General features: G+C 39.3%; 1 protein-coding gene across 1 annotated transcript; it reads right to left on the bottom strand.

Moving 5' to 3' along the window:
• Positions 1-38,551: 38,551 nt before the first annotated feature.
• LOC105039307 (plant intracellular Ras-group-related LRR protein 1) lies at positions 38,552-42,185 on the bottom strand. The gene is made up of 4 exons (XM_010915416.4): positions 42,040-42,185; positions 41,675-41,837; positions 40,818-40,987; positions 38,552-39,602 (listed from the first exon to the last, which is right to left on the bottom strand). Exons 2-4 carry the CDS (start codon positions 41,822-41,824, stop codon positions 38,921-38,923), a joined length of 1,002 nt encoding a protein of 333 aa, XP_010913718.1. The 5' UTR covers positions 41,825-41,837; positions 42,040-42,185; the 3' UTR covers positions 38,552-38,920.
• Positions 42,186-72,089: the final 29,904 nt, after the last annotated feature.

Here is a 72,089-nt window from a genome sequence, read left to right on the forward strand (position 1 = left end):
TGCTGTCTTCGCAGTATCCTTGTTCTTAAAGGAGCGCTCAACGGGACCATCTCCGGTCATCTTCTCCGACATCCTCTTCTCCGTCCTCTACTGGATCTTCGCCCGATGCCTCCCCGCAAAGCATCCACCCGGCGATCCACGGCCTCCGCGGCCAGATCTCAGGCTCCGACCTCACCTTCAATTTTTCAGGCTCCTCCTCCTCCTCCGGTAACGGCGGTTGGCATGGGGCAATTCGACCTACTGGTTCAGCAGGTCAGAAGCCTCACTGAAGCGATGCAGGCTATGCAGCAGCAGCAACAGCCGCAGGCGTCAGTGCGACTGGAGAGAATGTCGTCGGAACTCCAAAATTCGACGGTAGGACGGGCCACTTGGGCCAGTCGCCCCATCTTTCCCAGGAAGACCAATCCGAGGGTGGAGAGCCCTCAGTCAGATCACGATTCTACTCCTAGAAGATCTCTACCTCCATTCTGCCAGAAGACCCTCGAGACCCGTAGTCGAGAGGATTTCCTGGATCGAAGGCTCTAGGAGATGAACCGACGGATCGAAGAACTCCACCATGCTCCCCCCGCTTATGGTGAGGATAATTGTACTGACCCTCCCTTCTCTCAAATGATCATGCAGGAACCGATCCCGCCAAACTTCAAGCTCCCTCAATTTGAAAGCTACGACGGAACTTCAGACCCAGTTGACCACCTGGAGGCCTTCCGGACAATGATGCTACTCCACGGCGTGCCAGACGCCATCCTGTGTCGAGCTTTCCCATCCACCTTGAAGGGAGCAGCGAGAAACTGATACTCAGCGCTGAAGTCGGGTACCATCTTTTTCTTTGATCAGATGAGCCACCAGTTTGTGGCTAATTTTGTTAGCAGCCGGCATCCCCGGAGGAGTTCGGAGTCCCTCATCAACATCAAGCAAAGGGAGGGGGAGTCCATCCGGGCTTACGTCAACCGTTTCAACGTCGCCGCATTAGAGGTCCGGAACTTGGACCAATCGGTCGCGATGGCCACTCTGAAAGGCAGCCTTCAAAAGAATGACCTTCTATTCTCCCTAGAAAAGAAGTACCCCAGAGATTTTGTCAATTTGCTGGCTCAGGCCGAAGGATACGCCCGAGCAGAAGAAGCCTTCAAGATGAAGGATGAGGAGACCGCGAGAGAGCGGCAGGCAGGAGACTCGAGTAAGCCCGCAGTCGAAAAAGGCCCGAGAGAAGCTCGGCCACATTCTCGAACTCCTCTCGGGTACAAGCACGCCCAGATTCCTCTCCGAGCATGCAGGCAGAGAAGCTCAGAGCGCAGGGTTCGGCGGGGCTCTCCCTCAGGAAGATTCCGCAGCTATGCCCCCCTCAACGCGTCGAAAACCCAGGTGCTGATGGAAGTCAGAGAGCAGCTCCCAAGGCCAGAAAGGATGCGCACACACCCCGAGAAGCGCAATCCTAACAAGTTCTGCCTCTACCATCGTGACCACGGTCACGACACAGAGGAATGCATTCAACTCCGAGACAAGATCGAGGAGCTCATCAGACGAGGTCGGCTCGACAGGTTCATTTGACGTCGGCCTGAGGGTAGAAAGGATCGGCCAAGGGCCTTGCCACAACCTGAGCCGTCGAGGAGGGAAGAGCAGTCCGGAGATCGGCCTCCAATTGGGATCATCAACTCCATCTCTAGAGGACCTTGACGGAGAGCAGACCTTCTACAGCTCTGAGGTTTGAAAAACCTGTAAATGTATTACGAACGACTTCACTTTAAATCAAGATTCCTTTCAGATTTGCATATCTTTCCCTTTTTGCATGAACTTATAACGACAGAGGATAACCCCTTCAGACAATGAAAACAGATCCTAATATGGGCAAGACCGCAGGCCCGGTTATTTTTAGACCGGATGGGGGAAGAGGCCCTACAACGCCCTTATGTACCCCCACAGCCATGTTAGGAACAGGAGGAGAACCTCGCCCTAACATGAGCAAGGCCGAAGGCCCGGTTATTTTTAGATCGGATGGGGGGAGAGGCCCTACAATGCCCTTATATGCCCCCACAGTCATGTTAGGGACAGGAGGAGAACCTCGCCCTAACATGAGCAAGGCCGAAGGCCCGATTATTTTTAGACCGGATGGGGGGAGAGGCCCTACAGCACCCATATGTGCCCCCACCGTCCTGTTAGGGACAGGAGGAGAACTTCGTCCTAACATGAGCAAAGTCAAAGGTCCGATTATCCTTAGATCGGATGGGGGGAGAGGCCCTGCAGCACCCATATGTGCCCCCACCGCCCTGTTAGGGACAGGAGGAGAACCTCGCCCTAACATGAGCAAAGTCGAAGGCCGATTATCCTTAGATCGGATGGGGGGAGAGGCCCTGCAACGTCCATATGTACCCCCCCAGCCCTATTAGGAATAGGAGAGGAACCTCATTCTAACCTGAGCTGAAATCGACTGCATCAAAAATAGGGGAAGAACCTCGTCCTGACACCAACTAAGGTCCGGTCATTCGAGACCTGATAAGAAAGAAAAGAACCTTCTCGACGGCCCTTCTATGCTACCGCGACCCCGTAAAAAGCTAGGGAGAACCCTTGCTTAAAAGGAGGAAGGAGAAAGAGAAAGAGAGATCCACGATCATGAACAAAAAGGCAAATCAACACGATGACGGCTAGGAACCTTCAAACGATGTCGACGTCGAACAAATCAAAAAATATAAAAAATTCGATAATGACGATCTAATATAAAAATGAACAAGAAACCTTCGGACAACATCGACATCGAACGAGATAAAAATGGAAGAAGTCCGACGGACGATAATTCAACACAGCGCACGGGCAAGGTAACAAAAATCTCCTTTTCATTTCATTAGCAAGGTATGCGTTACAGAGCCCAAAAGGCCAAAAAGAAAAAAAAATGGCAAAAAAAGACACATAGAAGGACGAAAGGCAAAAAGAGCCCTAAGGGGGCCTGGCTTCTTCCGACTTCGAACTTTTGGCTTTGACCCTCATCAGGGAGTGCCTTAAGCTTTCGACTTCTTCTTCCAATTCTTTCTCTCTCATTAGCATCTCCATATACCTCCGATGAAATCGTTGGCTTTCGTTCTCCGTCTCTCGGAGCCTCTTTCTCAGGACCTCGAATTTTGTCTCCGCATCCTTGACCACCTGCTGTTCGTATACCAGCTGAATCTTCAACTGCTGCAGCTCGGCCTTCCCCTCCCCAAGGGCGACGGATAGCTCTTCTATGGTTTCTCTCAGGGATTGAAGTTCGTCGGGATCCCGAACAGGAGCAAGCTGGGCTCTTTTAGATAACTGCCTTTGAAGGCGGGCAACCTCGTCGGTCGCCATCTTGAGCTTCCTCCTGTAGTCATCCACCTATTTGCACCAGCCGGCCCGGTATGTATTATAGTTTGCCTCGATGTCCTGGAGCTGTTGCTGAAGGTCAGAGAACTTCTTCGACCATTCTTGATCGCTGTCAGCCCGAGTCGAAAGCCAGGATGAGCTTCCTTCCAACTGGCCGATCCTCTCCTGTGCAGCCGACAGCTCCGCTCCAAGAGAGCTGATCTTGGAAGCTTGAGCCCAAGATCGATCGCTGGCGTGCTTCTTATGTTCCTCGAGCTCCTTCTTGAAGTTCTCTTTCTTCCCACTGTACTCCATGATCTCCTTCACATGGAGGTTTCGAAAGTAGGTGGCCTCAGAGTGGCTCTCCCTCAGCCTGCGAAGTTCGTCCTCCATCTCTTTCGACTTTTTTATTAAATGACGAACTTTTTTCCTCAGATGTCGGATCGTGGACTTCAGCGGAACTCCTTGTGGCAAGGGAAGTGCTTCGGCAGGACACTGCCATCGGGAGACAAAAGCGTCAAGGCGCGGCTCATTGCAAAAAAAAAAAAAAGAGAAAAGAGCAGAGAAGCCCCCCATAAGGAGAAACTCAATTTTATTGATTGAATGTTTCTTGAAGACAAAAGGGAAAAGAGAAATCGCAGTAAAAGAAAAATACAAAGTCAGAGGTCTCGGACCTCCGAAGCAGGAGTTAGGGAGCTCGGTGTTCTTGGAAGGGGGGATGCGGTGGCAGCGGCAGCAGGAGAGGGCCGGGCTTCATCTTCAGATGCCTAGTCTAAGAAGCTGAAGTCGAGCTCGAAAAATTTCTTGACCACCTTCTCTTGGCAGAGCTCGAATCCTTTGATGAATGCATCTTGGCCGAACTTGACGTTCAGGTCCCTAATCTCCGTAGAGGCCTTGAACTCCTCCACTGCTTGGACCTTGGCCTCTGAGATCAGAATCGAAATCTGCTCCATCAAATTTATGACCTCGGCCTCCGCCTTCCTCACCATCTCCTCCGAGGCCTGCTTTTCTTTCTCAAGGGCCTCTTGGAGGTTGGCTACCTCGGCAGCCTTTTCCTTGAGACGGGCGGCCTCAGCCTAGCGGCCCTCCTCCGCCTGGATGGCATTCCTCCTCGCCCTGTTCGTCGCCTCGATGTTGGTGAGGAGCTGGTGCCCGATCTGCAAGGGTGGCCAGGAGGTCAGAATGAAAGTTGAGAAGTTAATTGAATGAAGGAGCGAAGGGAAGGAGGAAAGTGAATCTATTTACCTCGAGAAAGGATCCTAGAGAGTCCCAAACCTGCTGTTCGGGATCGGTGCGAACGATCCTCTGGACGACTTCGGGCAGGACGCACCCATCGACCAGTCACTTTATCAGGTCCCTGTCATTAAAGGGATTCTCCACCGGCTCTTCCTCGGAGCCGTGGGATTCTTCGATGGTGGCTCGGCGGCCGCTGACCCTGCGGGCCACCGTTTTCTTTCTCCTCCCCCTCTCAACCCCTGGCACCTTCTCGAAGCGGGCCCCTGAAGCGGGAACCTCGGCGGGAGAACTCCTTGAAGAGAACCGGAGAATCGGGGGCTCGACGTCTGAAGGAACATCGACCGTGAGAGCCACCTGGGTAGGCGTGGCCGAGCTCGTTTCCTCCGTTCTGGCCTTCGTTGCCGACCTGGAGGCCGGAGCGCCTTTTCTTTTGTGAACCTTGAGGCCCCTGGCAAGCATCCGTGCTACTTCGGCATCCATTTCTAAAGAAGAAAAAAAAAAGGAGGGGGAGAGAAGAAGAAGAGAAGAAGAAAAGAAGAAGAAAGGAAAGATGGAATACTTGCAGGATCCAGGAGACTCAAGCCAATGTTAAACAGAAACTGCTCCTTCAGAAGGTTGGGAAGGGAAGTAGTTGGATAACTAAAAAGCTTCCGAGCGGCCTGAAGGTCGTCCTCCCTCAGGCTAGGAGCCCGACGGATAGAGTCCTTCAGGGAGCCCCAAGGGGGCAATCCCAGCTCTAAGGTCGGACATTGGACGTAGAAATACTTCTCCTTCCAGTTATGGATGAAAGAGGGAGCACGTTTCAGCAACCTCTTCTTGCCGAACTGAGAAGAGAAGTACCACCAGTCCTTTGCCGAGGAGTGACGCTTGAAGGTGTAAAAATACCTAAACAAAGAAAGAGATGGCTGGACTTCGACTACATGGCAAAGGGAGAGGAACCCTATCAAAAATCTAAAGGAATTCGGCACGACTGAAGCTAAAGAAATGTCTAAAAAATGGAAAAAAGCGATGATGAAGGATGGAAGCGGGAGCCGGAGCCCAGCACGGAAGACCTCCTGGTACAGGCAGAAACGACCAGGTGGGGGGGTGCTAGCCCGGTCAGCGAGACCAGGAAGCTCCAGATCATACTCTGGAGAAATTCCATACTGAACCTTTATCAGTAAAAGTTCGTCCGGAGTCAGAGAATAGGGAATGGCGCCCGGCATAAAAATCGGACGAGGCCCAGCCCTAGATGTGGGTTTGTCTACAGTATGAGGGTTCTAGGGGACTGAGGCAGATGAGCTTCTGGAACCGCTAGAGGCAGAGTGCCAGAAGATATTTCAAGCAAGAACCCTAAAAATTTCAGAGAGATCAGGCGAAATAAGAGGCGAAAGGTTCGGGGGGGACCAAACAAGTAGAATACGGCAGAAGAAAAATGGAGAAGAAGGGGCACCTAGAGGGCAAGAGAAGGAACGAAAGTTTCGAGACTAACCTAAGTCACTCCGAAGGATGCAGAGGTGCAGGGACAGGGATGACTCGAAGAACACCTAGGGCCAAAGCGGACGCCAAGGAAGGTCAGAGCTTTCGAAGAGAAGGCGGGCACCAACAGGACTTTCAGGCAGAATAAAACTCCTGGAGGCAGAAGGATGGGTTTAAATAGACCCTGGGATCCGACGCTATAATGATCGTGGATCTCCCCAGGCCGACCCATGTTTGCCATGTGTCCCACTCGCCACGACGGATGGCTAAAAGCGGCTGACAGCTGACAAGGTCATTACCGCACCGTACCTGGGGCAACGCCCAAGCGAGAATTCCGAAAAGTCTCTTCGGATCGCCCCGATTTGAAGAGACCCCAGCATGCGCGCATTAAATGCTAAAATATCTGAGGGCGATCGTGCACAGGATTCAAGGGAGCAACTTCGGCTGTGAAAATTTCTCTATACTTCCTTCATTCGAAACTCGAACTCGGAAGTAGGGGGACTGATGTTGGATATAAAATATCCTCCAGCCGAAGTTCGTGTCAGGAGTGACCCTTCCGGGATTCTACCGACGTCCGACCTTCGATGACATCTTTCCGAACCTCTCCGACGGTCGAGCCTCCGCAACGTTCCCAAGTCCTGCCGACGGATAAACCCCCACCAGTGTCGACCGGATTCTCCACGACGGACGAACTCCATCCAAGTTTCTAGGCTACATCCGAGCTCCTACGGGAGTCGGACTTCTTCTCCGAACCCCGACTGCAGGTAGACTTCGTTCGGGCTCCTACGAGAGCCGAACTTCAGCCCCAAGCTCCTATCGCAAGTGGGCTTCTTCCGAATTCTAGCAAGGGCTAGACTCCGGGCCCCCACCACAAGCGATCTACTCCAAACTTCTACCACAAGCGGTCTGCTCTAAGCTACCACTACAAGCGGTCTGCTCCAAATTTCTACTACGAGCGATCCACGTCGGATTTCTACTGTAAGCCTCCACCTGAGCTTCTATTGTGAGCGAATTCCTTTCGAACTTCTATTGCAGGCAGGCTTCGACCGAGCTTCCTCGATAAATGATCCCCATCCAGACTTCTACAGAGATCGGACTCCGACCGAACTTCTGTAGCGGACAGGTTTCGGATGAACTCCTACGACACACGGACTCCAGCAACCGAACCCCTCCAGCAGATGAATCTCTCCAGCGCCATCCGACATGCACTGCCGGTCGATCTTCTATCGAATTCTGCATGAAACTGAACTTCATCTACAGAAAGCCTCTGACCGAGCTCCTACAGCAAATGACCCTCGCCTACAGTACTAGCACCCAAGGCACCCAACGATGGAGGGCTCGCCAGCAACATCCGAGCTCCTCTCAGATGGAGAGCTACCTCTCTCTGTCGGACACCTCAACCGAGCTTTGACCGACAGGCCTGGACTCCCTGGTAGGTCACAGTAATGGCCACAACTCTGCTCCACTTCCTGTGATGGATTCCGCACGGCTCCACCACTCTCTGGCAAGTCGCGAGAACAGACACTACTCCACTCCCCGCGACAAGCTCTACGAGGCTCTGAACAGCTCCTGACGCCACTACTCTCCGCAACAAACTCCTTATGGCCTTGAACAGCCCACTACTAGGCGGTTACAAACGTCGCTATCAGTCTGTTGCATCCTCCGCCTATAAAAAGGAGACCCCAGATACATTATTCTCTAAGCTCTAATCTCTATCTCAAAACTCTACAAAAATTTTTGTTCAAGCACTCCATTCTTGTTGAGGTAGAGAACTGACTTGAGCGTCGGAGGGTCTTGCCGGAGCACCCCCAACTTCAGTTTAGACTTCCTTTGCAGGTCCCGATGGTGATCGCGACTCCCTCGACTCCAGCTTCTCCGACGCTGGTGAATTTTTGCACCAACATCCAGGATGATGGTAGTGGGAGGTTAGTTGAGCTCGAAAAAAAGATCTCTGAAGAGCAAAGAGCTATAGATCTTTAGGAATCCATTATTCATGAGCTAGTAGTTGATGTTTCTCTACTACCTCGTAGGTCTAGCAAAATCTTCTGACCTTCTGAAAGGTACATGGGTATGCTTACGGAGGAAATAAAAAAAATATTTCTTATGGGAGATAAGAATCATGGTGATGATCCTAATATCTTTGACGAGGTGATGTTTGACATCGACTTCGAAAAATAGTTAGATGCGATGAAGTCAGAAATTGACTCGATGTACTCGAACCAAGTATGGACCTTAATGGATCCACCTGAGGATATTGTATCCATTAGGTGTAAATGGATCTACAAAAGAAAAATAGGTGCCGATGGTAAGATAGAGACTTATAAAGTTAGGCTTGTGGTAAAAGGTTATAGTTAGCATGAAGACATTGACTATCAGAAAACCTTCTCATTCGTAGCCATGATGAAATTTATCCGCACTCTGCTTGCTGTTGTAGCTTACTATGATTTTGAAATCTGACAGATGGATGTGAAAACTACCTTTCTGAATGGATATCTTGAGAAAGATATCTATATGGAGCAGCCTTTGGGTTTTACATCCAATGATGGTGATCACAGAGTCTGCAAACTGCAAAGATCCATATACAGATTAAAGCAAGCTTCTCAGAGTTGGAATCATCATTTTGATGAGACGATCAAATCGTTTGATTTTATCAAAAATGAAGAAGAACCATGTGTATATAAAAGGGTCAGTGGGAGCGTAATAATATTTCTCATATTATATGTGGATGATATTCTTCTCATTGGAAATGATATTTCAATATTGATCATGGTCAAAAGATGGTTGTCCAAAGAATTCTCTATGAAAGATCAAGGAGAAGCATCCTATATTTTTGAAATAAAGGTCTATAGGGATAGATCTAAACGGATGCTAAGCCTATCACAAAAATTATATATAGAGAAGGTACTGATAAGGTTCAGCATGAAAAATTCTAGAGGATTTTTACCTCTTAGATATGGTATTAATCTTTTCAAGACGATGTGTCCGACCACATCTGAGGAAGTTCAGCGCATGAGTAGGAATCCTTATGCCTCGACCATAGGGAGCTTCATATATGCCATGCTGTGTATTCGACCTGATATAGCCCTTACTGTGAGTGTCACGAGCAGGTATTAATCGAATCCAGACGAGGAGCACTGGACAGCTGTGAAGAATATCTTTAAGTACTTGAGAAAAACTAACGATTTGTTCTTGATCTTTGGAGGAGGTTCTGAGTTGCAAGTCGAGGGATATACTGACTTCGACTTCATATTTGATCCTGATGATAGAAAGTCTACGTCAGGATATGTGTTTGTTTGCAATGGTGGTGCAGTCAGCTGGAAGAGTTCCAAGCAACCCATCATAACGGATTCGACCATAGAGGCTGAGTATATTGCTGCTTCGGATGCTGCAAAGGAAGGCTTCTGGAGAAGTTCATCATGAAATTTAAGGTTATGACATCAAATGCCATACCACTTTACTACGGTAACAATGGAGCCATAGCACTTGCTAAGGAGCCAAGATCTTATCAGAAATCCAAACACATCGAGTAGCGGTATCATATCATATGCGACTATCTCGAAAAGAAATATGTTGAGGCATGAAGAGTAGACTCCGCAAACAATATGGCAGATCCACTGACAAAGCAATTGAGCCAACCAAAAATGAAAGTCCATCTTGAGAAGATGAGACTTAGATTAGTGGCCAATTGACTTTAGTCCAAATAGGAGATTGTTAGATATATGTTCTAGAAGCCAATATGGCTAACACATTGTAATAAATCTAGGACATAATTTTATATTTAATATATTAATTTTATCAATAAAAAAATAAATTTATTTTTCATTCAAGTGTGATGTATCCTTAAATCATCCATGAAATTAACTTTTGATACATATTCTTAAAGAGTTGAGAATTAGAGATATTATTTAATTCTTAAATACTCTCGATCATAGGATCATCATGAGGACAGTGATCAATCTGGATAGACCGACGCACAGATCGCTTCCTTCGGAATAGATGAATTTTTAGTCTATAATGTAGAGACATTGGGCGATGAGTGTGGGTAGTTGTTAAAGAATAACTAGTATTGAGCGTGACCATATGAGAGATCACTTAGATTTCTACTCGATCATCAGTGATTGTCTTGATGTTATAGTTGTGTGGATGATTTTTTGATCTGAGATGGTACTATTACTCGTAATGAGGCTGCTAGAGTTTGACTGACATATAAACATGGATCTTAAGGAGTCTTTATAGTGGATGTTGGCGACAATTGATGCACTGTAGGAGTAGGATATGCATCAAGATGGGATCTATCGACCTTGATAGAGAGGAGTAGTCCTATGAGATTTGAGAGGCTAAGTCTGAGAATCTGTGACCACAGTAGTATGATTGATAGAAATTTTTTTTTATAAAAATCATAATTGAACTTGAGCTGATCAGATCTATCATATGATTGATATTGAGGTTTGATGATTTATCCATGACCTGCCATCTAATCGAAACTCACTATAGAGGGACTGAATCATATGTTAACTACACTTTGAGATTTATTGTGATTCTACTGGATTGTCACTATATATTGCTAGGTGTCATTGGTGGATTGTGAGAGCTCACTAGAATTGTTCTGGATCTACAATCCTTGATGAGTTAGAGTGAAATTATTCTAACACATTGAAAAGAGTTTCAAAGATACTTTGATAGAGATCATTGTATATCTCACTATTAGATAAAATTGAATCTATGAGATCACATAACAAAGGGATTAGGCCTGAAATTAGTAATTGGACTTATGAAGTGTCAATTAGATTTAGAGAAATTCGTTTGGATTCAAGATAACCTTGCTAGCATATGGTTGGATCCAATTTTTTTTTTATATTTAGATTTTTTATTTGATAAGATAATTCAAACTTAAGTACCTGCTAATAATCTAAATAAATTAGATTCATTAGACTCTAATTATTGGATGTCTAAGGTTTTGAATCAATTAAATTAAGGATATAAGTCCTTAATTAATATTCCTTGATAGTTTAGTTGGGGCGCCACTTTGATTGGATCAAGTTGAGCGTGTCCCACCTTTAGAGGGCATGTAGACCCTTTATGGGGCATCCCTTGGGTGCATTTTGGGGTGTGTTTATGTGGGTGCAAGGGCTCCAAGAGTTGGCGCCTAATAGGATTTCTAAAGGAAGTTGAATAACTTAAGTTATTAGAAAACTTAATGCAAGTAGAACGTGTATTATGAGATTGAATAGGATTCAGTCCTTATAGCTATTTAAAGGGACCTCCCCTAAGGTCCCTAGGCATCCAAACCAGCAACCCACACGCCCCTAAGAAGACCCCCACGCCCTCTCTTCTCCTCTCTTTCTCTTCTCCCTTGGGCATCCCACATGCCCCACCTTTGGGCATCCCAAATCCACACGCCCATAAGGGCTTTGGTGTCCCCCTTTGAGTGCTAGTTCTCGGTGTTTGGCAGCAGCATATACAAGGAGGAAAGATAAGAGAAGAAGAAGATCAAGAAAAGAGATCAAAGAGTTGATCGTAATCCAGGCTTCATTCAGATTCACAGGCTAAATTTTTTTAGAGAAAAAAATTCAATCTTAAGAGGACTGTTCCAGGCTGATCTCGAGTGGATATCTATAGAGATCGGACACTTGCGCGGCTAAGAGAGAGCCTCTTCTATTTTGGATCCAAATTTGAAGAAAAAATTATGAAATAGGTATGTAATTCGATCACATGTTAAATTTCAGCATATGTACAATTTCAGCATATAAAGTAGATCCTTGTGGTTTATGTTTTATGCATGCATGATATAGATTAAAAGTGTTTTAATCTACATTCCACTATGATATGTAAAAAATAAATTTTTGAAACATACCCACATGCCCCAACATACGAATTCCAACATATATATATAAAGGCATGAACGACCCTACTCACTCTTAGGATCGCTAGAAGAGAGCCCAGTCGAGAAAAAGGATTCACCAGATAAAAGCTCATCCAAAGGAAGAGTATTGCAATCCAGGAGATCCTTAAGTCTTTTCTTTTCCTCGACACTCAACTCTACAGGTGTCAAAGATGAAGCTTTGATCCGACCCTAGTCCGGAAGTCCCCAATTGTCCATCAAAGCATAAGAAACAAAAAAGAAATAATTTTTTCATCCATGAATGGATGAAGGTGCACCAGAGACCAAAGGAGAGACACTTCTCTAGGAGGAAACATACAGTCAGTCGATGTATGGGTATTTCTTTAATATGAAGAGGACTTGAAAAAGAGAGATTGAAGATCGGACTCCCATCCGAGAGCAAAGTACAAGAAATCTTATGATGTATCTAAAGGAGTTTGGGGACATAGTATAGATAGCAATCTTATAGAACCTAAAATGCTTAAAGATAAAGAAAAAAATAGAAAATCTAAGGCCTGTCCGAAGATTTTTCTCATACACCACTAATCGACCTGGAGATGGACTGTAGACTCGAGCATTGGAATCAAAAAATTCAAGATGGAACTCTGTTGGAATATAGTATTGGATTCAGAACAACTCCAAGTCACCTAAGGTCAGCTTGGTTTGGATCTCTTCAAATCCGATCGAGGAGTTGATTTTAGAACTAAAGCTTTTCAGACCCTTCACTTTCTTTCGCATAGAACCCTCGCTCCCAAAGTTTTCAAAACCCATCATGGAAATAGAAACCTAAAGGGAAGTGAAAAGAAGAAAAAATCAAGAAGGTAAGAGGGACTTACCTTCAAGTAAGAGATCTAAAGGAAGTAACTATCTTTCGAGGGCTCTTTGCATGATGAAGAAAGAAGAAAAACTGTCTATAAGAGCTTTGGAGCAAGAAAAATGACAAAGAGAGAAAAGATTTTATTAAAATTAGTAGAAGAAAAAAATAAAATAAAAAAAGCTGCCCTTTAAATAGAAGAACGTACATCTCTCGAAAGATGCCAAATCGGTATGAATTTCTGAAACAGACTATGCGTCAAGCCTTCATTAGCTCAAGCTGGCCGATGGTCTTCACATTCAATGCGTCTCAACAGAGAAGAGTGGCATCTATGTAGATTTCAAAAATTTCATCATTAGTTTAATAATTTTTTTGTCTAAACAATCATGCATAGATATTTGGTTTAAAAGAGCTTTTCACTTCTCCGACCATCCAAAAATGTCAAGATAAATACTTTCATAACCCAACCAGAGCTTGAACTAAGGAGTAGGAGGGTATCTGTTAGGAGTAATTTGGAATGGGCCGATGATGTATGAAGATTCAAGCCCATTGTGACCCATCGATCCATATCAGCTCCTTTCAAGTGGCCTAATTATTATGGTTTGCCTGACCTCTGATCGGCAAGTATCTGTCCTAACCCCTGGTTGGAGGCTATTTTATCTGATCTCTCGTTGACATATTCTTGATTCAAATCTTTGAGCAGAAAAGATTTGATCCAATCTTTGATCAGTCTCTGATCTTTCCTCAAAAATAGATTGATCGGGCTCAGATCTAAAAGACAAGCACCAACTGACCATAGTTGTCAATACTATCTAGCCATAGCTGTCAATGCTATATGGATGTAATCGTCTAATCCTGAGAATCTTTCAGATATAATTATCCGATTTTGAGAATCATAATCAAATAACGATACCAGAATTGGCCAGCCTGTCTATGAAAAATGATTACACTGTCATTTTCTCTATAAATACTCAAGCCCCGAGGATCCAGATAAGTAACCTATCTCAGAGAGCTAAAACTCTACTTTTCTATTATGCATTCTGACTTGAACATCGAAGGATCCTCACTGAAACACAATCCTCCAGTCCGAACTTTTTTGCAGATTGCTTCAGTGATGTTCTTCTCGATTTTCTGGCATTAATTAGAAACAAGCCGCAACAAGAGAGTTAGTCTGGAATCGGAATAGAAATGGATAACTCTCATTTCAACCTTTTGGTTGGGACTCTTGGGAGGAGTTCCATTTCAATTTCGAATCCAAGATAGAATAGGAATGGTCCAAGCTACATGAAAGTGAATCCCTACTCTCCTCTAAGGTTTCAAATTTTCATTTCGCTTCTGATTTCCATCCATTCTAATTTCCATTCTAATTCTAGTTGTGAACCAAACACCCCCCCTGGTGTATTACGAAAATGAACATTTCAAAATCTTTGTGAAATTTAACATATGGTGTAAGAAAGTATCATTCCAAAACCTTTTTGAGATGAAAATTAACCAATTAATGTTAAAGGAAACAAGGATTGGTGTCTTGGGCTAAACTTGTTTGCTTAGGGTAGGATTATTATACAAGGATAAGAAAGTCCTAGATTAATGCTTTGAAGAGAGCAAGTAGGTCAGTGCATCAACAAACACAAACTTTCATTAGGGAAAAGAAAATAAAGATGCATCTCTTGATGTCATTTGTTTTTTTTTTAAATATTGCAACAAATTTCGAAAGTTTAAACGTGCAACTAATGCTTGATAACTGACCTTATAATGACCAATACCTCATCCAAAAAGATTAATCAAAAAATATTATTTGGGTTCTGTTATGGTGGTACCGTGAGCATCTCAGATTAGGATGTTATCATGGGATACCTCAGGACGTCGAGCTATTGCAGTGGCTGCCAACCTAAGAACAAAGTTGAGAAATACAGAGCCGAGCTACTAACTTGCTGCCTACCACATGGTCTGCCTGGCACATGAGCTACCTCCATTATCTCAGCCGACTTATTTCCTAACATGTGTAGCAGCTATCTACTCTGAGTGGATAGGCTCAGAGGTAATCGTTTTCCTTGATTTTATGAAAGTGATTGAGGGCTAAAATATCTCATCCGCAATGGCATGTTTAACAGTTCTGCAATCTCGAGATCGTATGATCTCAAAGCTGTTCTACCAACTGTTTGATGATATTTTATATAAACAATTGAAGCCTCGAGCATCAAAATAAACAATCCCTCTTAGAGAACTCGTTGCCATTCTCTTTATGTTCTGAATCTAACTTGAACGTTGGAGGATCCTCGTAGAAGCAAAAACCTCCTACTTAGACTTTTTTTGCAGGTCACTCCAGCACTCTCTGCACAAGGACCAGGCATCCGCCTTCCAATTTAGCCAAAACAAGAAGCAACAGATAGAGGAAGGGCCTTATCTTCATTATGCCAACAAAGCGAACATCACCCGACTCTCCAACACCGTCGCCTCTCATCGGGTGGAGAGCCAACCCAACAGTCAGACACAACAATCGATGATGGAGACTCCACCAACCCAGCCAGTACTGATCACGGCAGATCAGTTCAACATACTTTTCCAATGGATTCAGAATTTGACAACCGTAGTTCAATCGATTCAGACTATTCTTGTGCCTCCTTAGACGGTGCCACAACCTACTCAGACTGCCTCTGTATCTCTCTCAATGGTACAACCAGTGGTTCTCTCAACGGCACCATCGGCGCCTCCCATGATGATGCCCCGACTACAGCCAGAGCCATGAGTGCCTCCTCAGAGCCCAAAGAGGAGGTAGACTCATCGAAACCATCCCAGAGCCCAGCAGCTAGCTGGACAGCGATCTTCTAGTCTATGGTCAGGGCATGATTCAATCGCTGATTGTCATTCTCCTCAGTATTCTAAAGCCTGCATCGTTCAAGATCTTGCCATCGAAAGATAGTTCTAGACACTCGATGAGAGGATAGATAAGAAGATAGAGAATGCTCTTAACAATAACTCTTTGGCACAGCCTTATGAGGGATTCAATAGTGAGCCATCCTTCACTCCGAGGATAATGTAGGAGCCACTTTCTCGATACTTCAAGTTGCCCCAGCTTGAGGTCTACGACAAGACCATCGACCCAATCGATCATTTGAAAACTTTCAAGATGGCAATCCTCCTCCAGGGGACATCTGATGTCATCCTCTATCGAGCATTTCCTTCTACTCTCAAAGGGACATCTCGACAATGGTATTTGAGCTTGAAGTTGCTTCCATCCACTCCTTTAAGGAGCTATGCCGGTCTTTCATCGATCACTTTGTAAGCAGCCAATGATAGCAGAAGCGGTCCGACTACTTCCACACTATCAAGCAGAAGAAAGATGAGTCGATCCATGCCTATATTAATCATTTCAATGCGGTGATCTTGGAAGTCTGCAATCTGAACCAGTCAATCGTGATGGCCGCGATGATGGATGGCTTATTGAAGAACAACTTGAAAAAGTCATTAACTAAGACTTATCTTTGAAACTTTTCAGATATGCTTGTTTGTACATAAAAGTATGTCCATATGGAGGAGGCTTTTGTAGAGAAGACCCCTGTTAGTTTCGTAGCGACAAGGCAGAATAAAAAGATTCTCTGAGACAAGAAGAGAGAACTCGCCAACGCTCTCAATCTCCATTCTAGAGGTGGAAGAATGGGGGCTCCTGAAACTGTCGATCTCGAAGTCCTCAGAGAAGGGATCGATAACCCTCACCTCCTAGGTATTATACTAACTAGATGCCTTTGAATGTTTTCAAGAGGAGGTACTAATGGAGATACGAGCCGAGCTGCCCAAGCCTCCAAAAATATGGACGAAATCAGAATGCCGCCACAACCAAAATAAATGTTGCTTCTACCATCAAGAGAATGGTCACAATAATGAAGATTATATTCAGCTTCGAGATAAGATTGAGAGGCTCGTCAAGCAGGAGAGGCTGAATCACTTTGTTTAGAGGACGGTACCTCAACGTCAACCTCTAAGAGCTCAACAGCCACCTTCTTTGCCTCAACAACCATTCTCTCTGCCCCAGCCATAGTCAGTATCGATGCAGTAGGACAGGCAAAAAATAGGGAGACAGGCGACAGTCGAAGACCGACCCATTCTAAGAGAAATCCATATATTAACTGGGGGGTCATCTGGATCAGTGGAGCCTCCGGAAGCAAAGAGACCAAGGCTCAAAGATAGGCACGAAGATGCCATTATCTTCATCGAGTGGGATGCGAAAGGTGTACTTATCTAGCATAATAATGTGGTGGTTGTAACCGCAAATATTGTTGATTTTAATGTACACCATATTTTTGTTGATAATGGAAGATCAATTGATATTTTGTATTATTCTATCTTCACTCAAATGGGGTTTCACCAAATCAGCTAAATAGATTCGACATCTCGATTCAAGATTTCATCAAAAGTTCAACAATTTCGAAGGGGATGATTAAGCTCTCTGTCACTGTAGGTACTCCACTGTAGAGAACAACAATCCAAGTTAACTTTCTGGTAGTGAAACTTTTCTTGACCTACAACACAATCCTTGGCTGTCCGAGCTTATGGATCTTAAAGGCCATTGTATCGAGAAACCACTTGATGGTAAAGTTTCCAACCAAGGTTGGAGTAGGGCAAATCTGAGGCAATCAGGCCATGACTCCATAATGCTTTGCTGCCAAGCTTCAAGCAGAAAGCCGACCAGCCCAAGTGGAGGTCCGACCTGAACTTCCAATAGGATTGGATGCTTGAGATGATCTGATCGAAGAACATGACCAACCAACTAAGGACCTCCTGGATGTTCCTCTAAGGAAAGAGGATCCCAACCGGATGGTGAAGATCGGCTCACACCTGGATGAGATAACCAAGAGTCGACTAATTGCTCTTTTGCAAGAGAATGTGAAACTTTTTGCCTGGTCGGCCATGTACATGCCTGGTATAGATCCAGCAGTGACATCCCACCACTTGAAGATAAATCCAATCCACCATCTGGTGAAGCAAAAGAAGTGGAGCTTTGCCCCAGAGCATCAGAAAGTCATAGTCGAGGAAGTGGATAAGATACTCAAGACTGACTTCATCAAGGAGGTCATATACCTAGACTGACTAACAAATATTGTGCTAGTCAAGAAGTCAAGTGAGAAGTGGTGCATGTGCATTGATTTCATCGATCTGAACAAAATCTATCCTAAAGACAGCTATCCACTATCTCTGATCGATCAGTTGGTGGATGCTACTTGTGGGCATGAGCTCTTCAACTTTATGGATGCCTTTGCTGGTTATAATCAGATCCGGATAGTATCTGAAGATGAGGAGAAAACAACCTTTATCATTGATCATGAGCTTTTCTATTACAAGATGATACCTTTTGGCCTGAAGAATGCAGGAGCTACCTATCAACGGTTGGTGGATAAGATTTTTAAAGACCAACTTGATCATAATATGGAGGTATATGTAGATGACATGCTTGTCAGAGCCGAGCCTCCCCAGATCATGTTGCCGACCTCTGAAAGACTTTTGACACCCTTTATCGATTTTGAATGAAGCTAAATTTGGTGAAATGTGCCTTTGAGATTACTGCTGGTAAATTTCTTGGGTTTATGATCTTGCAAAGAGACATCAAAGTAAATTCTGAGAAGATTAAGATAGTCTTTGAGATGATGCTACTAAGAACCATTGAAGAGGTACAGCATCTTACCGACAAGGTTGCTTCGATCAACCACTTTGTCTCTAAATCGGTCAAGAGGTGCCTCCCTTACTTTCTGACCCCAGATAGCCAAAAGACTTCCAGTGGACTATCAAATGCCAAAAGATATTCAAAAAATTAAAGCAGTACCTCAACTCTCTACCATTGCTTTCGAAGCCCCAGCTTGGTGAGGAGTTGCTATTATATATCATCGTTTCTCCATTGACGATCAGTTCAGTCCTTATCAGAAAAGAAAGATGGGTTCAGAAGTCCATATACTATACTAGCAAAGTCTTTCATGATGTAGAAACCAGAAACTTCACACTCGAGAAGCTGATTCTAGTACTGATCATCACGACGAGGAAGCTACGGCTTTATTTTCAGGCTCACACCATAGCACTGCTTACGGATCAGCCGATCAAGACCGTTCTCCATCACCCGAACACCTCTGGATGTATTATAAAGTGGGCTTCAAAACTTGTTGAATTGGATGTGCAGTACCATCCGAGATGTTCCATTAAAGCCCAGATGCTGGCAGACTTTATCTTTGAATGCACCATCTCGGATGAAAAAAGCTCAAAAACTATAGAAGTCTGGAAAGCTGGAGAAAGCTCGAGAATTGAAGAGACAAATACAAGATCTGACTTGGAGGAGCTATGGACACTACATGTCGATGGCTCATCAAATACGACAGGAGCAGGGATTGGGCTCATCTTAACTAGGCCAGAAGGAGACGTGGTGGGATATGCTTTGCACTTTGAATTTTTGACCTCTAATAATGAGGCAAAATATGAAGCTCTGCTTACTGATCTCAAAGTGGCAAGAGAAGTAAGGGTCCAGCATCTGAAAGTTTTCAGCGACTCCCAACTAGCGGTTGGATAAATCAAGGGCAAATACGAGGTCCGAGAGGAAAAGATGAAGAAATACCTTCAAAAGATAAAGGACTTAATCTTGACCTTCTTAAGTTTTGACATTCAGCAGTCCCCAAGGTGGATAACATCAGAGCAGATGCACTATCAAAGTTAGCGGCCTTGTTGCCCACTGACTTGTAAAAAGAGACCAACTTTGAAGTACTGAAAGCCTCGAACCTTAAGGAGCCTCTCTTCGTCCAGCAAGTTGATGAAGGGTCCTCCTGGATTGATCTTCTACTCAAGTATCTTAGGTCAGATGAGCTACCACCTGATCGTAAAGAAACTCGAAAGATAAAGAAGTAGACCACTCGCTATGTTCTGTATGATGACAAATTATATAAGCGATCTTTCTCCCTACCTCTATTGAAGTGCTTGCGTCCATTTAAGATAAATTACGTGCTATAGAAAGTTCACGAAGAAATCTGCGGAAGCTACTTGGGGGGTAGATCCCTGTCTTATAAAATTCTTCGACAGGGCTACTACTGGCCCATGATGAAGCAAGATGTAGATAACTTTGTCAAGAACTATGATAGGTCCCAATGAAATTTTAAATTCGGTATCACCTGGTAGCACTTCTGACCCCCATCAGTGGTCGATGGCCATTTGCTCAATGGGGGATGAATATTCTTGGTTCTTTTCCTCTCGCATCAGATCAGCACAAGTTTCTCCTTGTAGCCATCGACTACTTCACAAAGTAGATCGAAGCCAAATCTCTGATCCATATAACTGAGATAAGAGTAAAAGATTTTATCTGAAAATCTATCATCTACCATTATGATTTTTCAAAAGTACTAATTACAGACAATGGTAGACAGTTTAGTGGTGCTTGATTTTGCAAATTCTGCATAGAGCATGGAATAGAGCACCGCTTCACCTCGATCGACCATCCACAGGCAAATGGAGAGGTAGAGATAACTAATAGAACTCTTTTATAGGACTTGAAGGCCAAAATAGACTGGACTGAGGGGTCATGGATAGATGAGCTTCACCCTGTGCTATGGGTATACCGGACCACTCAGAGGCTCCCAACTAGCGAGACTCTTTTCAACTTCATTTTTGAGACTGAAGCGGTCATACTCATAGAATTTGGACAACTGTTCCTCAAAGTGGAGGAGTATAATGAAGACACAAACTCTGTATAGCTCCGAACTAACCTTGATCAGATCGAAGAAAGTAGGGAGCATGCTGCCATGAGAATAGCTGCTTATCATCAGAAGGTAGCCAGATACTACAATACTTGAGTCAAGACCAAGGAGTTCTGAATTGGCGATCTGGTGCTACGACGAGCTAAAATTTTGCAGTCCACCGAATAGGAGAAATTGTCACTCAATTGGAAGGATCCTTATCAAGTAGATGAAGTAGCATGTCCTGATACCTATTGGCTAAAGTAGCTCAACGAGACTCCACTTCCTATGCCATAGAATTTGACTAACCTGTGTATGCATTATTAATGATGTTGTAACATCTTGCCATTATATACATGAAAATTTGATATCATTAATTCATGTTTGCACGTGGAAATAGCATGGGAAGCTTAAAACTCCTATCTTACGAGCTCTACAAAGATTTTTTTAAGCGGAATCATTCTTGGTGAATGAAGGCTGACCAAGCAAGACCTTTGGAGGGCTAATATAAAAGGACCCTCGATTCACAACAAGATCAGAACCGTACCCAGCAAGCGAAGGCTAACCAAAAAAGAACTTCGAAGGGCTAACCAAAATGACCCTCAATCTACAATATTCGAGTATAGTAAAAATATCACCCGCATGAGCAAGCAGAGCAAAAATGCCACTCACATCTTTGAGCAGAGCAAAAATACCCCTCGTGTTTTCGAGCAGAGCAAAAATATCATTTGTATCTTCGAGCAGAGCAAAAATACTACTCGCATCGGCGAACAGAGTAAAAACACCTCTCGCATCTTTGAACAAAGTAAAAATATCGCTCGTATTTTTGAACAGAGCAAAAATATCACTCGAATCTTCGAGCAGAGTAGAAATATTGCTCATATCAATAAGCAGAGCAAGAACACTGCTCGAATAATTATCTTCGATCGATTTTGACTTAGGAAGTCCTTCTGATCGAGACTGTGGTCGTCGAGGCTCCTCTGCTCAGGATGGTTTTGGCTTTGGTTCCATGATAAAGTTCGATCCTTTAAATCAGAATGGATTTATCTAAATCACTAAGGTCAGAATTGCATTGTATACCTTACTGATTGGGACAACTCTAAGTTCCTTAAGCCAAGGCTAGCCACTATGTGTTGAGTAAAAAATATACATGCATAAATAAAGAGAATGTAAATGGCAAGAAGGATAATTTTTTTCATTCAAATATTTATAAAAAAAAGATGGCATCTGAAGCACCACCTTACAAAAAAAAAGAAAAGAAAATAAAGAAAACAAGGAGGTTCAATCCTCATCCGATGAGAAGGCCCCCACCTCATCATCGCTGTTCTTGGGCTGGAGGAATTGGAGCTCCAGATATGACATTATCTGTAGCAAGCGGGCTTTATAATCCTTGAAATCAAGGCTAAAAGTGGTGGCGGCAATATCGACAGCCTCCTCAAACTCCATAGAGGCTCGGGCACAGTGCGTTCGGGCACTGGGTGGAATCCATGCAGATTGAGGGGTACGTCCACTCTCGGAAGGAGGTAGGGCTCGAGAGTTGGAGGGCACCCCGCGAGAGGAAGACGGTCCAGTGCGCCTAGTCCTTGCTCTCTCCCAGGCCACTCTCATGAAGGCCCTCCACTCCTTTACCCTGACCTTGATTGTTGACAAGGGTGGATACAGAGGTGGTGCCATCACGATGAAGAAAAAAAAAATATTTCTGTAAGGAGAAAAAGATGAAAGGTAGGGTTCAGTTGGCCTTTGATCCCTATTTATAGACATCAGTGCTTGCATCATTTGCCAATTGATAGCTTGAGAAAATATAGCCATCTATCAGGCAATAAATGGTGTGTTTTTTTACTACCAGAAATAAATCCAAACAACGCTTCGTGGATCAACGCATTACAATGTGACATGTGCTTATAAGTCCTGCATTCTTTTTCAGGCATTATCCTATCGAAAGAGTCAGCAGGCATCGTTCTCCATGACTACTTGCATTGAAAAGTGCAAGGCAAAGATGCCACCCAAATAATTATCTCAGATCGAAAAGCACAAACAATTATCTCAAATCGGCAAGTGCGAACAACTACCTCTGATCAACATGAGTGAGCAATTGCCTTTGATCGACCCGTCTCAACCACCTTTGATCAATCTTAATTTAAAGCTGACTTGGCTGCCATTGATGTTCCTTTGCTCGGAGCACTTCTAGTTTCTACGATTAGAGCTAAGTTCACTACAGAGCTTAGTGTCCTAAATCAGCTTGCATGCTGAATAAGAGTGTGAAATCATAAGTGAAAGGCAGAAAGTAAGAAGAGGAACAAACTTTATTTATTTATTCTCTGTAAAATATTTATAATAAGAGCTTTTACAACGACCTTAGAAGGTCTGGGGACAAAGCAAAAAAAGAAAAAAGTAAATGTCTAAGAGGCGACACCTGGGGCTAGGATGTCCATCGTAGATACGTCGGCAGCAGTGGATCCCTAGAGCTTATCCGAAAAATTTAGATTTAGTTCTACATACTTGGCAGCAACCCTGTCCAGAACCAGTTGCTTCCCACCAGTATAGGCATCAGTAGAAAACCCGATTTTCTCATCCTTATACTCTATCGATGTCTGAAAGTCCGCAATGGCCTTGGAGGTGGCCTCTGCTGCCTTCTTCTCAGCTGCCTCTAGCTGAGCTTCAAACTCTTTTATTTTTTCTTCCAATCGAAAGTTCTCCTCGACAGTTTCTCTTAGTGCCACTTCAGCATCTTCAGCTCTTCTTTCAATGATGTCGACCCTTATGGAGGCCTCTTCGGCCTCCCTCTCAGCCTTATCTTTTGTACACTTGAGCATCTCAACGTCGACTTGGTGCTTCCTTGCCTCAATCGAGAGCTTGAGGCAACTCTCCATATACCCATTCAAATAAAGGATGAGTTATCAAGAGAAACCTCTTATCAGTGAATGCAATAATTGTATGTTTAAAATAAACAGTTGCAAAAATCTTGATTTATGTGGATGAAGCTCTCCGTGACTTTTCCCTTACCTCCCTATGCGCTCGACTAGCAGCTTGGCTGCATCGGTTGGGAGGAGCATACTAGTGAATAGCTTGTACGCTAGCTGATAGTCTTTTAAGACTGAAGTCTCGAGCCTCAATGTAGTCGACACAATCCCAAAAATCCTAGCCTCTCCAGCTGGCTCATTTTCCAGGGAGAATGTGATGATAGGAGGAGTCGGCAAGCTCGAAATTATCTCTTCAGGAGCTGGCAGGCTCAAGATTGACTCTTCAGAAGCTCGACTCATTTGGCTTCTTTGATTCCTATCAAAAGTCGAAGAAGTCGAACCAACCCTTACAACTCTAAGGTCACTGGTGCGATGAGGCTCAGGACCCTCAGACCTAGAAGTCGATAGCACAAGAGGATGCCCAATCTTGATTCGGGTGCTCCAGCCACCCATAGGTTTAGCTGTCCTTTTTCGATGGGTCTGCTTCTCCAATTTTTTCATCAAATTTAGGCATGTCTCCACAACCATCTCCGTAAGATAAAAATCAAATGGTTAGTGTGAAAGCAAAGCAAAAATCAAGGAACAAATGGCTTTGAGATAGGAAACCTACACGCACTTTGGGGAGCAGTTTGGCTGATGCCAGTGTTGAACAGCGTTTGTACCGACAGAAGTTTCTTTAGCATCAGAACCTTGAAGTTACATAAGATCTCCACCTTTTGCCTCAGGCACTGATCCAGTAAATGCTCTTTTAGCACGACCTCTTAGGGTTTGCCCCAAATGACGAACCCCCAGTCCTCATCGGATATCTGAGAGATGAAAAGAAATCACTTCTTCCAGTCATGAACTGTGGTAGGAGCATCTTATATCAGCGGGTAGACGTTCTTCTTTCTTCGCATCATCACGTACCACCACCCATGCGAATCTGCAAGCCTCTGGCTAAAGAAAAGAAAAGATGAGCACGATGCTGGGATCAATCCCAACCAGCACACATACCGCGGTAAAGTCGTAGATATGTCACAAGGAGTTTGAAACTATCGAACATGGTGATATCTTGAGATAGTGGAGAAGAGTTATGAAAAAGGGATGGAGGAAAAACCTCAGCTCAGCTCGGAAGCATTCCTCATAGATGCTCATTTGGCCTGAGAGAGGATGGCAAACTCGATCATTAGGTCCTAAAATTTTCAGTTAGAATTTCGGAGAGATTTAAAACTGCTCATGAAGTAGTACTGCATCCTGTTCCATCATCTCGAATCGAAATTCCAATGGGATGAAATCGGAGTCTCCAGAGGCCATCTCCTTGGCAGAAAAAAATTTTTGGAAGCAATGGTCGGGAGAAGAGGGAGACTCGCAATGAAGAGAGAAGGACAAACCCTAAAAGCTTACACCCAATCTCATCTGAGGCTTCAAATAGCCCCAAAGTTCAAATCATCTCCAAGTGATGCTTTTTTTTAGAGTATTGATTATTGTAGATGCGAATCGACAAAGTGATAGCGGACGCTCGACGCATGACAATCCTTGATGGAATGTAACTCCTGCCACTGATATGGTAGTTAATACCAATGATAGGCAAATCATATCCTATGCTACTTTCGAAGAGGCATGCGAAAACATGCGACGGTACCTACCACATGGAGGCGATTTAAATTTTAATTTTTTTAAACACCTGCACAATAGGTACGAATTGTGTACGGCTTGAATTTTGGCCCAGACTATAGCTCGAGCCATACTTTGCTCAAAATATGGCTCAGGTTGCGCATTTACTAAGTTATAGCTTGGATCGTATTTTATGATTTTAATTACAGTTAAGTTCTTAGTTAATACAGATCGAAATCTGATCAATTCAACTCAGAATATAATTTGCATCATTCCATTCAAACACTACAAACACCAGTAATAGAAATGAATTTCATTCATTTACATTAAAATGGTTACAAAGTTTAGATTACAGAAGAAAAAAAAAGATATACAAATCACTACTTTGGAACACCACTAGGACAACTTACTCTAGAATAGCCTTCCTCGGTGCTGATAGCTTCTTTAGTTTGGACAACCGCATCGATTTTATTTGCTTCAGTGGAGTAGCGAGATGCCCTCGCAAATTTTTCTGTGCTATCTGCCGCCACAGCCAACAAACTTTCATCTAAAAGGTTAGCTTGAAGAAACTTGATACTATCAACAAAGAGATGCGCTCGATCCATTATTTTGCATCTCTCAAAGTTCATGAAGAATGCCATCTTGCAAGCTTGATTTATGATTTCAGCTCCTTTTTTTGTCGGTTAACTTTTCTTTCTTTTAGCATTTTTGGTTAGGAGCTCTTGATCTATGAATCGGTGCTAGAAAATATTTTGGCTCTCCCTTTTCTTCTCCAGCTTCTTCTTCAAGTGCTCTATTTCTGATGAAGCCTCTTAAAATTCGACAGGCGGCTCTGAGGATGCCTCATCCCCTTTAGAAGCAAAGCCCTCACCACTCAGAAGTGTTCTCTCACTGTGCCTCACTCTTTCTGAGGTCTTGGCCCTTTTAGCTGAGCCTCCACTGGGACTCCTTCGAGAATGAACCTTGGAGGGGGTATAATCTCGACTCCTTATTCTCCCGAGTGTCCTCTTCAGGCGCTCTACGTCATCGCAGGTTTGGCGGCAGTCTCTTTCAGCCTCAGATCTCTGTCTCTCGATGTCTTCAATCTTTCTTTCAGCTCTAGATCTCCATCGCTCAAGATCTTCAATTTTCTTCTTGGCTCTCCTGAACTCATCATCCCGATGGTCAATCATTTTTCAAGCTTCTCAAAGAGCCTCTTCAGAGGAGTTGGTTTTTTTGACCAACTCAGAGTTAGTTGACTCTATTTGCTTCAAACAATATTTTAGCGAATCTATCTCCTCTCTCACTGCAGCAAGCTCACATTGAGGCTTCGAAGGTAAAGTCAACGAAACTAGCCAAATAATGCCTAACCTATACAAATTTGTATGCAATCATGAGGTACTGCAAGTCATGGAAGATTAAAAGAAGAGATCTGAAGACATTCTATCTGAGCAAGAGATCGCAGAGCACCTGTCATCCTTTGTTGGGCCCCTTATTCATCCATGTACTGCTTCTCAATAGGAGAAAAAAAGCTTCCCAAAAATTCTACCATAGATTTAAGATTCTTTGCTACGGACAGAGCAGAAGATGCTGGCTACGAAGTCCTCACCTGAGTTACAGCTGGGGGAAGGCATTGGAGTGAGAGCACCTGCTCCGAAGGCTCCCCAATCTCCATTGCCATCATTAGAGCCTCCTCAACACAATCACCTGCGTTCTCTACCTGTATGGCCACCACCGAGACCTCCTCAGGGCGGCCGACCGAGTCCATTGCTTGAGCCTTTTTCATTGGCCTCTCTTTTGTCAGAGCTCTTTCCGAAGGAGCTTTCATCATGACTTCCGATGGGGCAATCATCAGCTCAACGATTGAGGGAGGATTTTCATCTCTCATAGCCGTAGCAATTGATTCAATGGTCAGAACCCTCATATCACCACCCGACAGGATTGAAGGACTGACGGATGGAACTTTAGTCTGTCTTCTTCTGGCCAATACCAACTCAAGCTTCCTCAAGCACTCTGGATCCATTTTATCTTCGAAAATCATTGAGGGTCGCAGCGAAAATTTGGAATAGAAAACCCTTGTGGTTATCTTCTCTGTACACCCTAGAGGTAAATTTAAAAGAGGATAAAGGTGAAGACAAAAAACCGCCATTTGGAGAAATTAATTTTTTTTAAAAATTGCTGGTTATGTGGTCCCATTAGTCACGATCATTGACCGTGTGCTCTCATCTATCGGACTGATGGCATCAACTTTAAATGCTGAGGGCACATACGAAAGCGTGGGTATATACATCCCCTGATTCCAAATATAACTTTTGAAATACTTCTTTCGTTTAATTCTCAGACTTAGGAGTAGAGGGTAGTGTTATGGTGGTATCGTCAGCATCTTGGATTAGTATGTTATCATGGAATATCTCAGGATACCGAGCTATTGCAGTGGCTGCCAACCTAAGAATAGAGCTGAGGAATGCAAAGTCGAGTTACTAACTCGCTGCTTAGTATATAGTCTGCCTGGCATGTGAGCTGCCTCCATTACCTCGGCCGACTTATTTCTTAACATGTGCAACAACTGTCCACTCTGAGTGGATAGGCTCGGAGGTAACTGTCTCTCCTGATTTCACGGAAGCGATTAAGGGCTAAAATATCTTGCCCGTAATGGTATGTTTAACAATCTTGCAATCTCATGATCGCATGATCTCACAGCTATTCGACCAGCAGTTCGACAATATTCTATATAAATAACCAAAGCTCCAAGAATCAAGGTAAGCAATCCCTCTCAGAGAACTTGTTGCTGCTCTTTTTATTCTCTGAATCTGACTTGAGCATCGGAGGATCCTCGCATGAGTGAAAACCTTCCGCTCGGACTTCTTTTGCAGGTCACTCTAGTACTTTCTGCATAAGGACCAAGCGTCCGCCTTCCGACCTAGCCAAAACAAGCAGCGATAGGTTCTTTGACTCTGTATAAGTACCTAATATCTTCCTAATAAATAATTAATATAGGACTAAATATACACTTGTATGGATCTTTGTTTAATACTCTCTCCATTTAAGTCTTGATATTCTTACTAGGCTGAGTGTCTAAATATCTAAGATCTCATTCAAAAATACTTGCTGAAAGATATTATTTGAATTTATTGAATTTGTATAAGTATCCAAAATCTTCTCAGTAAATAACCGATGTGGATCCAAATATATACTCATGCATATCCTCACAAATATATATACACCACCCACAGTTTATTCTTTATGGGGTCAGTTAGGAATGGATCTTGCAAACCCCTTGCTACCACTACTTTTGCTATAAACCTTGGCTTATCAATCAAGGGATAATGGTTCCTCTGAACCGTTGCTTGCTGAAATGGTCCATAATTTTCATATAAGATCCACTATGTGCCCATAAACTGTGCCATCCCTCAGCAAGTGTACGTAGACTTTTTTTTTTTTTTTGATAAGAAGGAGACAAATGGGAAGGTAGTCCCATTAGTCACCAAATTTTATTCATTGAAAAATATGTACATACAAAAGCACCTCCCAAAGAGGAGAAGGGATAAGGGAACGCACAATTAAAAGGACCAAAAAGCCCCAACATCATAAAAGCGTATATAGACTTCGCAATTAACCCTCAGCCTCAATTGCACCAATTGCATGTGTGAATGTGCTATGCAAAAATGAACCCTCAAACCAAAATTGCACCAACACTGGCATGAAAAGGGTATTTGCCTCGCAGAATTATGGAATCAAAGCCTAGTCACACATTAGAAAATCTAGAGCGATGACACAGTTAATCAAAGTACGTTGTCTTGGTCTAAGATTTTATACCCAAATTCTTGTCTAGGTTATAGATCAGTATTCATGTGATTTTGAGATATTACTGTTGATCCTGATCTCCCCGCTTGAGATTGGCCGCCAAGATGGATATGGCCGAAGTAGAACCATTACTGGAGCTCTATTCAAATACCTGCAAAAAAGTTCTCATCGAGGTGTTCTCCGGTGAAGACCCTCTGATACTCAAATTAGGAGATAAAGAACAACGAGAGGAGAGAGTAGGGAGTCGAGAGCTTATTTTGAAGGTCCCAGATCTCCTTTATTTATAGGGGAGGAGTTGGAGTAGCTTTTCGAATCTGAGTAGCTTTTCGAATTTGGGGTGTAGATTGATTCAAATAAGATATTTTTTTTTACGAAAAATCAAATCATGGAGGAATTTCATTCTATCTGAACTTTTTCAATTTGAGAGAGAGACGAATCTAATAGCAAGAAACTTAACTCGGCTATGAACGATCTATAGAGCGTCTGGAGCTGAGGTTCCGGATGATGGAACACGTGTTGACTCTAGGTTGTTGGAGATTGGTCGATTGTATACGAGCTATGGTAGGCCGTCCAATGATGAGAAGAATCAAAATTGGACCGAAAAGTAGGTACTGCTGCTAACTCAATAGGTCGTATCAGACGATCTTCATATGTCACGCCCCCGACCCGAGATTTTGAATCGAGGGTCATGGCAACCGCCGCATACTCATAGAAAACTCTTCCCATAAGCATGCAAGGCATCTTATCATGCTATCATAAAACAACAGCAGAATAATTAGTCAATAATTTAAATCCAAAATATAACGACCTAATTTTTTTGTTTAATATCTCAATAAATTCAACAACGATTCAAAGGCTTTGCATCAAATTCAATAAGCCTTTCAACCTAAAACAAAAGTATGAAGATACTGCTTCTGATCACTCTTCCATTCATATCTTGTATCATCTTAATTCCTCAACATCTGTAAAAACAGTAAAATAAGAGGTAATGAGCTAGACAGCCCAGTAAGCAATGATCACTTCTCAACAGATTTCATCAGGCATATAAGTAAATAATCATTTATAGAAAATAAGCATATAGAGTTCATCAATTCGAAATCAATTTCAATTATGCAACATAATTCATGCCAAATTCATTTCTTTTTCGAAAATTCAAGTTTCTTTCCAAATTTCAATTTCTTTTGTTCTTCAATTTCTTTTCGTCAACCATGAGCTATGACCATATTTTCCCTGTGGCAGGGTCATAATACCGCGTATCTGCTTGCGGTAGGCTGCGAATCATCTGGCAGCCATGTCCTTTGGAACCGCTGGTCTCGCTGGCGGTTTGTCGCTGGTCTCTCTGGCGATATGTCGCTGGTCTCGCTGGCGACATAAACCCTCAGGACAATCAATTGCCAACGTACATGCCCCCATTGGTAGGGTCCTTTACATAGTCAGGTTGTCAATTCTTATTGTTTCTTATATCATAATTTTTCATAAATCATGTTTCATATTCTAATTTCGATAATAAAACATATAATCATGTAGTATCGAAATCAATCAATATAATGCATCATGAAATCAATATATTCAATCATGCTTCATCATAACATTTCAAATAAGATATTTTCATAACAAAATACCATTCATCCAATTCATGCATTGTTTCACAAATCATGTCAGAAAAATACATTATAATTTGTCGATAAATCTAGAAAAAGTGAAACATTACTCATCTCGAATGCACTCCAATAAATCCACATAATTCTATAAATTTTCTTCCAAAAAAATTCTGTTCGTAGATCATATCGCAATATTTCATGATCAAACATCTACAATCCTATACAGAATCAATTTCAATAATTAGAAAGAATACGAATACCATATTTCAACGGTTTAGATTGGGTCCGATCATCTAATTTCATCTAATCAAAATCTAATTAGGACCTAAACGATCCAAAGTTTGACTATCAGATCAAATCGGATTCGAAGTGATAGGACCGAGATTTCTTCATCGATTTCATAAAATCAAGTGGAGAGAGAAAATCAGAAGAGAGAGAATTCATGAGGTACAATTCAAATTGATCAGGTGATACAATCCAACATTACGATTGATCCAATATCTCAATTGGTGAAATCAACATGATCAAATCAAATCATGGCTAGATCGGAATCATGGATGATCAAATCTAAAGATTCATGGTCTGATCAAGGTGGGTGCCAGTACGCTGTCTGACAATCATGGATCAGGGTTCTTCATTAGAATCAGATCAGATTTATTAAAAGAAATTTCTTCATTCACTAACTTTTTTTTAGAGAGAGAATCAATCAAGAGAGAGAATATTTTAGAGAGAGAAAATTCTAGAGAGAGAAAACTCATCTTGAATTCTTCAGACAATATGATTCAACAAATTTCGATCGATCAGATCAAATCATGCTAAAATTATCATGTGGATAATTCAATAAGATCATGAGAAATAAAATCTAAGAATACCTGATCTGATCAAAGTGGATGTCGGTGTATCGTCCGACGATCACAGATCAAAAATCCATTACGAGAATCATTTAAATTCATCATCATTCTTCTCAAAATTAAAAATTTTAAGAGAGAGAAATAATCTAGAGAGAGGATTCTAGAGAGAGAAAGTGGAGAGAAAAAGTCCAATTCTAGAGAGAGAAAATACTAGTTCAGGCTGAAGAGAGAGAAACTCTCTTTCTCATATTTTATTATTTATATCATTATTTATTAATTAATTTAATAATTTTTCTTTTCTTTTCTTTTCTCTCTCTCTTTTTTTTTTCTTTTCTTTTTCTTCATGGAAGAGAGAGAGGAGAGAAAATCCTATTTATTATTATTATATTATTTTTTTTTTCTTCTTTCTTTTTCTTTTTTTTTTCCTTTTCCTTTTTCTTTTCTTTTTCTTCTTTTTCTTTTCTTTTTCTTTTCTTTTCCTTCTTCTTCTTTTCTTTTTTTTCTTTTTCTTTTCCTTCTTCTTCTTCTTCTTTTTTTCTCGTGGGTTTCTTTTGGGCTGAAACAGGGGACCTTGAGGTCCCCTCGTTGGGTGGCCGGCCGGCGGCACAACCCGCATGAGACGGCCGTCAGCAGGAGGAGAGGCGACCCGGCGGCAAGAGGAGGCCAAACCCGGTGGTCGGCGGTGACCACCGACGATGGAAAAATGGCAAAAAAAGAAGATTTTTCCGCAACAAAATCTGACGACTTCGGTCACCGGCGAGCGTGCACATCGACACAGGAAGGAAGGGGGAGGAGAGAGGAAGGGGAGGAAGCTTACCTCCGACGCCGGCGAGGCTTTTCCGGCGAGAAATTGGATGGCACAAGGACGGGTCTCCGTGAAGAAATTTCCGGCGATTGTCGCCGTTTTGCCCCAGGATTCTTTGATAGGAAGAAAGAAGAAGGGTCTCCCCTTTGAATAGAACCAAAGGAGAGGAGTTTGACTCCTCTCCGGTGAGGTTTCCGACTCCGATTAGGAGCCGGTCGGGAGAAGAAGACTCCCTGTGGGAGTCTTCATCAATTTTTTTTTTTTTGGTTTTGTTTGGGCTGGCGGGCTATCACATTCTTCCCCTCTAAAAGAAATTTCATCCTCGATATTTTTCTTGCTTGAGTCTTCATAGTTTCTTACTTGAATCTCATCCATAAATATTTTAATTCTTGATATAAATTTATTCTTAAATCATTTCATAAGAAAAAGTTGGTACATCAAATATTGATCTGAACGGAACCATCCTTTTTCTTATTTATCAAGATCAACATCTCAAAGATTTTCAATATTTCAAGATTTCGAAATTATGATCTCATTTCCTGTAAAAATCATATTCAATATCTCATGACTCAAATTAAAATCAAATCTATCTCTTGTGAATAGAAGAGGATCAATGTCTCTATTCTTGCATAAGAACTTCATTCATCATCATCATTCATTTTATTTCAAAATATTAATCACTCTTAATTTCAACCCATCATAAGATAGGAAATCATACTTCTATGAGTCATATGATGACATCCCAATCAATCAAAATTTAAAAATATTTTCTCTTATTCGTACTTTCAAAAATTAAAAATTTATCATTTCAATCTCATTCCCGAATTTTTGATATTTAATTCTCGATACAACTTCATCATTAAGTTATTTCATAAAGATCAATATCACCATTGTTGATTTAAATCAATATCACTATTTTTAGTCATCAAAATTTTCTTACTCAAACTCTCAAACTCTTAAATATTCTAATTCTTGAAGCAAATTTTATCATTAAGTCATTCAATAACTCAAAAATTGATCTAAATCAAAACTATATTTTTCTTATAATCAAAATCAATGTCTCTATTCTAAGTAAGTATATCAATTTTCTTTATCTAAACATTAACAACTCTTAATTAATTGATTCATTATTAAATAACTTCAATCCATCTTTTGTAGAACAATCGTCAATATCAATAGATAACCTCAATCTTTTCCATTCAGTCAAAGAAATAATAATGATCAAAAGAGTTCTAACTTCAAATTTCATTATACCCTGGAGATAAATATTTGAGTATAATAATCTAAGATCGAAATCATCATTCGATAAATAATCTCAAATTCTTCCTAGTAATTAGATAATTATAAAATTTAATTCTAGGATAGAAAAAATTTATCTCTAAATATTCTAAATCTAAAATCAAAGGTCCACTCATCCTAGAATTAGGATGCTAATTATTTTTGTAGCGTAGTAGGTGGAAGCACTACTTTTAAAAAGTCACATTAGGATATCTAAAATAATTTAAAATTTTAAAATATTATTCTTTCTAATGTCAATAAATTTCTTGTATCAAACCATATCATTTATCATAATTCTTTGACTCAAAGAATCAACATTCTTGACTTACTCAAAGTAATCCAGATTACCATACTTCCGCTGCGTACTCTGATCTAACAATCAAAATTTCTTAGGTTCACCAAAAAAATTTGATCAAATTATTTTTTTTATCCTAAAATTTTAAATTTCAATTGAAATCAAAGATTAACTTTCGATTCTCATTCATACCTTTACTGGTGTACAATAATCTTGATTAACTCTTGAGTCCAATATCATATTTAAACCATCATATAGATTTACTATAATCAATATGAATCAAATCTCAATTCTCATATCAATTCAATTCGATAAATTTTCAAACTAAAAATCTTTATAAGTCAAATTAATGGAGAAAAAAAAAATCCTTCGATGCTCCACCAAATTTGGACATAATCAGAATATATAAGAATTTCAAATCATTATTTTTTTTTTCTAAAATTTCTATCATCAGGATCTTCAATATCTATCAAATATCCTTTTATAACAATCATACAAGTTTCAAAAAAAATCAAATCTCCATTTAATAGTAGATTCAATTAGGGACCTCGTTAACAAAAGCAAAGGAACTCCATATCAATTCTTAAATCCAAAATTTCTAAATTATAAATTCACTGGATCCCTTAATCTGAAATATAAATCAGATCTTTTATCTTAATCTAAAGATATCAATTTTTCATTAACAACCTCAATAATAATATCAGAAAATCTCTTGATCAACTTAGATATGAAATCTTTAAATTGAAATTTTATACACATCATGTAGTCTCCAAGCGACATAATAAGATTTATTTTCTAGATCTAAGGATGATGATTAAAGATTTCAGTACGATGAATATTCTACAACCTCAAAATCAATTTTATCAATAAGAAATAGGTTTCTTTGCAATATCCTCAAATATGCATTCATCCTATTATGCCACTTTATATATAATCCACATACCAAATTCAATTTCGATAAATATTCCAATCAAGCATCATAAAAAAAAATTTTTTAGCCCATTCTGGAACAACATTTTATTATCAAATCTTTATCTTGCCAATAATAGTCAACTTCTCAACTAGAAGTAATATCATAATATTATCCTCACATCGAATTTGAACTTACGATTCACTTTGAATAACCAATGATCAAATTAATAACCACAATGTACAATAAAATTTTATATCAATCCTTTTGTAATTACTTTCAATCAGAATCTAACTAATCATATAATGATCAATAGATCATCCATCATATTTCAAACTCCATATGTCATAATCTCTTGTGATCCTTTCATACATAGTCTCAATGTTTAATTAAAATTTATAAATATTTTTCCCACTACAATTATCAAAGATCTACACTATAATGTCCCTGGTGTCTATCCACTAACACCCATTCAATATCTGATTCTATGTTTCATAATTCATCCGCTTATGCTCTGATACCACTTTAATTGTCACGCCCCCGACCCGAGATTTTGAATCGAGGGTCATGGCAACCGCCGCATACTCATAGAAAACTCTTCCCATAAGCATGCAAGGCATCTTATCATGCTATCCTAAAACAACAGCGGAATAATTAGTCAATAATTTAAATCCAAAATATAACGACCTAATTTTTTTCTTTAATATCTCAATAAATTCAACAACGATTCAAAGGCTTTGCATCAAATTCAATAAGCCTTTCAACCTAAAACAAAAGTATGAAGATACTGCTTCTGATCACTCTTCCATTCATATCTTGTATCATCTTAATTCCTCAACATCTGTAAAAATAGTAAAATAAGAGGTAATGAGCTAGACAGCCCAGTAAGCAATGATCACTTCTCAACAGATTTCATCAGGCATATAAGTAAATAATCATTTATAGAAAATAAGCATATAGAGTTCATCAATTCGAAATCAATTTCAATTATGCAACATAATTCATGCCAAATTCATTTCTTTTTCGAAAATTCAAATTTCTTTCCAAATTTTAATTTCTTTTGTTCTTCAATTTCTTTTCGTCAACCATGAGCTATGACCACATTTTTCCTGTGGCAGGGTCATAATACCGCGTATCTGCTTGCGGTAGGCTGCGAATCATCTGGCAGTCATGTCCTTTGGAACCGCTGGTCTCGCTGGCGGTTTGTCGCTGGTCTCTCTGACGACATGTCGCTGGTCTCGCTGGCGACATAAACCCTCAGGACAATTAATTGCCAACGTACATGCCCCCATTGGCAGGGTCCTTTACATAGTCAGGTTGTCAATTCTTATTATTTCTTATATCATAATTCTTCATAAATCATGTTTCATATTCTAATTTCGATAATAAAACATATAATTATGTAGTATCGAAATCAATCAATATAATGCATCATGAAATCAATATATTCAATCATGCTTCATCATAACATTTCAAATAAGATATTTTCATAATAAAATACCATTCATCCAATTCATGCATTGTTTCACAAATCATGTCAGAAAAATATATTATAATTTACCGATAAATCTAGAAAAAGTAAAACATTACTTACCTCGAACGCACTCCAATAAATCCACATAATTCTATAAATTTTCTTCCAAAAAAATTCTGTTCGTAGATCATATCGCAATATTTCATGATCAAACATCCACAATCCTACACAGAATCAATTTCAATAATTAGAAAGAATACGAATACCATATTTCAACGGTTTAGATTGGGTCCGATCATCTAATTTCATCTAATCAAAATCTAATTAGGACCTAAACGATCCAAAGTTTGACTATCAGATCAAATCGGATTCGAAGTGATAGGACCGAGATTTCTTCATCGATTTCATAAAATCAAGTGGAGAGAGAAAATCAGAAGAGAGAGAATTCATGAGGTACAATTCAAATTGATCAGGTGACACAATCCAACATTACGATTGATCCAATATCTCAATTGGTGAAATCAACATGATCAAATCAAATCATGGCTAGATTGGAATCATGGATGATCAAATCTAAAGATTCATGGTCTGATCAAGGTGGGTGCCAGTACGCTGTCTGACAATCATGGATCAGGGTTCTTCATTAGAATCAGATCAGACTTATTAAAAAAAAAAAAATTATTCACTAACCTTTTTTTTAGAGAGAGAATCAATCAAGAGAGAGAATATTTTAGAGAGAGAAAACTCATCTTGAATTCTTCAGACAATATGATTCAACAAATTCCGATCGATCAGATCAAATCATGCTAAAATTATCATGTGGATAATTCAATAAGATCATGAGAAATAAAATCTAAGAATACCTGATCTGATCAAAATGGATGTCGGTGTATCGTCCGACGATCACAGATCAAAAATCCATTACGAGAATCATTTAAATTCATCATCATTCTTCTCAAAATTAAAAATCTTAGGAGAGAGAAATAATCTAGAGAGAGGATTCTAGAGAGAAAAAGTAGAGAGAGAAAGTCCAATTCTAGAGAGAGAAAATACTAGTTCAGGCTGAAGAGAGAGAGGGAAGAGAGAGAAACTCTCTTTCTCATATTTTATTATTTATATTATTATTTATTAATTAATTTAATATTTTTTCTTTTCTTTTCTTTTCTCTCTCTTTTTTTTTCTTTTCTTTTTCTTCATGGAAGAGAGAGGAGAGAAAATCCTATTTATTATTATTATATTATTATTATTTTATTTTTCTTCTTTCTTTTTCTTTTTTTTTTCCTTTTCCTTTTTCTTTTCTTTTTCTTCTTTTTCTTTTCTTTTTCTTTTCTTTTCCTTCTTCTTCTTTTCTTTTTTTTCTTTTTCTTTTCCTTCTTCTTCTTCTTCTTTTTTTCCCGTGGGTTTCTTTTGGGCTGAAACAGGGGACCTTGAGGTCCCCTCGTTGGGTGGCTGGCCGGCGGCGCAACCCGCATGAGACGGCAGTCAGCAGGAGGAGAGGCGACCCGGCGGCAAGAGGAGGCCAAACCCGGTGGTCGGCGGTGACCACCGGCGACGGAAAAATGGCAAAAAAAGAAGATTTTTCCGCAACAAAATCCGGCGACTTCGGTCGCCGGCGAGCGTGCACATCGGCACGGGAAGGAAGGGGGAGGAGAGAGGAAGGGGAGGAAGCTTACCTCCGACGCCGGCGAGGCTTTTCCGGCGAGAAATTGGATGGCACAAGGACGGGTCTCCGTGAAGAAATTTCCGGCGATTGTCGCCGTTTTGCCCCGGGATTCTTTGGTAGGAAGAAGGGAGAAGGGTCTCCCCTTTAAATAGAACCAAAGGAGAGGAGTTTGACTCCTCTCCGGTGAGGTTTCCGACTCCGATTAGGAGCCGGTCGGGAGAAGAAGACTCCCTGTGGGAGTCTTCATCATTTTTTTTTTTTTTTTTTTGGTTTTGTTTGGGCTGGCGGGCTATCACATCATATCTGTCGTTTACCCATAATCTAATAAGTATTAACCTTTCATTGCTCGATCAGTGTCGAAGATGTGACAGCCGAGATTGAGGTATAGATTCACAACAATTACAATCAGCGATGATGCAATGTGCCGGTCAACTTCAACTCTACGCTGCAACGATGAATGATTTTCAAACCACCATTGTGAAAATCGGATCTTTGTTCTTGCTCTTTCAAGAGCTCCACATGCTTGAACTATGGGGTGTTTCTGGAAGAGAGAATCATAAATGAAGATCTGAAACTAGCTGTTCTCCTCTCATCAATGCTACCGGTTCTTTTCTGTCTCTTGAGCTCCTATACAAATCATTGTTTTTCTCATAGTAAGCCGTTTTTTTCGGTAAGATAATAGTAAGCCGTCCTGGAGCCGCCTCAGTTCTGCAGCTCACCCCTTTCAAATTTATCAAGAGGCTCCCATCATTGAGAGGCCTGGGGAGGGTTATAGAGGTACATACTTTTATCCTTGTATACAGAGATGCTGTTTCCACGTTTCAAATCCATAATCTCCAAGTTAGGATGGAACAGTTGCACCAACTCTCCCATGTGCACCCAGTAGATGTTAGTAAAATTTTTACTTGGAGCTTCCGATCATCTTAACATGAAGGCCATTCAATAAAGACGACAACATATATAGATCTTTTCTGAGGTTAAACATCATATATGGATCTGAACAAATTTACACACTTTCTGTTGTTCATGCTTTTGTTTACATAATAATGCCCTAGTTTTCAGTTCTATGTCAAAGTTGTCCAACGACAGACCAGGGTGTCCATGTAACAGTTATCTTACAGTCTCTGGTATAAAAAATTCTACGGACTAACATGCTTACCGCAGGAGCAGTCCTATCAGCAGCCCCTTTCGCTACAATTCCAGTATAATAACACCCTTAATCGAATTCTTTCACTATAGACCTCAGATTTCGATTCCCACAACCAGAAAGTCGAAGCTACTCAACTTTATGCAGGCTGGATGCAAAGTGCTTCTACCTTCGTGGAGAGAAGAGTCGGCGAGGAGAGAACCTTCCCATGTATCTTGGGGTTGCAAGGCCATCAATTGAACGGTAATCTGACTGCAAGAGCCCATCATTCTCACATCTCATCCTCACATTGCTCGGTGTCATCGCACCACTGAACGTCCCCCATTTCACCAGCTTCCCTATCCATGACTTCTTCCTCATTGAATTGGGGCTTATTGCACTTCCATTCATCCTTGCACTAAGGTATTCTCGTACAGCCTCCACGCTCTGCTCCACAACATCCATGGGGGGGCACACGAGAGGGTTGCCTTCGGCATGGAGTTTACGAAGCTTGGTGAGGCATCCCACGGAGTCAGGCAGAATGGCGATCTTGTTGTAGCTGATGTCGAGCTCAACTAGGGAGACGAGGAGGCCAATGGAGTAAGGTAGGGACTCGAGGTAGTGGAAGTTCTGACTCACGTTTAGGACCTCCAGGCGGATGAGGTTCTCAAGGCCATCGGGAAGGGAGCGAAGGCAATTAAGGCGTGCATCAAGGACTCGGAGGGAGGTCATGTGGGACGTCGAGTAGGGAAGGAAGGCAAGCTTGTTGGAGTTGACGGCAAGCTTCTTGAGGTTGGTCAGCTCGAAGCCGATGGTGTCTGGGAGTTTGGTCAGCTTGTTGAAGTTGGCTATCAGCTCCTCTAGAGCCCTGTTCATATTGGGGGGAGATTAATAAGAAACGTTACCAAAAAATGCTTCTGAATGATACCATTGCATTATTTTCTAATCACTAAAACTAATATCCATTAATTGTTCTCATAACCGTATAACCAAATTGACTGATATGAAGAATAAAAGGGAGCAGTAGTAATATATGGGGTTTTCTTTCATTTGAGGTTGAAGTGATCATTGGTTAGCATTTTTTTTATGCCTATTTTCTACAGTCGTTCAGGGGTGGATTCACTAGTTACAAAAGAGTTGCCAACTATAAGATAGAAACTAGTTCTAAAGTGCCTGGAGTTGCAAAACAAATTAAAAATCAAATGAGTCCTAGCTCAAAGAGAGTGGTAGAAAATAGAGGAGGGAACCCAAAAGAAAGAGGGGGGAAAAACCCATTGAATTGGTAGCCTTTCGTTTAGTATGATAGGTAGAAAAAACATGCCCATAAATAATGTTGACTCTCCTGTTTGCCTCTATAAACCTCATTTTCAAAATGTACTTCCCCTAATACCAATAGGAAGTGTATGAACAACTTCAGCAGCCTTCAACAACGCAATAGTTGAACATATTCATCCACAAGCTTGAGTTAATAATTTATATTCCATAGCTTGGTTCTGCACCCCCAGCAATAGCTAGATTTGGAAAGCATACTTTGTACTCTAATTTTTCTCTTAACTAATTTAGACCTAATATGAAATTCACATGGACCATTTGTACCTGTCATTTTCCTGTTTCTAGTTTCAGAGACTTTAAATTATTGTTGATGGATCATATCTAATGGAGTCTTAAGAGATTGAAGTAGCTGTATTGCCTTCTTAATGTTATTTCTTTCTGCTACTAAGCAAAAATAATGTTATTGCTTTCAGACAATTATCTTCCAATCACCCAAAAAGTCAAAAAAAAAAAAAAAAAAAGACTACGTCCTTGCTTATAACTTCACACTCTCGTTCCCTTCTCTCTTCATCTTGTAAAACAAACCAAAAGATTTTCGGAAAGCAGGTCATTATTTTCTATTGGAACCACACTTCTTTATTTGCACCTTATCTTGCTTTGTCTCTGGTTCTCATAAAACAGTAAAAATTCTCTGAAAATTGATGATGCTCATCCATTTGGATCACTTGTCTCTCATGATTCTCAATATATTTTAAGACATGACACAAAACATAGAACTTGTGATACATACAGGGAGGTGGAATATGATTACCGGCAGTCCTCGATGGTCTTGGGGAGCGACTCGATAAGGTTGCCAGAGATATTGAGGACCTGAAGCTTGGAGAGACACCCGATGGAGTTCGGTAGGACCTTCAGCTGGTTGGAGTGCACATCAAGCACCACCAAATTCAGTAGCCTTGCCGTCAGCGACTCAGGGATACTCTGTTCTCCCATCAATCAACAAGAACCGAAAAACAGGGAAGAAAGAAAAATGCAACAAAATGAGAATATATCTACCACAACTAGAATCCAGATAAAAAATTAAAATGTAGACGATTTTATACATCTTAGACAATCCATAGTTTTGGGAAGAAGCCCAAGAAACCCAAAAAAAAAATGGCTATGTTTCTTCTTTATTGAACACAGGAAGCAATTACTAATAAACAAGATAATTTCCAATGAAAAAAAATAATCTGTCATTTTATCATATGACTCAAGATCCATGACCTGTACAAGAAGGGAAACTGAAAAAGATGGCCTTTTTCCAAAATATTAACAAGAAGTCCCACTTTTAACAAATTTGGCTTCTGTTGGTGGTTGCTAATGCAACTCTTGTCACTCTGTGATGAAGCAGGGTCCCTGTTTCAAACCCACATGCCTATCTTCATTTCTGAAGACAAACCAAAAAAAACGTTCATCCATCCATAGTAAAAATGGTCAAAGAAGCATATGAACAGAAAATAAATTAAAGGATTCTCGTTTTTGGCTCATCAGATGCCTGTATTTCCCCGAAATAACCCAAAATCCTTCCAAGACCAACATGACCTTCGTTTTCTTTTCTGAGAAACCGGATAAACAATAATGCTATCTGCACCAAAATTGATAGATTTATGGTGCTGGGAAAGTAACCTCGAGATTGTTGTTGGAGAGGTCAAGCTTGGTGATGGAAGCCAGGTTGACACGAGGGTTGGGGAGGGTGTCCAAGGACAGCCCACTGAAGTCCAGCTTCTGGGTCTTCTCCAATTCCTCTCCTGCTGCCACCATCTTCTTCCCCTCCATCCTCGTCTCTTCTCTTAATCACACGTACCAAAAAGCCATGACAAGACAACAAGTCAGAAAACAAACAGAACAAAATTGATTGTGTACGCAGCACACCCAAACCAATACAAATAAACATAAGCAAAACCAAAGACAAATGAAAAATTTATTAGAAGAAAAGAAAATGATCAAAACAGGCAAAAAAGGGAAAAAAAAAAAATTATCCCAAGCCTCACCTTTTTCAGGTGAGGAAGTTTTGGGACGCGAAAACAAAGAAACAATGGGAGAAGGATATGAGGAGGGGCTTAAATGAGGAACGAATGGATGCAGGTGTTGTGAGGCGTTAAATGGCGGAAGGCAGAAGGGGACTTCCAAGTACGTACGGATGTACCGTGACGGTAGACACGTAGGGTGCCGCGAGACTGTCGAGCGGCACATTTTGCCGGAAAAAAAAAGTCAACCCTCTCTCTCTTGTTTAATATTCGTTTGCCTCATTTTCACCTGAGAGGCTGGTCTGAACGGTCGTCCAGTGATAACGGAATCTGTCGTAAATAAACTGCACGGATGGCGCTCCCGTGCGTGCCCCTTGGCGTACCTCGATCAGGTTTTTTGCGAGCCGTCAAGGATAAAACGAGCAGTACAACTCTCCATGAACGGACAAATCATAAGCCACGTTGGTGCATAAAAGGCTTGTTTGGTCCTGCCGAGCGGTGTTTTCTTCCCGTTATTGGTTTTCCAGGTTTACCATATTACCCTCGAACATCTGCTCAAACCAGGGCAAGCGCTTGCTAGGGTGCCACGAAGCGTTTAGATATCATCTAATGAAGAAAAAAAAGGCTAGCCGTCTCATTCATATGGCCAGAATCTATCCACCACTTATAGCCAGTCACGTGCATGACTGATGCGAGTAATTTTGTAGAACTTCAAAGATATTTCATATTGACATTAATAGCTAATGCGGCAATTTTTTTGAAAGCTGTGGAGTTTTCTTGAAAGCCTGTTCTTATCCATCATTTTTTCTCCTTATTCTTTCCTCTCTTTTTTTTCTATCGATGTAGGATAATCTAATATACGAAAATGAATCAGATGATCATATTTGATATGAAAAATAAAAAAATTGATAAAAAAAATTGATGTCTTTCCAAATTCATTCAATAAAAAATTTTTACAAAAAAATTAAGATGGAGATGGCATTATATAAGGAACTATATGATTATAATCATTATATAAAAACTAATTAGAGATAATAATACTATTTTAGTATTAAAAAAATATTTTATGTTGAAGAGTATTTTGTAAATTTGATCATATTCTTATATAAATTTACCTCCAACCAAACGTAGTAATCTTTTTCCAGTGTTATTTTTCAAAATAATTTTTCTACCAACCTAATATAATAAAAATTATTTTCCTTCACAATCATTTTTCTAGATAATTTTCAAAAATTATTAAATTATCCCGTAATCTAATATATCCCAATCAAACGGACCCTTTATAATCTCTCCATATCACCTCCAACTTTTGCCTTCTACCTTCCTCCCCATCATCTTAGCCCTTGGCCTCAATGTCCTTATCATCACAAACAACGATCTTGAGAATACTCGCAGACTCCAAATCTTACAACTTCGGCAATACCGACCCTACCTCCATCTTTGATGAAGTTGCCATCTTTGGCTCTTAGCGCCCCATCCTCGAGCCTTTTTCTCCATCCAACGCCTCCTCCTATGACCCCCATAAGGCTCTCTACCTCTTCAATGTCCATGCCATGATCTCCATTGTCTTTTTCTATGATTTCGCTGCTATGTACTTCGCCATCTTCAGCAGCAAGGTTGCCAACTCCATTGGTCACCTCCAACACCTGGTCCGCTCTTCTTTGCTCAACCCTCTTCTTCATTTTCGGCATTGAATTTTTCATTAATGATGCTGCCCCAAGTTTATAGAGCTATCCTTGCCTTCCTCTTCCTTTACCACCACTTCACCGCTGAGGCCAACAATATGCAATGAGAATAAACCCAAAAATCTCCGATATATGTATATATATATATATAGAGAGAGAGAGAGAGAGCGAGCGAGCTGGTCGAAGGAGCTTTTGGAGATGATTTGAGAAAAAATATACGAAGATGGAGAAAAATAAAATATAATATTTTTTAAAAAATATTAAAAATAGAGATTGATAAATAATAAAATATTTTTTATTTCTAAGAAAAAAATAAAAAGATGAAGGGATTAGTAACCTGTTAATGATAGAATATCTTAGGTAATTCTGGACAGTGAGGGTGACTCCTAACTTTTTAGAAAATAATATAAATGAGCACCGTAGCTAAACCTATTACGGTATGAGAGCATCTTGATCGTGGTCGTCCAATTGGTGGACTCCAGGTTTTGGACGGAGGGATCGGCCTTAAAGTGTGGGAGCCGCGAGAGACCGCGTGCTTCTCTCTTTGGTTTCGAACAGCAAAATGCCGTTCAGCTCGGTTCTTTAACAGCTGTACGTACAGATTGCTGGTGGATGGCCAGCTGGCTCCATTAATTACCAGCTACTGGCGAGGACGTTATCTACGGAAGTGTGTTTGCTGTTGGGACAGAATTGAGGATCCTCGTCCCATATTGGCGATGGTCGCATATTCCATGACCGTTATATGTTTCTATTAAAACGTGGGTTCGTCAGCCGTCCCTTTCATCATCCTCTAGCAATTTGCGATGTCCATGTCGCCTCCTGAGACTTTTTCAAGGTTAAAGGCCGCAATTGAATGCCATCACCCATGGTGAGCTGCAAATGAATTGGAACAGATTTCTTAGATCATTCCAAATCCAAATCCATTATTAAAACTCTCAGGTTAAGAAAATGTTAAAGGTCACTCATCATAACACAACTCAATTCATCCATCAAATATGTAAATTGTTAATTGGCTGTGAGATAGGCAGTTCCAGATTCATGCAACCGATCTCCAATTATTAGCCCGGTGAATCAAATGGTGATCTTTTGGACGATTGGTAGAAGTAGTCTTCTATGTCATAGATGGTTTTAAATATAGACCACTTGCAACGCATATCACATGGCGTGTGAATTGGTAACAAAGGGTTCCTTTAGGTTGCAATGGCCAAGGATATGTAATATAAGATATAAACTCATCTAATTACTAGCATACATCACATACTGCCATTTGGAGTTTTTTGCAGGCAACCACCTAAGATCTGAGCCTTGTTCATAAGGAGATAAGCCTCATCTTTAGATTTGCAGGATAGGATGAAAACCAGTGTGAAGCACTTGAACTCAATTTGATTCATGGCTCATATCCAAATTTGTGAAGCATAGTTTGGGTGTATGTCCTGAAATGAGATTAGAACACAGATCTAGTAAGATGTCAGCCATCTGCATTAGAGCTAGAGAATATGAGTTCAAAAATATGGCCCTATATCGATTCAGAACGAGCCATAACCTGACTCTCTCAGAGTGTAAGATTTGATTGTAGCATCAAGTGTAGATGCAAAATAAAATCAAGTTGACTATTTAATGAAATTACCCTCATAACCAATCAGCATAACCTGCATCTTTGTCTATGAACATAATAACTCATGCAGGGATAAGATTAAGAGCATTTTTTCCGCTAGGGCACAAAGCATGGCAAAGTCATTGCAAACTCTTTTGCATCATTAGTCTTTGCAAACTCTAACATCATTAGCCTTTCAAGTACAGTGTATCTATAAAATTTTTTGAAAAAAAATCAAAGAGTTTAGTTTTGCATCGATTGAGCCACCAAATAATGGCTGCCTTATTACATAGATGACAATGACTTAAAACTTAGAACTCTCCGGGTCAACACCAAAGACTTAGATATATTCCTGCAAGTAATCATAGCCACCTTGTTTGAATTTATTCTAATGAAATTAAATACAAGCATCCTAAGATGCCTTCACATCTTCATCGTACGGAGTTTAATATTCCTCGTATGCATAAAAAAAGGAGAAAAAATTGGTTCAACTATTTTTTATAAAGTATGGAGTGTTGAAGTGTAGTATTGTTTCTAGTGTTCTCAAGCACATGGGTTGGAACACACAGATGGTGGACCATCGCCTTCTCATCAATAAAGTGGACCAGTTAATAGGAGTCCACTTATGCTTAGATAACCGTATTAGGTTTATAAACACAAGGATGGTTGACCTCTAGGTACATGTGCATCAAGTCATCACGACGTAGAAATATCCTGCCAAAAAAAAAAAATGAAGATATAGGATTATTAAATATATCATCTTGTATTTTTTTATTTTTTTTGATGAATATTACAATATTTTAGTATGAGGAATAATATCAAATGTCCCTATGTTTACCATTCTATTCTCTCCAAAGTAATTGTTGCAAATAGAGAGTTTATTTGAAATGCTTCCTTCCCTTTTTTTCTTTCTTTCGTTCTTTCTTTTTTTTTTTCTTTTTTTAAGGATTGTCAGGCCTTTTTTTTTTTTTTTTTTTGAGGAATCGAAATAGTTTTTAATATTTTACCTAGTCTCGAAACATGTTTAAAATGAAGAGGAAACTCAAGAGGTTTTGGTGCCTTGGTGATTTTGAAATCTTGTCTTATGATCATCAATTATGCTCCACCAAGAAAAGGAAGAATTATCTTTACTTGACTTAAAAGCCATGTACAGAATTTTCTAATGGAAAAAGTATAACCAAGTTATTAGCTGCCAATGGCATCTCAAAGTCGCGAGCTCTTTTCTATTACGTGAACGAACCTCAAGATGCAATTTGTGTATTCCTTCAAGGCAGTGATAGATTTTCTTTTGTCATAGTGGTATCAAAAAAAAAACAATGCTTAACAAGCCTCGTTGTTTCATTAGCTTATTAATTCAACAAACTCCTAAACCATGACAAAATGTACCTCTCTCGGTGGGTGCTTGGATGCTCCAATTTTCCACGAAGAAATAGCAAACTGCAACACCTAACATTACTTAAATATGGGTCATGCAACATGTGATATTATTTAGTACTAAGTTCCATTGGAAAGGTGGCTAATCGTAAGATTTTGTGATTTCAGCTTACATCCTCCTCAAGTAAGGTAGTTGTCATTGTCTTTGCTTGAAGTGGACGTGCTATTAAGATAACAAAGTACTAATATAACTAAAATTTGGAGTCCAAACCATATGGTTGAAAAAAAAAAAATAGTAACTTAAGCAGCCACATATGCCGTACATGCCCTGTACATGTGCAATTCACGAACGAAGTACAAGGTCATTGCATTTAAGTAGTTGATATTCTCTTTGGATTAAGACAATGCATTCACGAACTTTATACGAGAATGCTATCTTATTAAATGAAAAAATTTCTTGGTCCAAAGTTATGAAAATAACATCATGAAGGGCATCGACTTGTTCATAAATTAACTGTTGACTAGGAGTTATTATTGATGGTGATTCAATGCAGATGCCGGAATTGAGGCCAAGTAATTTTTAATGGCCTACTCACACTTGCACACGTACACATAATAACCCTTTACGGTTTCATGTCATCTTATTGTTTTGGAGTTTTGAGGGGTACTACTTTGGTTTCTTTTTTATCTTGTATTGGATTTTCCTACCACCTTTATAATCTCTAACATATAGTGAAGTTTTTTGCCTTATCTATGCAACTTTATATGGATATACCGTAACCATAGAAACTAATATGTTCCTATTTGTTTCTTTTCGAAATTCTAGATCTAATGATTTGCCATGGTACAAAATTAAAAGTAAATGAAAAATGGAGGGTCTAGAGTTCAAACCTCAGTGAGAGATTGATCATTGCATTGCTCAGGCAAAAAAAAGAAAGAGGAAATAATTAGAAGAACAGAAACACTCTTCTTTCAAACATCACATCTTGGCAAGAGGAAGATCAAATATTTCACACGCTTTGGCTTCTCCTCTCTTCTGCTTTCCAAACTATCATGTCTTCTTTTTTTTTTTTTCATTTTCTTGTTATATTCTTTTGGACTATTGCTATTAAGCAATATTGAGCAAATTAAAAGAGATTAAATTCTTAGGTTCGATAATTAAAGGAGCCTAGCCTCAATTATTCTATGAAGTGGGAAGAAGCCATATTTGAAGGACCATACAATCAAGACATGAGTAGAAGAATGGGACATCAACAATTTTATGCTTTTGAGAAAAAGGAAAGAAGATTCATTTGCACAGTAATTATTTAAGTCCGAATTTTTTTTTTGAATGCGCCATCGTCTCAATCAAATTCAGAATCTCTAACTGCTAAGCAAAGAGAAGTAAATGTTATCTGTTAGTAAGCTCTGGTTCACATTTTATTCCTCGACTAATGTTATCTGTTAATAAAAAGAGATGATAAAGCAATTGATGGGTTAACATGTCATATTAACCACGCTATAGAGTTACAACTCAAAATTAGCTATACATGGTAAGGTCTAAAGTAATTTGATATGCCCAACATTGCCAATTCATCCACTATTTTTTTTTTTCCTGATAGAAAATTAATCTACTAGTTATGGTGTGAATCATTATAACACTAATTAGACTCGCACGTCATTGACAACTAAAATAGAAAACCAATTTATTTGTTTTTTATTTGTTTTTATTAGCCTTGCTGTCAAGTTAAAATCCAGCTATAAAATTATCAGTGAGTCTCATATTCAAAATTTTCAGTCTAATGGATATCACACAACCATCCCAACTAATTTCATTATCCAAAAAATAATGTCTAGCAGCAATCAAGGCTCCTCTAGCTGTCTTTTTACAATCTTACTCGCTTTGGTCATCAACATGCATCCCAAAAATTCAACAAGCCAATTGCTTATCTTTCTTGCAATTACAAGAAAGCAACGTTGGCAATTGAGTCTAATATTTGTTAAAAGGTTGAGATTAATAAAAAAATATCTTCCCTCATGTTAGGCATGATTTGAAAAGAGTTCGGTTGTTAAAAATATTGTGAATCTAAATAGTAGGCCGCTCTTTTTTGAAGATTGGAAGCAAGCACCTTTCAATCGTGACATAAGTGGCCTATACTATTTAGATTCGATCTTCCATTAGCCTCAAAGTTTATTTGGATACAAGTTATAAGCTTATAGCTATCAACATCTTGGCCGCTATTAAAGTTTAATAATGCCGACTAAATTCTGCAATATATTTTGAAGATAGGGATTCCTCAATTGATATCATCATCCTAACGCAACGGTTTTGACAAATGCTTGCACATTGGTGTGGTGTTGTCATAGCTAGAACCATACGTAAAAGTTGTTTGGAGGGGTTCACAGAAAGAAAGTCATAGCCATAACTACGTCCAAAGAATCAATGCTCACGGGATAAGTATAAAGAAAAACCAAATCCAACTCCCAACCATGTGTCCATGTTAGACCCTGAGAGGAAAAGTATCCAAGTCAAATAGACAAAGCAGAGGATAAGGAGCTTGCTTATTCCTGCCTATGGATACAAGTTGACTTAAAGATTTTTTTTTTTTTTTTGGGTACATGACATAAAAATTAGATTTTAAATGTATGCCGATACGATAGTATGTTAGCTATTATGACGATTCCATAGGGATTGATAATGTTATGGACGATAAAAATATAGATCCTGACTATGATCTAACTATTATTTTATGACAACAACTATTACATGACAAAAGTAACAGTTACTTTTTTAACATTTTCATTATTCATCTTAAATATATATTGTTTAAACTAGATCCTTGAACCGGCTAAATAATAACTGATCGAACAGTGACTTGGGCAAATAACTTTGTTGCTTTTATAATGACATGCACCGATCATTGTAATAGTCACTGTATTTTAGTCTTCAATAATCAACGTTTCTCATGAGCAATATGATGGCCAATTTAAGATTTTGGAGTGGAGCTAGCTATCATAATGGAATCATGTTGTTATTGGAACTTTGATCAGCATATTTTTAGATTTCCACAATATTCTTTGATAATTTTATATATGCAATATTTTTTTTTTGGGTAGAATATGCAATAATTTACTTAGGAGTAGTTGCTATCAGTTACACACTTATGCAACCCCAGATCTATGAACTGGTTGAGAATTGGTGCGATTTATGAGCGTTATGCAGGGTCTGGAAGTGGTTCAATCATTCCAAAGTACCGTCTCAAGGAAGTGATGAATAGATGAGCAATGACTTCAGCAATTTTGTAATTGTAGCATGTGAAACTTTGTCAATTTGACATCTTCAGGAAAGAAATAGAGGTGCGAGTTCAAAGGCGGCATGGATTGGAATGGAGCAGGGAAAAATCCTCATGTCAAGATGGTTTAAAAGGAAACTACAAAGACCTAAGATCCTAGAGTTCTGTACTCTCATAGATAGCTCCCCCATCTTCCTTCTTAGAGAGCGGCTTTCCTTCGTCACCATGACATATTCTGCATTGTACTAATGTTACCTCGTTAATTCCATGAATGAATAAGAGTTATCTGCCTTCGAAATGATGTGGCGACTATCCATAATGGTACCGAATTCTACGATACCAAAGTCGTACCAAATGAGATCACTACAAGATCTGAGATGTTTGCCTGGGTCCAGGTTCTGTCATAATGTCAACAATAGGGAGCTGAGGTTGAGTGCCCCTGGGGTAACTCCTTGCCCTTTTCCTGACCCAAAATTCAGCCAGCCCAAGAATACAGACAACGTCCTGCCCAATGACAAATGTTTAAAATCTGGAATGCATTTGGAACTTTTATTCAACGTTATTTATGCCAGAGTTGAAAATTATGGAGCGGTACATGAAAATTTCTTTTCAGGCGTTTAAAAGAAGGATGAACCAAATGAATCCATGATAGAACTTTTCCATCAAAAATAAAAAAGAGGAAAAAAAATATATCAAGCGATAAGCCTTGGGGCAAGATTTCGTGTCACCTCCACCGTGCCCTGGAAATATTTGCTATTTTATAATGTTTTATAATGAGTAGTAGATGTTACCCATTAATTTATATGTTGGACAATCCATCGCGGGAAGACGGTTCGCTCGTATATTGAAAATTGACCGTATTGCTAAGAAATGATTCAAAAGTGTTTTTTTTTCTTTTAAATATTTCTTGAACAATTGCTTCTATATATGGAATATTAAGAGAATAGTTAATGTTTTGGAAGCCAAAATGTGTACCAATTAGAAATGCTGTTTAGGTTTGAAACATCAATATACAATAATATGTAAGGTTATAAATAGTTTGAGAGTCAAGTTTCGTGCATTAAAAGTTGTACGTCCTTGTGCAAGTCTTTTGAAAAAATGAGCAGCATGGTCCCAAAAATGCAAGGTCACTCCGTCCTCCCTTGCCGCAAAAGAGAAGGGTTTATTATTATTATTATTATTTTAAAATTTAATTATAAATATACCTCAAAACCCAAGTTATTTTTAAAAGTACGATAGTTCGGCTGATTGAATGGCCACGTGGTTTCTCGTTGAAATCGTATCCTGAACATGTGGTTTTAAAAATTAACATAACCTGTTTTAAAAAAAATTAAATTTTAAAAATAAAACTGCATCTTGAACATACAGTTTCATTTTTGAACCCGTATATCCTATATGCGGTTTTAGATTGAATCTCATCCAGCCCGTTAAATTTCAAATTGAAATCACGTATGGAACATGCAGTTTCAATTTCGTACCCACAACTTGTAAAAAAAAATATCAAATTGAAATCACGCCTTGAACATACGATTTCAGTGTTTAAAAAAAAATTCAAATGAAATCGTATCTTGAACATGCGGTTTCAATCCTTTTTTATCCCCCACTTCTTCCTTCACTCGTCTCCTCCATGATCAGCCTCCTCCCCATCCGACAGGCTCGTTTGGTCTCCTTCTCCTCATCCTATGACAAGTCTCCTCTCCGATTGGCTTCCACATCTTGTGACCGATCTCTTTCCCCTTTCTTCCATCTTGTTGTTGTCCATTCTCACTCTAAGCAACCTCTATTCTCTTCTTACCGATCCTCACGAACAAATCGACCCAATGGCTTCAAAAAGAGGTGATACATCGAAAGCCAAAAAAGCTCATATAAAAAAAAAATAACCGACGCATAGGTACAAAGAAGATTTATTTTTGAATAATGAATGTAGAAAAAAATTTAGATCTAATTATTCTTGTAGAAAAGTTATAGGAGGGAGGATAGTGGATCTAGATCAATTTGCTGATTTTCAAGAATGAATTGGTTATCAATGATTATTCTTAACAAGCCAACCTATCCTATTCTAATGATATATTTTTATAGTAATTTTAGTTTTGAAAGATCAAGTTGTCCTATTTCATCTTATGTCAAAGGCAAGATTATTGAGTTTGACTGTACTATGCTTGGTCAAATATTGGACATTCCATCAGATGATGAGTATTTTAGTATCACTTGTTGGAGTCATCGAGTTTTAAAATATCTTCCCCCTACCAGAAATATTTATGTAGATAATGATTTAGTTAGTACCGCTAAACCTAGTACCCATGCATTGCTTTTGTTGAATCGTCTCATTCATCATATTTTTACATTTAATTTCCTACCTAGAGGGGGTCATAGAGATAGGGTATCATTCCTATATATTTATCTCCTACAAATGAAACTTTCGGATGTTAGGGTTAATTTGCCATATATGATAATGCATTATATGAATGAGTGCTTTCAAAGTGTAAAATCTTGTTTACCCTATGTAGCTGTTATAATTGCTATCTTCGAGGTATTTGATGTCCCTATTAATGATGATAATAAAATTATGAAGCTTAAACCCACTGATATCTACAACCACTCATCTTTGGAACGAATGGGAAATTTTTTTTTCTGACAGGGTATGGAGGAGTATAAGTGCTATGGATGAAGAAGAAAGTTCAAAAGAAGGTGAGACTACCGACAGAGACTAGCCTACGCATCTTACTCACTACACAGCCTATCATTGCTGCTCAGCCTGGCCAGTCTACACAATTTAATCAGCAATCATCCGATCTACGAGCATTGTTTGCTCGAATAGATGCACTCGAGATATCTCTAACGAGATGTATGGATGAGGGATTTGCACAGTTTCAGCAGTTTGTAGAGTACTTCTATCATCGATTCCCTCCGCCACCACAGAACCCTCAAATAGATGCTTAGGCCCTAGCTTCTTATTGTAGTACTTGATGCTTCGATTGATGATGTCTGGTCTATTTTTTTGTTTGTATTTAAAAATATGACTTATGTATTATTTGTTATGAGTGATGACTTAGGTATCCATAGTACTTGGAATCATGACTTATGTATTATTTGGAATTATCACTTATATTTTGTTTGTATTTGAAATTTGGTTTTGTGGTTTTAAGGTTTCGTATTTTTACAGTTTTGGAATTCAAGCTTCAGATTTATGATTTCAGTATTTTTATTTTTACACTATTTTGATTTTGTGATCATGTACCAAAGATATATATAAAATTAATTAAAAAAATTTTCTCAGAAAACCCCACCGATCGACCAGCCAGCAGTCAAACAGTTGACTGTCTGATGCAAATCGATCAACTAACGCCTATGGTTTTGTCGACCTTAGGAGATCGAGCGCATCGATCGATCTCGGCCAAGACCCACGATCAATCTGTAGGACACGCTCGATCGATCAGCCTCTGAGATTCGGTTGACTGTGGTGGACCGAGCGCACTAATCAATCCCGACCAAGATGCTCCGATCGACCCCTAGGTCCTGCTTCGATCGATCGGCCGTTGAAATTTGGTTGACTGTGGTGGACCAAGCGAACCGGTCGATCCTGATCATTCTTCCCGATCGATCGATCGCTGAAGGGTGGCGTGCTATGCCATATCGATCGACCAGATCATTGGGTCGATCAATCGAACCAGAGTTTTTTTTCAAAATTACTTTAATTTGGTAGGAAGGGTTGTGGTATTTGATCACTTTTTTTGATAAGAAGGTTTGGGGTTTTCGATCACAGCATTGGAATACATATGCACAAAACCATGTGATCCATTATGAAAATTGAAAATACTAATAAATATCTTAAATCAAATCAATACCAATAAGTTCAGTACAATCTGGAATGTGATAGTAGCATAAAAAAAATCATAACTATATCATTTAGTACATATAAGTCATGTCCCATATGGAGGTCGTCCCTCATCCGTATAGGTTGTTTTCGACGATGCATTGGTTCTTATTCACTTAGTCCCATATCCTCCTATGTATAGGGATAACTATGTGCAACTCCTTCACCTATATGGTCAACATGATATGAAGGTCCTTGATCGGTCATTTCTGCTGCATACTCAAAATGCACAACTGCCTCTGAAACATAGGGGAACTGACTTACATCCTCATATGTATATGTGGCCGATGACATGTATGGAGTATATGAAGGAAACTATACCATCGAAATTAGAGATGTAACATGTCATTGACTACCTTGTCTGTGCTGGACTGGAGGACGTGATCCATCTGATGCTCGATGTCCAAAAGCTGAAGAAGTCTCTTGACCTGTCCAGATATCAGGAGGATGGACACGCATGGAGATGCGACTATGCTGGTCGATAGCATCCAGCATGGATGTGCAAATATCCTGAATGGCATGGGAGGATGTGGATATCGAATCTGGATGAGCAAGATGATGTATCCTCGTCAAGCCATCACTCTGACATAGCAAATAATCAATTGGTGTTCGATATAAATAAAAGTAATAAAATTAATAAGCGCACTAGATAATCGAATGTAGCACCACTGCAACCAATGAATCATCGAGTGATGCGTTGGTACGACTGCATGTACATATCATTGAAGTTCATGGTACCATCAACTGGAAGCCCATCTATAACATAGTCTTGATGTCTCTCCCATAAATCAAGGAAATGCTGATGAGTAGCATCCCAATCCTGATCAACATGTCCTCTGAGGTCGATCCTATGCAATCTGACATCCATATCACAATCATCTAGAATGGGTTGCTGGATTCCAAACTGCCACAACACTCTGTCAGAAAAATGTCACTCTATAATGTGAAAAAAAAAATGAGCGGCACTCGGCTACACCATATATCCTGTCTATCAAAGCAGTAATCAGGTAGTCCCGTAATGACATCAGGAGTATGTGGCTGCCATATCATCTGTGTATGAAAAACATGAAGTATAAGCAATTGACATAAATTTATGGAAAAAACTTCTAATAAAAATGAGATACAGATGTAATGCTTACCTGATCCACAGTCAGTCAATCGAGATGGTATCGATATGCAATGAGAACATGGGTCGATACATCTCTAATCGAAAAAATATCTCTCCATCTGCACATATAATAACAAGCATCTATTGGATATGATTTATACATACATATAAAGATTGTTCGTTGTTATTACGTACCTCATGCCCAACAGACCATCTAGTAATGCACCACAATCAGGTAGATCCATAATAAGATCTATAATAGGCTGACCTAATCTGTGTGGTGCTATAAAGAAAAACCTATCTCATACCCACAACTATCATAATATCAAGGGTCCGGCTATTTCATGTGCATCTTTTCAGCTTCCTCTACACATCTCTCTATATAACCATGCAAGGCCGGCACTACCCCAACTATAATGTCCCACAGTCTCAAAGTTTTCAAGTAAAGGTAAAAACATAATATGCACCATATTATTAGATTTCTCATAAAATAGACACCCATCTATGAGCTGTAGAATATATGCCCTAGCATAACACTGGATCGCAAAGTCATCAGCATCAGAGGATAACTTAGTAAACTACTCTTCTAGCTAGACCGTACTAAGCCACGACCCCTGGAGTCTTCCTAGAGGTGAGACAATGCCTAATAGATTCAAACAAATCTGGTACCAATCTTGTTGTGTACTGCCTATCACTAGTAGTCCATCAATGGTCAATCCGAGCTGGATACGATATCCTGCAACATGATGGTGCACTCCCCCTGAGATAAATGAAATGTATGACTCTTTGGCCGCCACCGCTCTACCAATACTGTGATCAAGTGCCAGTCAAGCTGTATGAATCCAGTGCGACTTAGTTTGTAGAATTCGGGCTGGTATAGATATGGCACAATGCGTCCGTCCAGTCGTGTCGACCTGTGCAATGCTAGCTCCCTCCGACGACAGGTAAGAAACTGCAACTCCTTGCACTAATAAGTGAAAAATATCAATACAAAAATTAATTGAATATAATAAACTTTTTAAAGAAGATATTAATGATATAAATACGTACCTTACTATCCCATACTAACGATGATCAATGATCAGCCTGGTCATGTAATATAGAATCATCTACAGGTCCTAGGTCCATATATAGGATATGTTACAAGCATTGAACAATAGTTAGTAAAAAAAAATTTTAGATAATTTATTTTAATAACTTCGATTGCCAAGCATTGTAATAAAACTTTCATCACAGATTAACTTAATATAACATGCTTAAAGAAATACAGCTCATTGAAACTTAATACAGCTCAATATATATGTCTGACATTTGAGTGTCTATCTTAAAGATTAATACACTTCTACTTAATACAACATTACAATTGCACTATTTTACAGTACATATCATTCTCTATTTTTTGTTTGTGGACATGTTCATCTATCATGGCCTGCCTCTCCACGGACTCGACACATAGCCCGGTTTCCGGATTCTCTCCAATCTATTTCATTTCATAATCTCGAGGAGCATGGTCTACCCTTCTGCCGTAACCATTATTGCATAGGTATGATAATACACTCATTGTGGCTTTGTGACCAATATTCTTGATGTGGTATGGGATGAAATTGATGAGCGTAACTATGATAGTAATTGTTTAGGGTGTAGCATCGATCAACATATCGCCAAAAATCAATTGCAATATGAGCACAGGTAGTCATAACATGCGAACAAGATAAATGATAGCACTGCTATTTCTGACATGTACACGTGCGCTCCGAAAGTCTCATTATCTGCACCATATATTGTACAAATGTTAACTAGATCGTTAGATACAACTAAATCAGAATTTAATAAATATGAAAAAAATTGGTGACTTGGGTGTTGTTGCCTCTATTCATATAAGGCCCACATAATGCCATTTGCACTTGGAATACACTGCTAGCTCTATCAAAGCATGTAACACTATGTGATGTAGCTTTGGATTGGTTGGCGATTATACGACTTATAAAAAATAAAGTAAATCTTTCACCTTTTTCTAGTGCATCAACTGCTTAAGTATAGTGACCATCAAAATATGATACAAGACGGAAGAATGTCAATTGTGCCAATATAGTTATTGAAAAAAAACAAGCATTTTTAAGCACTCCATTGAAACACTCTGATAAATTAGTAGTTATTGTTTGATATCGTCAGCCGTCATCATGTGCTTGAGTCCATTTATCTAAAAAAAAATTATTTAACCACTGAATTATATTAGATTTAAGTTTTTCAATCTTTTTCATATATTTCTCAAACTTTCTGATCTATATTTGCATACCAACCTTTTTCATCATATCTTTTAGTTTTGAATCCTAGAATCACAAATTAAAATTACTTGCTACATGATGCAAGCAAAATATATGGAATGCATGTGGTGGTTGCCAACTAAGAAACTAATTATCTATTACAAATAAGATACCAACATGCCAATCTGAGATCAGACATATATTCTGACATGGGGTAATAAAAGTTCTCATGCAAGCTAAGAACCAACTCTCAATATCCATAGACTCCTCATCTACTATGGCAAATGCAAATGAAAAAATTTGATTATTCCTATCCACAGTAGTTGCAATCAACATCTCCCCTCGATACTTTTTATATAAGAATATTGCATCAATGCTAATCACTGGTCGACAATATTTAAATCCTTTGATAAAAGGTGCAAATGCGCAAAAAATACGATCGAATGTAGCACATGCTGGGTGACTTGTAGGAGTGCTGATGAATTTAATCCAAGATTCAAGATTGAATTCCTCTACAGTATGCAATCATTTCAGCAGCAATTCATATGACCTATCCCAATCACCAAATACCATGGTCATTGTTTTTTGCTTGGCCTCCCATAACTTTTTATAACTGGCCGTATAGTTGAATTTATTTTTTAATACCGCACCAATGCCAACAATGAAAATTGTAGGTACTTCTTTCACCAAATCTCATATTTTACTGACGATAAAATTAGAGTCTAGCCCACAATGATTCTGAAAAAGTATAGCAGATAAATATGTATGCGGATCAATATATCGTGTGATTTCAAAAGCATAGCAGATAAATATATATGTGGACCAATATATCGTATGATTTCAAAATTGTCATGCCGCTTAATTGCTCGAAGCATCCATTGACATCCCGACTCTTTGTTTTCACATTTAACAATCCACAGTTGGCCCTAACTTAATAACCTTGAATTCACGATACATATCAATTGAATATTATTTTATCACAGTTTGCAGTTCTATCTTATCTGCAAAATGAAGCCCCTTACGTAACTCTTCACCTCTTTCCCACATATTACACTCAGCTTCCAATATAGAATATATTGATACATTAGCAGCTGCCCAATCAAAATGACAAATATTCTGAAAGGAGCTTCAAACACAAAAAAATTTGGGATTCCTATGTCATTTAAATTTTCTATGCTATGTGAGCTTCCAATATCATGTGGGCTTCCAATATCAAGTGGGCTTTCTGTTGGAAAATATATCCTAAAAGTCAATTGTCAACCTGTTGACGGTTGAGTAATCTTATATTGTAATTGATTTGTTAATAAATGAAATATATTTTTGATATTTTCATCATAAGTCTTCATCTTCTAATGAACTCCGTTGTTGTGATGAAGTCCTTAGGACTATTTAGATTCGATAAAGAGAAGATTTATCGATTAGTCCTTAAAACTGTTTATGATCAAATGATAGGCTGTTAATGAGGACGATAGCTTCTATCGAGTACAGGACGCTGTAGGCCATATGGGTTGGTTATCCTCTTAATCAAAGAGTGTGAAGATACTGGTATGATATACAGATGAGATGTAAGGGTACATCGTCATGAAACGTGACCAACTTCAGAGTATTCTGCTGTCGAGAATGTCTCTGATGGGATATAGGTATAAGTGTCCCTTAGACCTGAGATCGCCTCAGTGACTTGCAAGTAACTCACAGTGCTTTGGTACTAGACTAACTGAATTTCTAATTCAGTGACGGAAGGCTTCTGGGCACAGTCAAGTACTTGCAAAGCTGGAGTATGATCAAGAAGGGATTGACCATTCCAAGAGTTGGAGAAGAATGAGTCGCTGTATTTCAATTTAGCAAAACCTTGGCCAGGATAATCCATCAGATGGATTTGATATTTTGAAATACAATATAGACAACCTGATCAGAGTTGACAGTTGAACTCTGAGGTGGCCTATGAGCATTTTGGTCAAGGGGATGAATTATATGAAAACTATATCCGCATGGGTTCTAAGGATGTTGTTCTACACATTCGATCTATCCGACCGTCGGGTACTATTGCTAGATGGTCACTTCGATTGGTATAAAAATTTATTTCTATGCTACCGACTTAGGTACGGACCTATGAGGTCACACACATTAGAGTTCATGATCCGATCGGATGGTTGATCAACGTTTAAGAATCATTCTAGGGTTAAACGATCAATACGATTGACATTTAACCTAATGCAAGTATTGCAGGAGGATCGATTGCAATTCGATTGCTAATTGGCTTAATTTGATTAAGCCAATGAGCTGAGATTAAGTTTAATTAAATATAATTTAATTAGATTTGATTTAGACTTGATTGGATCAAGTCCAATTGATTTATTGGATAAGTCAAGTACAAGAAAAAACTAGTCGTAGTCCAATTAGGACTTGGGTCAACCTAATTTTTAATTTAATTAAAAAATTAAATAAAATTTAAATATAATTTAATCTGATTAAATTAGGTTCTTAATTTGATTAAGATCTATTTTAATTGGATTGATTTAATTTTGGTTTGATTTGATTTGAGAAACCAAATTTGAACAAATCATAGATTGAATCCTAGTAAGACTAGGATTCTACCTTGCGCCACCTTAGCACCCCACGCCCACTCTCCCTTATTTTATGTGACAAAATCTTCTCTCCCAAGCCTTCACACATGCCCAAAGCATTCTACTCATTCTTTCTTACATGGAATGTAGTTGTGGACCAAGTCAAAGTAGGAATTAGTTTAGATTTCAAATTCTATGAGATAGAACTTTAGGAAACCAAAACTCTTTCCTTATGGCACTGATTTTATCCAAATTTTTTTTGAGATTTTCATGACTTTTATGGTATATATTGTGCATCCTTTGCTGGTGGTCCATGATAGAGAAAGAAAGAGGGGGCGCCCATGAGTTGAGCACCCCTTGTCTTGCCCTATTTGGATTTTTCTTGACTAGGTATTTGACCTAGACAAGGATTCTTCATATCTCTTTATTTAAAATGAATTTTTTATTAAAATTTTTATGGATTATAGAGCATTGAGAGATCTTTGGGATGTATGAAAATTAGGAAGAAAGAGTGTTGGGACATGGAGATATAATAGACACAAAACTAAGTATCTAGGTGAGAAAAAAAAGAAGAAGAAAAGGGTCATCTTCTAGGGTTGCTGAGTTCACCTCTTCCCTTCCTCCATCTGTGAGTTTTCTGAGAGTGTCTCACATCTAAAACTCCTTCTCCTACTTCTCATCTTTGAAAAAATCTAAATTAAGAAGAAAGAGACATCTGATCGACCATCGAAGAATGATCAGCATAGTACTAGCATACTGTGCTGATTTTCTGAACCAGGACTTCTGATCGTGATTCATGGGCTCGTGTGGATGACTCCTAGAGGTCGGATGCGTGTACGGCTCGCAACATCATCCTCAAGTCTGGATCAGTAAAGTTAGAACGTCTAACTTGCAAGGTAATAGATTTGATCTATTATATTTTACATATATTAGATGTAGTATAGAAACATGTTGATATGATCAACATGTAGTTCTTGCTCTTCATATTTTAATTTTTGATTTAATATTATATAATAATCATGTAATAGAATCTTAGATCTAAGAATTTTTTAATTTTATAAGATAAATTTTGATTTATTTTAGTCTTTTGCTGCCTGATCTTGAAAAAATTTTAAGATCTAACTCTGAAACCCTAGATCTGATTCCTTCAATTGGTATCAGAGCCTAGGTTGTTTATTACATGATTATTTATACATGCTTAGATTATTTCTTAAATTAGATCAAATTTATAATCTGATTATTAAATTTAAAATTAAAATTTTTAGATCAATCACGAATTGTAGGTTGTCCTGCTGTAAGGTTTACCCCTTACAGTGCAAAAGTTGTCCTAGTTCGTGTAGATCAATGTTTAATCATAAATTTGTTAGATATGATTTAGATTAAATTTATGATTTATTAGATTTAAAAAGTATTTAAATCTAAAATAAAATCTATTTGTTAATAATTTCCGCACAAAGAACCATCATATATTTATCTAGAAAATTTATGCAGTTTAAAGTTGAAATTGTTTCAATTACATAAACCTGTTTAGATTAGATCTAAAGTAGTTTCATACTTATTTCACTTGCATTTTGATTATGAATCAAACATGCAACTTGGTTGGTAAGAACCATGTTGTAAAAATATTTTATAAATATGAAAAATATTTTTGAAAAGCTGAACCCCAACCCTCAGCCCAAAACTTAATTGAGAATTAAGAAGTTATTTGATTAGGATTTAGGATTGTGAATTGAAGAACCTAAGACACAAACCATAATGCATTGGGTTAATGGGTTAGTGAGAATTAGATCCATTAATTGGGTTAGACCTAAGGTTAGATTAAAGATGGACTTAATTAGAGAATTGACTAAATCTAATCAATTGTTGTCTTAGATTAGGTCAAGGATTCTCTAGATCAAATACAATAGTTATAGTTGGTCAAGTCCATATCTTTAACGAGAACCAAATGGACTTGATTCTTGGCTAAGCGGTCTAGCACGAACTGTTAGGTTGATCTAATTGAAACTAATTAAACTAGTTGGTGTCTAAGGTAAACCAGATCGGTGATTTTTAATTGGCAGCCCGCTTACCTGACCATTTCTGATGGTGTCTAAGACAAGCTTTGACAGACCCTCCCATCGATCGAACTTACCTAGCCTCTTGGTGAAATTATATTTTGATCGGATCACTTAACTATTTGAGCTGACACATGTCAGTTAGATAAATCAGTGTGACTGATTTAGGTGCTCCTAGACCAGTTCTTTTAATGGTCTCCCTTGAGTTGACTAGGTGAAGTCAGTGAGAGGATCATGATAAGTTGGTTCATCTAACCTCCTCCTCTAAATTAATTAAATCTTCTAAAATTATTAGGTCCTTAAAATAAAATAGTTATGGTGATAACTAGATCATAGTCTCCTATTAAGTGGATGATAATGGATCCATCAGTTAGATAATCATTGGAGTTCCAAAGGCCTGGTGCTTATCGGCTGATGGAATTGTCATTCATAATATGATTTTTTGACTGTATCTTTCTAAATGGTGGTTAGGTTAGCCAACCAAAATTGAGCCTAATCATTCATTGGCTAGATGGGCCAAGTATGGTCATGTTAATGGTTGGACCTAACCAGACCTTTTCAGTGGAGGCCAAAATCTACTGATTAGAGATTGGGGCAAAATTAAAATTACTAAAAATTATTTAGAGAAACAATTGGTTATGAACCTACCCTTAGATGTACATGGGTTGGCCAACCAAAGTTGGGCTTGTATGTAATCTAAGTAGATTCTAGTACCCACTAAGGAATTAGGGTAATTCTTCAAATTGAAGGTAGAGGCTATCAATTTGAATAAAATAGTGGAAGAAATTTTTTGATTAAAGTTCAAATCTTTAGGTTTAATGAATCAATTACTAATTAGGTTATGATTTTTCTTTGTGCAGATTTGGCCACTTTCTTATCGCTCCGATCATTGTTGGACAATGATAAGTTGGTGGGATCCAACTTCGATAGCTGGTACCGAAAGTTGAAGATAGTCCTGGAGCATGAACGGATTCTATATATAATAATAGATCCTGCACCTGAGGATCCAGCAGTCAATGCACGTGGAACAGTTAAAGATACTTACCAGAAGTGGCTCAATGATCAAATCATGATGCGCTGCATCATGCTAGCTGCCATAAGCAACGAGTTCAATCATAGATTTGAGATGGCTCAGCCAAAGGACATGCTTCAAGTGTTGGAGGATGCCTTTGGCACACCCGATGATGTGGAGAGGCATAAAACTAGTGATGCCATTTTCAACACCAAAATACAGGATGGTGCCTTTGTCACTGATTATGTATTGTACATAATCGAGCTGATAGAGCGTTTGAGCAAGCTCGACTTTTCCTTGCATGAGCAGCTTGGAAAAGATACAATACTGAATTCGCTGCCTAAGTCTTATCTCCCATTCCTCACTCATTATAGAATGACAAAGCCTAAAGTAAACTACCACAGGTTATTGGGGTTGCTTCAGAACTTTGAGAAGGATCACCAACTCCACAAGGAGTTGGTGAACTTAGTGGGAGGTTCGTCTTTTGGTTCTCGACCCTTTGAGAAAGGGAAAAAGAACAAGAAGAAGAAAGTGAAGAAGGTGCAAGTTCAGGCTGGGACATCAATGCAGGGACAGACCAGAAAGATCAAGCCCGATAAGAGTCAAGCTGAATGCTTCTTTTACAAGAAGTGGGGGCATTGAAAGAGGAACTATCCTCAGTATATTACCTCCCTAGACCCGAACAGGTAGAGAAAGAAGTAAGCTATTACTGGGCAAGATATTTATATGATAACTCCTTGCAATTTCTCTATTTGTGATATAACTGACTGGGTATTGGATACCGGTAGCCCTTATCATATTTGCAATTCATTGCAAGGGTTGCAGGTCAATAGGAGATTCGAGCAAGGCAAGAGGTTCCTGAACGTTGGAAATGGAAGACCAGTTTCAGTTCTAGTATTAGGAATCTTGAAACTTGTTTTTGAGTCCCATACCGTTGTTCTTAATGATTATCATTTTTGTCCCAATTTCTTTTTAAATATTATTTTTGTAGGCTTTCTGGCCAAAAATGATTATGAAATTTCAATAAAGAAATAAGTTTGTAATATCATTATAAATGGTGTTACTATTTTTGTGGATATTTGAACAATGGTGTGTATATTTTATCACAACCTGTTAACATAGTTTATTCTACTGGCAAGCATCCTAGATTAGATAGTGTATCTTATGGCACTGTAGGCTAGGTCATATAAACAAGAACAGGATAAACATGTTGACTCAAAAAAAAATTCTTGAAGTCAGTGATTGTGAATCACTTCCAACCTATGAGTCCTGTCTTCTTGATAAAATGATCAAGTCATCTTTTACTGAAAAAGATGAGAGAGCTATTGAGCTCTTGGACCTAGTACATCTGATGTATGCAGGTCCATGAGCACAAGTGCTAGAGGTGGATATTTCTACTTCATCACTTTCACAGATGATCTATCCAGATATGGATATATCTATCTGATGAAACATAAGCCGGATTCATTTGAAATGTTCAAACGATTCTGCAGTGAAGTAGAAAAACAAACTGGAATGAGTATTAAAGCTCTTCGATCTGATCGAGAAAAGGAATACCTTTCTGGTGAGTTTCTCACATATCTAGGAGAGAATGGGATTCTCTCCCAATGGACTCCTCCAAGAATACGACAGCATAATGGTATGTCTGAAAGGAGAAATCAGACTCTGTTACACATGATCCGATCCATGATGAATTTTGCCAGCTTGCTGATATCCTTCTGGGGATATGCACTCGAATCGATCTATTATCTGTTAAATAGGATTCTAAGTAAGTCTGTAATTAAGACTCCATATGAGATATGGACAAGGCGTAAGCCAGCAGTTTCACACCTTAGGATCTGGAGGTACCCGGCCTATGTCAAACAATTAGTTACAGATAAACTTGGACCTAGGTCTGACAAATGCACATTCATAGGGTACCCCAAAGAGATCAAAGGATATTTTTTCTACCATGCTGATGAACAAAAGGTGATTGTCAGCCTTAAGGCAATCTTTTTAGAAAAGGAGTTCCTTGGTGAAGGAACCGTTGCCTCTAAGGTTGAACTTGATGAAGTTCAACAGGTAGAAGGACCGACACCAATAGCTGAACCTGAGTCGGATTTGATTAGATTAGATTCGGAGCCCAATATACCTGCATCATTAAGACGATCCGGTAGAGTACCGCATCAGCCGGACAGATACTATGGTTTCTTGGTCTGGGACGGTGATCCCATCGAACTCGATGAGAACGATGAGAGTCTGATCACCTATATGGATGCAATGCAGAGACATAATTTCAAGAAATGACTTGAAGCCATAAAATTCGAAATGAAGTCCATAAAGATCAATGATGTATGGACATTGGTTGACCCACCTGAAGGGGTTAAACCCATTGGGTGTAAATGGGTCTTCAAAAGGAAGAGGGGCGCAGACAGAAAGGTGGAGATCTATAAAGTTCGTCTGGTTGTCAAGGGGTATCGTCAACATTATGGTATTGACTATAACGAGATGTTCTCCCATATGGAAATGCTCAAATCCATTCGGATAATGCTTGCAATAGCTGTCCATCTGGATTATGAGATCTGATAGATAGATGTAAAGACAGCTTTTCTGAATGAAGAGTTGATCGAAGAGGTGTATATGATACAATTTGAGGGGTTTACATCCACAGATGAGTTCAAGGTGTGCAAGCTTCAGAGATCCATTTATATATTGAAGCAAGCTTCTCAGAGTTGGAACATGTATTTTAATAAGGTGATCAAAATATATGACTTTATTAAGAACAGAGAAAAGCCCTGCATCTATAAATGGGCAAATGATCCAGTTGTGATATTTCTTTTCTTATACGTGGATGACATTCTCTTAATCGAAAATGACATCTCCGCACTACAGGGAATAAAAGTTTGGTTGTCATCGCAGTTCTCCATGAAGGACTTGGGTGAAGCATCCTACATTTTAGGAATGAAGATCTATAAGGATAGATCTAAAAAGATGCTTGAGTTATCCCAGTCCACGTACATAGACACTGTGCTGAAGAGATTCAGCATGGAGAATTCCAAAAAAGACTATCTACCAATAGATCATGAAATTTCTCTCTCTAAGAAGGATTGTCCGACAACTCCTGAAGAGAGAGAGCGTATGAGTAGAGTCCCATATGCTTCGATCGTGAGATCTATCATGTACATTATGATATGTACAAGGTCAGATGTGGCATACACACTAGGAGTAGTGAGTAGATACCAATATGATCCTGGAGAAAATTACTAGAAAGTGGTTAAAGCCATCCTTAAGTATTTGAGAAATACTAAGGACCAATAGTTGGTTTATGGCAAGTCAGATCTGAAACTTGTGGGGTTCACAGACTCCAGCTTTCAATCTGACCATGATGATAGTAGAAGCGTGTCGGGTTATATCTTTACTCTGAATAGTGGAGCCATGTATTGGAAGAGTTTCAAGTAGCATACTGCAGCAGACTCTGTTTGTGAGACGGAGTATATCGCAGTATCGGATGCCACGAAGGAAGCTGTGTGGCTGAAAAAATTTATCACTGAGCTCGAAGTAGTACCCTCCCTCGATGGTCCGATCCTGCTTTACTACCACAGCACTGGTGCCATAGCTCAGGCGAAGGAACCCAAAGCACACCAGTGAACGAAGCATATTTTGCACCGCTTCCACCTGATCTGGGAGATCATAGATCGAGGTGACGTCGACTTTCAGAAGATCGACAAAAAGGAGAACCTGACCGACCCCTTCACTAAAGCCCTGACGATAAAGGAGTTCGACAACCACAAGTCAAAGATGGGTATAGAATACAGTGCCAAATGGCTTTAGGACAAGTGGGAGTTGTTGACAAATATGTCTCAAAAGTCAATCGTCAACCTGTTGACGGTTGAGCAACCTTATATTGTAATTAATTTGTTAATAAATAAAATATATTTTTGGTGTTTTCATCATAAGTTTTTATCTTCTAATGAACTCCGTTGTTGTGATGAAGTCCTTAGGACTATTTAAGTTTGATAAAGAGAGGATTTATCGATTAGTCCTTAAAATTGTTCACGACCAAATGATAGGCTGTTAATAAGGACGACAGCTTCTATCGAGCATAGGTCGCTGTAGGCCATATGGATTGGTTGTCCTCTTAACCAAGGAGTGTGGAGACACTGATATGGCATACAGGTGAGATGTAAGGATACATCGTCATTGAATGTGACCAACTCCAGAGCATTCTGCTATTGAGAATGTCTCTGATGAGATATAGGCATAAGTGTCCCTTAGACCTGAGATCGCCTCAGTGACTTGCAAGCAACTCACTATGCTTTGGTACGGGACTAACTGAATTTTTAATTCAGTGATGGAAGGTTTTTGGGTACAGTCAAGTACTTGCGAAGTCGGAGTGTGATCAAGATGGGATTGACCACTCCAAGAGTTGGAGAAGAATGAGTCGCTGTATTTCAATTTAGCAAAACCTTGACCAGGATAATCCATCAGATGGATTTGATATTTTGAAATACAATGTGGACAACCTGATCAGAGTTGACAATTGAACTCTGAGATGTTCTATGAGCATTTTGGTCAAGGGGATGAATTATATGAAAACTATATCTGCATTGGTTCTAAGGATGTTGTTCTACACATTCGACCTATCCGACCGTCGGGTACCATTGCTAGATGGTCACTTCGATTGGTACAGAAATTTATTTCTATACTATCGATTTAGGTTCGGACCTATGAGATCACACACATTAGAGTACATGTTCCGATCGGATGGTTGATCAACGATTAAGAATCGTTCTAGGGTTAAACGATCAATACGATTGACATTTAACCTAATGCAAGTGTTGCAGGAGGATCGATTAGCAATTCGATTGCTAATTAGCTTAATTTGATTAAGCCAATAGGCTAAGATTAAGTTTAATTGAATATGATTTAATTAGATTTGATTTGGGCTTGATTGGATTAAGTCCAATTGGTTTATTGGATAAGCCAAGTGCAAGAAAAAACTAGTCCTAGTCCAATTAGGACTTGGGTCAACCTAATTTTTAATTTGATTAAAAAATTAAATTAGATTTAAATCTAATTTAATTTGATTAAATTAGATTTCTAATTTGGTTAAGATCTATTTTAATTGAGTTGATTTGATTTTGGTTTGATTTGGTTTGAGAAATCAAATTTGAACAAATTATAGATTGAATCCTAGTAAGATTAGGATTCCACCTTGCGCCACCTTAGCCCCCCACGCCCACTCTCTCTTATTTTGTGCGACAAAATCTTCTCTCCCAGGCCTTCACGCATGCTCAAAGCATTCCACTCTTTCTCTCTTACATGGAATGTGGTTGTGGACCAAGTCAAAGTAGGAATTAGTTTGGATTTCAAATTCTATAAGATAGAATTTTAGGAAATCAAAACTCTTTCCTTATGGCACTGATTTTATCCAAATTTTTTTTGAAATTTTTATGACTTTTATGGCACATATTGTGCGCCCTTTGTTGATGGTCCATGGCAGAAAAAAAAAAGAGAGGGCGCCCATGAGTTGGGCACCCCTTGTCTTGCCCTGTTTGGATTTTTCTTGATTAGGTATTTGACCTACACAAGGATTCTTCATATCTCTTTATTTAAAATAATTTTTTTTTTTAAATTTTTATGAATTATAGAGTATTGAGAGACCTTTGAGGTGTGTAAAAATTAGGAAGAAAGAGTGTTGGGGCATGGAGATATAATAGACACAAAATTAAGTGTCTAGGTGAGAGAAAAGAGAAGAAGAAGAGGGTCTTCTTCTAGGGTTGCTGAGTTCACCTCTTTCCTTCCTCCATCTGTGAGTTTTCTGAGAGTGTCTCACATCTAAATCTCTTTCTCCTACTTCTCATCTTTAGAAGAGTCCAAATCAAGAAGAAGGAGGCATCTGATCGACCATCGAAGAAGGATCAGCATAGTACTAGCATACTGTGCTGATTTTCTGGACCAGGACTTCTGATCGTGATTCATGGGCTCGTGTAGACGACTCCTAGAGGCCAGACATGTATGCAGCTTGCAACATCATCCTCAAGTCCGGATCAGCAAAGTTAGAACATCTAACTTGCAAGGTAATAGATCTGATCTATTATATTTTACATACATTAGATGTAGTATAGAAACTTGTTGATATGATCAACATGTAGTTCTTGCTCTTCATATTTTAATTTCTGATTTAATACCATATAATAATCATATAATAGGATCTTAGATATAAGGATTCTCTGATTTTATAAGATAAATTTTAATTTATTTTAATCTTTCGCTGTCTGATCTTGAAAAAATTTCAAGATCTAACCCTGAAATCTTAGATCTAGTTCCTTCACTTTCTGCATTATATGATATGCTAGCTTGCTGAGCATCTTCATCCACATCATCTTCGCTTAGTACTTCATCTTCCTAAAAAAATTTATTATCTGCATGAACCGTATCATTGGCCATTGTATATAATGATGCTTGTCTGATGATATCCAATATCACATCACAGTCTATTGTACCAAACTACTCCTCTGTATACCTTGAACCCATGTTCACTGTGACATTATCTACAATGTACGGACTAGAGCAAACATTCTGTTTTCCAATTTGCATTGTCATTCCTAAATCTCGATCACCTACTTCAAAATTGACTCGATCATGAATATCTCCAGCATCTTCCAAGGGATGCACATTTAGGTATAATTCTGCATCAAATAAATATGGATGGAAACTTACCATTAAAAAGATTATCTCCATATCATCGTCGTCAGTAATTGAAACAGCTTCATACTTGATTACTGATGGTTGCACAACTTGTGGATATCTATATATTATTATTATTATTTTATTTCATCTTCTATCCACACGAAAGACTATAAAATTTATCCTCCAACTCCTCATATTTCATTCTATTTTTAATTCTAATAGCCTTTTGTGGTCGCCCATGGTATTCAATGCCACATGGTCCATTAACTATCAAACCATTAATATAATACGAGGCTGTGATAATTTCTGTCATATTTCACTACATACATAATAAAAAAAAGAAGAAGTAAATTTAGCTCACTATCAAATAAATATATATAAATTACAAATAAACTTGCATATACAAATAAATATATATAAATAACTTATTAATTTAATTATGAGCATTGCATGGATTATTGTGGTGTTGACTATTAAAAAAAAAATTAACTAAAAATGATATAAATAAAGCATTCAACTTAATTAAGCCTTAATCCACCTACATTATCAAAAAGTCCTAAAATTAACATCATCAAAGAGCTAAGATGGAAACATTACATTGGATTTTTTTTTTACGAACTCCTGCATGAATATTAATCCAACTACATGTATTTGAGTTTAAGCTACACTACAATTTAAATCAATAACTAACATGCTCTTTCAAAAAAAATCTTCCCCATAGATTAAGCATTAATTATAATTAAAAAATTAATTAACTTATCTACACTTAATACACCAAAAGAGAGACTGCGGGGGGGCCGATCGGCGGTGGGGAGCCACCACTCAATGGGGGAAGGGGGGCACCCGATCGGAGGTGAGGATCCATCGCTCAATAGAGGAAGGGAATGGAGGAGGGGGGGGCGATGGAGGAGGGGGGGGGCGATGGAAGGACGTGACCACCGCAAAAGGGAGAGGAACGGAGTCGGTCATGGGAGGAGAAGGAGGCCGGTCGCACGATGGGAACAGGCCGATTGAGGAGGCGGACGTCGGTCGTGAGACGGAAAAAAAGTCGGTCGAGGAGGCGGATGCCGGTCATGAGGGGGGGGACCCAAGGCGGATGTCGGGTGAAGAGAAGACCGATCACAAACGAGGCACTACAGGCGAGGGACCATGGGTGGGGAGACCGTTTATGGGGTGGAGAGGAGATCAGGGTATAAAAAATATAAAACTGCATATTGAAGGTACAATTTTAAATTTGAAATCGCATGTTTAAGATGTAATTTTTAAATTTTAAATTTTAATTTTTTTTAAACATTATTGGCCACATAGAGGAGCAAGTTAGCCACGTGAAGGAGAAATCACATATTGAAAATATGATTTCTTTTCTGAAACCGCATGTCCTACATGTGATTTCTCCATATGACCATCCAATCAGCCGAACTGCCGTAATTTTAAAAATAAATTAAATTTAAAAGTATATTTATAATTAAATTTTAAAAAATAATAAAAAAATAATCCGTAAAAGAGAACGTCGGGGAAAAATTATTGCACGCATAAGGGCAAATCTCAAAGCATATGCGCGATGGAGAGTCCGCAATCGGGAATCGGTGAAATACAAGTGGTTGCATGGCGTGCAATACGGAGGCACGTCAGAGAAGGCATGTTCCCCGGAAGATGCTGAGGAAAAATAAAAGAGGTGGAGTTGCAAAAGATTTAGAATGGAAAAGGACGGATAAGTACTGGAGATGCCGAGTGACTTAGCAGGCTCAAGATAGGGATGGTAATGGATTGGTTCAGCCACTATTTATATTCATCCCTTAATTCAAAATTCAATATTCATATTTACTCCATGCTTGTCTTAGATCGAGTCAGATAGATGGAATGGATTGATTTGAATCGAAAATTTATCATTTAAATATTTTTAAATAATTATAATTTTGAAAGAGATTTAGATAAAAAGGTATTTAGTTTGTGATTGAAATTAAAATTAGAATGGATTGATGTGATAGCCCAGCCAGCCCAAACAAATCAAAAAAAAAAAATGATGAAGACTCCCGCAGGGAGTCTTCTTCTCCCGACCGGCTCTTAATCGGAGTCGGAAACCTCACCGGAGAGGAGTCAAACTCCTCTCCTTTGGTTCTATTTAAAGGGGAGACCTTTCTCCCTTCTTCCTACCAAAGAATTCCGGGGCAAAACGGCGACAATCGCCAGAAATTCCTCACGGAGACCCGTCCTTGTGCCATCCAATTTCTCGCCGGAAAAGCCTCGCCGACGTCGGAGGTAAGCTTCCCCCCTTCCTCTCTCCTCCCCCTTCCTTTCCGTGCCGATGTGCACGCTCGCCGGCGACCGAAGTCGTCGGATTTTGTTGTGGAAGAATCTTCCTTTTTGTCGTTTTTCCGTCGCCGGTGGTCACCGCCAACCACCGGTTTAGCCTCCTCTTGCCGCGGATCGTCTCTCCTCTTGCCGACGGCCGCCCCACACCGGCTACGCCACCGGCCGGTCACCCAACGAGGGGACCTCAAGGTCCCCTGTTTCAGCCCAAAACAAGCCCACGGGAGAAGAAGAAAAGAAGAAGAAGAAGAAGGAAAAGAAAAAAAAAGAAAAAGAAAAGAAGAAGAAGGA

This window comes from Elaeis guineensis, chromosome 1 (genome assembly GCF_000442705.2).
Source record: "Elaeis guineensis isolate ETL-2024a chromosome 1, EG11, whole genome shotgun sequence".
Lineage (NCBI taxonomy): Eukaryota > Viridiplantae > Streptophyta > Magnoliopsida > Arecales > Arecaceae > Elaeis > Elaeis guineensis.

Excerpts from the sequence above, each read along its gene's own strand:
- LOC105039307 (XM_010915416.4), bottom strand. The coding sequence starts at position 41,824 with ATGGAGGGGAAGAAGATGGTGGCAGCAGGAGAGGAATTGGAGAAGACC. Across the intron at positions 40,988-41,674 it reads TCTCCAACAACAATCTCGAG|AGTATCCCTGAGTCGCTGAC; the intron begins GTTACTTTCCCA and ends ATGGGAGAACAG. Across the intron at positions 39,603-40,817 it reads AAGACCATCGAGGACTGCCG|GGCTCTAGAGGAGCTGATAG; the intron begins GTAATCATATTC and ends CAATATGAACAG.